Here is a 72,089-nt window from a genome sequence, read left to right on the forward strand (position 1 = left end):
AACAAAAATTTTTAATTTTTTGTTTCAAAAGGGTGAAGTTCAATTTTAAAAAATAATAAATATAATAAAAATCTCATGGAACATCAATGTAAAATAATTAAAATGGCATTTTATTAGCACAGTGTATGTTAAAGTTTCAGATTTGTAACATTTACTATGTAAATAAAAATAGTGAATAAGAAAAATGAAGCTATTTTGATACACATGCAAAATTGGAATTTATGGATAACAGTTGCTGTCTTCAGCCTCAAGAGTCTACTTATTTGTTTCGGTTGCACAGTATTGAGAACAGTTCCAATATAGCTAAATAATAGTAAATTTCAGTTAATAACATAGCTTAAAAAGAAAAAGAATAGTAAATAATTTTTAAAAATTGTAAAACACCTCATCTTGGAATCTCTAGATGCTTTCCAGTTAAATTTAATACAGAAACTTGAAAGAGGAGTAGCAGGAGATGTTTGTTGTTGTTGTTGTTGTTTTTGTTTTTGTTTTTTTTTGAGACAGAGTCTCGCTCTGTCACCCAGGCTGGAGTGCTGTGGCCGGATATCAGCTCACTGCAAGCTCCGCCTCCCGGGTTCACGCCATTCTCCTGCCTCAGCCTCCCAAGTAGCTGGGACTACAGGCGCCGCCACCTCACCCGGCTAGTTTTTTGTAGTTTTTAGTAGAGACGGGGTTTCACCGTGTTAGCCAGGATGGTCTCGATCTCCTGACCTCGTGATCCGCCCGTCTCGGCCTCCCAAAGTGCTGGGATTACAGGCTTGAGCCACCGCGCCCGGCTTTGTTTTGTTTTTGAAACGGAGTCTCGCTCTGTCTCACGGGCTGGAGTGCAGTCACGCGATGTGGGCTCACTGCAACCTCCACCTCAAGTGATTCTCGTGCCTCAGCCTCCTGAATAGCTGGGATTATAGGCACACACCGCCATGCCCGGCTAATTTTTGTGTTTTTAGTAGAGACAGAATTTCACCGTGTTGCCCAGGCTGGTCTGGAACTCCAGGGCTCAAGTGATTCCCTCATCTTGGCCACCCAAAGTGCTGGTATTACAGGTGTGTGCCAACACTCCCAGCTAATTTTTTATATTTTTAGTAGAGATGGGATTTCACCATGTAGACCAGAGTGGTCTCAAACTCCTGACCTCAAGTGATCTACCTGCTTCAGCCTCCCAAAGTGCTGAGATTATAGGCGTGAGCCACTGCGCCCAGCCAGGGCTGCTATTTTTGAATCTGCTTTTACAGAGCAGGTGGTACCTTTCCCTTCCTCTTTTCCCTTTTCCTTGCTGGCTAGAATGAAAACATGATGCTTAGAGTGGGAGCAGCCATCCTGGACATGAAATGGGAGACTTGTGTCAAGGACAGCAGAGCGACCAGATGAGGAAGGCTTGGGCCTTTTCCAGCCCTCGACCACCTACCTGGACTTTTATGTGAGAGAGAAATACATTACTATTCTGCTTAAGACACTGTAATATTGGCCGGGCGCGGTGGCTCAAGTCTGTAATCCCAGCACTTTGGGAGGCCGAGACGGGCGGATCACGAGGTCAGGAGATCGAGACCATCCTGGCTAACACGGTGAAACCCCGTCTCTACTAAAAACAATACAAAAATCTAGCCGGGCGAGGTGGCGGGCGCCTGTAGTCCCAGCTACTGCGGAGGCTGAGGCAGGAGAATGGCGTAAACCCGGGAGGCAGAGCTTGCAGTGAGCTGAGATCCGGCCACTACACTCCAGCCCGGGCGACAGAGCGAGACTCCATCTCAAAAAAAAAAAAAAAAAGACACTGTAATATTGGGTCCCTCTTGGAGCATCCAAGTTTATATGCTAATGTAATTTGTAAACTATGTTTATTCTAATGCTCCTAAAATAAATGCCTATTAAAATTTAAAAAGATGTATATGCACCTAAAATAATCTCCCATGTTACTAGCATTATCTAGTGAGTAGTCTCTTACATGTCTATGTTCAAGAAAAAGGAAGGGAGGAAGGGAGCAAGCGGTCACTGTATCCAACTTATCCTCTGAAGCTTTAAGGCTGCTTATACGTATTATTTTGCAAGGCTAAAACTACAAAACACTACAAGAACACACCGGAGTTTTTGGTCTAAAACTTGAACACACTGCCAGTATGTGGTGATGATAACAGCTAGTTGGGGACCACATGCTCTGGAAAGCTAGGATGAGTCTCTAAATGACTAACAAAGTTAATGCCTTTTTTTTTTTTCGAGATGGGGTCTCACTCTATTGCCCAGGCTTGAGTGCAGTGGCACAATCTTGGCTCACTGCAGCCTCAACCTCCCTGGCTCAAGTGATTCTCCCACTGCAGCCCCCAAATAACTGGGACTACAGGTCCCCACCACCACACCTGCCTTTTTTTTTTTTTTTTTTTTTGTCATTTTGGCAGAGATGGGGTCTTGCCCTGTTGCCCAGGTGGGTCTCAAACTCCTGAGCTCAAGCAATTCACCCACTGTGGCCTCCCAAACTGCTTGGATTATAGGCATGAGCTACTGCCCCTGGCGTTTTTTTGTTGTTTTTTTAATGTGATAGCTGTGATTGTGCCACTGCACTCCAGCCTGGGCAAGTGAGACTCTATCTCAAAAAAACACAAAAAATCGACTGAGTGCAGTGGCTCATGCCTGTAATCCCAGCACCTTGGGAGGCCAAGGCAGGTGGATCACCTGAGGTTAGGACTTTGAGACCAGCCTGGCCGACATGGTGAAATCCTCTCTCTACTAAAAATACAAAAATTAGCCAGGCGTGGTGGCGGGCACCTGTAATCCCAGCTATTTGGGAAGCTGAGGCAGGAGAATTGCTGGAACCAGAAGGCAGGGGTTGCAGTGAGCTGAGATTGCACCATTACACTCCAGCCTGGGCAACAAGAGTGTGAAGCTCTGTCAAAAACACACGCACACACATACATGGTAAATAAAATTTTAAAATTAAAAAAAAGAAAGTGACTACAAAAATAAAAAACACCTCAATGTTTCCTTTTACAATTTTAACCTTTTTTTCTTTTGAGGCAGGATCTTGCTGTGTCACCCAGGCTGGAGTGCAGTGGCACAAATCGGCTCATTGCAATCTTGACCTCCCAAGCTCAAGTGATCCTCCCACCTCAGCCTCATGAGTAGCTGGGACTACAGATACATGCTACTACTCCTTGCTAATTTTTTTCTATTATTTGTAGAGTTGGGATCTCACTATGTTGCCCAGGCTAGTCTTGAACTCCTGGCCTCGCGTGATCCTCCCTTCTCAACCTCCCGTGGTGAGGCAGAAATTAGAGAAAGAAGAAATAAAAACTAAAAGAGAAAAACAAGTTTTCCTATATTAGGTTGTCTCATCCCAAAAAATAGTAACAGACAGAGCCCAGGCCCAGGCAAGGTCCTGATAACACTATCTAAGAAGTCAGAACCCAAAAGGAATGTGCTCTGGAGACTCTCCCAGCACTCCTCAATATAAGGATAAGAAAAACAAAGTTCCTCTTTTAATCCTTTACCCCCTCCCCATAAATATTTTGCAAGTTTTATAAGTTCCTGTTTCTGCTTCGATGCAGCTGCAAGGTCACAAGCTGTGCTAGAGATTACAAGACATGTCACTCTTTGATGAACTGTCTTTATTCTGCTTCTGTAAGCTTGCTTACAAAAATCGAGCCCTGTCTTTGTTCTGTTCTCAACTTTTGGATGTGAGTCCACTGAGCTGGTGTACACCTTAATAAAAATCCTCCTGTAACACCCATTTGGTCTCTCTGGTCCTCTGATTCCTGCAACATTTTGGTGAGCCATCCAGGAGAGACGACAGGTTTGTTGTCTCCTTTGCCTGTGGGGCTGGAGCCCTGGGCTGGATACCTGTGACCCCAGGCGTGCCATCAGGAGAACTTCAACCCGGAGGGGAGATCAGCTCTTCTGCGACCCAGCGGCGTCCCTTCCCTGACAGCGCAAGGGAACCTAAGGGGTACAGGACGATTCCAGGGACAGCACGCTTCAGGACCACGGTAAGGTATTGGGGCCCAAAGCAGGACCCGTCCCATAAGGATGAAAGGGGAGCTGATCACCTCCCAGGGTGCAACTAGTAGTCCGACACAGGATTCAAGAATGGCTTGTAAATGTCGGGGAAACTTACACCCTACCCAACCCAGGACGCGAGAGTGGCTTGCAAACACAGTTGAGGAAGGGGAACTGGGAGAGGAGAAATGTGTGAAAGTGTGTGAAAGTTGGTTCCAGGAGGAACCAACGCGGGGAGTGACGTGGGGGCTGCAGGTCTCTTAGTAGAGACTGTATGCTCCAAGCGAAGTGTGGGACCCACCAGGTCTAATTGGTCTGAAACAAAGAAAGAGTGAGTGTGCTATGCCTGGGAAGGAGGAAATGGGAGGAAAATCGTCAAAACCTACCCCTTTAGAACGGGGTTAAAGAACTTCAGAAAGGGTTATGCAAGGGACTATAGGATCAAGTTAACCCCCCAAGGGTGAGGACACTCTGTGAAATAGAATAGCCTTCTTTTGATGTCAGCTGGCCAGCTCAAAAGGCTATAGGTAGGGAAGCAATTGGCCATGTATTTAGGGTTGTAACTGGGGTTGGAGGACAGCCAGGGCACCTGGACCAATTCACCTAATATCCACTCATGGCTGAATGCAGCCCTGCCTAGCAGCTTATTGCAGAACGCTCCTAGCTGGAGCCATGCCCAAAGTGAAAGTAAAATCAGCTTTGCTGGCAAACAGGGAGACAAAAGGAAAAGTCTCAAGGAGAGCAGGAAAAACCAGTTTTGCAAGCTCCAGAGAAGGCAAAAAACACCTCCTCCCTATTCTCCCATCTACCCACCTCTAGACCAGCAGCCCCTGAGGGGTTAGGTCCAGATGGGTACACGCCCCCAACCTCACCCAATAGGGAAGAATCAGAGCTCCAGGAAGTTAAAGTGGAAGGTCAGGAAAATCAGGCAAGACTTCTCCAGTCAGGCCGCACTCAGGCTATGCAAATACCTCTCAGGGAGACAAGGGGACCCCCCTCTATCATAATGAACAAGGCCAAATCCAGGGAAGAGAATGAACCTTCATTCATTTTCAACCACTCATCTCCTAAACTGGAAGCACCATACCCCTTCCTACAAGGAGAAACCTAAGGCCCTTATAGATCTGGTGTAGTTCATCTTTCTAACACACAATCCAACTTGGCCAGACTGCAAACAGCTCCTCCTGACGCTGTTTAATACTGAGGAGTGTCGGAGGATAACTCAGGCAGCCCTCCACTAGCTAGAAGCCAATGTACCAGCAGGCACAGTGAATGCTCAGCGTATGCTCAAAGCCGGTTCCCAGAAGCAGACCCGCACTAGGACCCAAATGATGTCACCCAGTTTCAGCACCTGCAGAGGTACCGAGAGGCAATCCTGCAAGGGCTGAGAAATGGCAGGAAAAAAAGGCAATCAAAATAGGGAAAATCTCAGAGGTGGTCCAGGGAGCAGATGAAAGCCCTAGTCAGTTTTATGAAAGACTGTGTAAGGCATTCCAGCTTTATATTCCATTTGATGCTGAAGCAGCTGAAAATCAGCGCATGGTGAACATGGCATTTGTAGGACAAGCCCAGGGTGACATCAAATGGAAGCTGCAAAAGCTAGGAGGGTTTATGCAGGCATGAATGCCACCCAGCTTATAGAGGTGGCTACTAAGATAACCGTGACCAAGAGGCAAAGAAGGAAGCAGATCAGAGGCTTAAGAAAGAGGCAGGCTGGCCATGGTGGCTCACGCCTGTAATCCTAGCACTATGGGAGGCCGAGACGGGCAGATCACAAGGTCAGGAGATCGAGACCATCCTGGCTAACACAGTGGAACCCCATCTCTACTAAAAATACAAAAAAATTAGCTGGGTTTGGTGGCGGGCACCTGTAGTCCCAGTTACTCGGGAGGCTGAGGCAGGAGAATGACGTGAACCAGGGAGATGGAGTTTGCAGTGAGCCAAAATCACACCACTGCACTCCAGCCTAGACAACTGAGCAAGATTCTGTCTTAAAAAAAAAAAAAATAAGAGAGAAAAAAAAGAAAAAGGCCAATCTGTTAGCAGCAGCCCTCGTAGAAAGGGAAACTAGTATTGTAAGAGGATGTGGACATGGATGTGGATGTGGAAGAGATCAAGTTAGGCAGAGATCTGAGAGCTGGCTGAGGCTAGAGAGAGATCAATGTACATGGTACAAAAAGAAGGGACACTGGAAGGATGAATGTCCAGAAGGTAATGAGAAGAGTAGTCAGGGCCATGGTATGAAGAGGCCATTGACCACGGGCTGCTATATCCTGGGAGAACCAGATAACGATCTAATCAGACTGGCAGGGGCTGAAGGATATGAAGACTAGGACAGACTGGGCTCCTTCTCTTTAGGCCCCCAGGAACCAATAGTCACATTAGAAGTTGGGGGCCAGGCCGGGCGCGGTGGCTCAAGCCTGTAATCCCAGCACTTTGGGAGGCCGAGACGGGCGGATCACGAGGTCAGGAGATCGAGACCATCCTGGCTAATACGGTGAAACCCCGTCTCTACTAAAAAATACAAAAAACTAGCCGGGCGACGAGGCGGGCGCCTGTAGTCCCAGCTACTCGGAAGGCTGAGACAGGAGAATGGCGTGAACCCGGGAGGCGGAACTTGCAGTGAGCTGAGAGCCGGCCACTGCACTCCAGCCTGGGCGGCAGAGCAAGACTCCGTCTCAAAAAAAAAAAAAAAAAATAGAAGTTGGGGGCCAGCTAATGGACTTTGTGGTAGACACTGGGACTGAACACTCAGTAGTGACCTGACCTTATAGGGCCACTAACCAAGAGCTATATAGCTATTGTAGGAGCCACTAGAGTCTCAGAGAAAAGGCCTTTCTGTCAGTCAAGGAGGTGTGTTATAGGAGGACGAGGGGTCCAACATAAATTCCTATACCTCCCGAATTGTCCAGTTCCCTTGTTGGGAAGAGACCTACTCCAAAAACTGCAAGCACAGATTGCTTTTGGGCCACAAGGAAATATGACTTTGAGCCTAACTGAGCCTAAGGCCATGATGTAAACCTTTTTTTTTTTTTTTTTTTTTTGAGACAGAGTCTTGCTCTGTCGCCCAGGCTGGAGTGCAGTGGCGTGATCTCAGCTCACTGCAAGCTCCGCCTCCCGGGTTTATGCCATTCTCCTGCCTCAGCCTCCCTTGTAGCTGGGACTACAGGCGCCCGCCACCTTGCCCGGCTAGTTTTTGTATTTTTTTAGTAGAGACGGGGTTTCACTGTGTTAGCCAGGATGGTCTCGATCTCCTGACCTCATGATCCGTCCATCTCGGCCTTCCAAAGTGCTGGGATTACAGGCTTGAGCCACCGCGCCCGGCCAGATGTTAACCTTTACTGTCCCACAGACTGAGGAATGGAGACTATATGCAAAAAAGGCTCCAGAACTGGGAGTAAATGAAATGTATAGGTTACATACTAAAATTCCTGGAGTATGGGCTGAAGATAACCCAACAGGACTGGCTGTAAATCAGGCACTGGTAGTAGTAGAGTCAGAACCAGGAGGCCGCCTTCATTGTGGTGTAGATATAGTAGATAAGGTGTTCTCAAGCTGGAGAGATCTTACAGACCAACCCCTTGGGGACCCAGATGTTGAATACTTTACGGATAGAAGCAGTTTTGTACTGGAAGGGACCCGACAAGCCAGGTATGCAGTAATAACATTAAATTCAGTAGTAGAGGCACAGTCTCTGCCCACCGGAACATCAGCTCAAAAGGCAGAACTAACAGCCCTGACAAGGGCCCCATTGCTAGCAAAAGACAAAAAAATCAATGTCTGGCCAGGCACGGTGGCTCATGCCTGTAATCCCAGCACTTTGGGAGGCCGAGGCGGGTGGATCACGAGGTCAGGAGATTGAGACCATCCTGGCTAACACTGTGAAGCCCCGTCTCTACTAAAAATACAAAAAAACAGCCTTATATATGCTATAATCCCAAGCTCATACCTGAAAACCAAGAGGGTCCCCAGACTCCCTCTTCAGAGGTGAGTTTTCGTCCTTTGGTGGATTTAAAACATTAATGGAAGTGGTGCTGGTTATATTAAGTAGTTGCTTAATACTCCCTTGCCTCTTACCCCTGCTTGTCAGAAGCATTCAATCGACTATAGAAGTCTTAGTAGACGAAACAACCGCCATTCGACTAATGGCTCTAAGTACCAGCCATTGCCAACTGAAGAAAATTATGCTGCCATGAAGAATTAAATAATAGTGACGCTTTCTATTAAACTTCATTTATAAAAAGCATCAAAGGGGGGAATGAGGCAGAAATTAGAGAAAGAAGAAACAAAAACTGAAAGAGAAAAACAAGTTTTCCTGTATTAGGCTGTCTCATCCCAAAAAGCAGTAACAGACACAGCCCAGGCCAAGGCAAGCCCCTGATAACACTATGTAAGAAGTCAGGACCTGGCCGGGCGCGGTGGCTCAAGCCTGTAATCCCAGCACTTTGAGAGGCCGAGACGGGCGGATCACAAGGTCAGGAGATCGAGATCATCCTGGCTAACACGGTGAAACCCCGTCTCTACTAAAAATACAAAAAACTAGCCGGGCGAGGTGGCAGGCGCCTGTAGTCCCAGCTACTCGGGAGGCTGAGGCAGGAGAATGGCGTAAACCCGGGAGGCGGAGCTTGCAGCGAGCGGAGATCCAGCCACTGCACTCCAGCCTGGGTGACAGAGCAAGACTCCGTCTCAAAAAAAAAAAAAAAAAAAGAAGTCAGGACCCAATAGTGCTGGAATTAGAGTCAGGAACCACCATGCCTGGCCCATTTTAACCATGTTAAAGTGTACAATTCAGTGGCATTAAGTACATTGCCAATGTTATGTAACCATCAGTGTCTCCATTTTGACAACCGAATGAAGTCCAAGCTCAGTGTAGAGTTCAAGCCCTTCCACAATTTGTCCTTGGTCTAATCTTCCAGTCTTCTCCAGCTATTCCTCCTCCTACTCCCTTCAACTCCAGAAAAAAGACAACTTGCTTTCCCTAAAAGCAGCCTGAATCTTCCTGCTTCCATCTTTTTCTTCCCATTGCTTCTGCCATGGACCTACCCATTCGAACCCACCCTTCCCCTACTAAGATCATGTCTCTCCATTAAGATCCACCTCAGGCCGGGCGCGGTGGCTCAAGCCTGTAATCCCAGCACTTTGGGAGGCCGAGACGGGTGGATCACGAGGTCAGGAGATCGAGACCATCCTGGCTAACACGGTGAAACCCCGTCTCTACTAAAAAAAAAAAATACAAAAATCTAGCCAGGAGAAGTGGCGGGCGCCTGTAGTCCCAGCTACTTCGGAGGCTGAGGCAGGAGAATGGCGTGAACCTGGGAGGCGGAGCTTGCAGTGAGCTGAGATCCGGCCACTGCACTCCAGCCCGGGAGACAGAGCGAGACTCCGTCTCAAAAAAAAAAAAAAAAAAAAAAAAGATCCACCTCAAATGCCATCCTGCCTCCGGGAAGCCTTCCTGTTTTCCTCAGCTGGAGTAATCTTTACTTCTGTGCCCACACAGCATTTTTAAAAATCATTTATGGCAATTTTCTTGGTTGGGCCAGTTATTTGTGTACCTGCCTCTCTTAAGACCTCTCTCATTCATCTATGCCCTCTGTTTCTTAGCATCTCACAGTATCTGCCTTATAGTAGGTGCACAGACACCTAATTTGAAATATTATTTTTTGAGACGGAGTTTTGCTCTTGTCCAGACTGGAGTGCAGTGGTGTGATCTTGGCTCACTGCAACCTCCGCCTCCCGGGTTCAAGCAATTCTCCTGCCTCAGCCTCCCAAGTAGCTGGGATTACAGGCACATGCCACCACGCCTGGCTAATTTTTGTATTTTTAATAGAGATGGGCCGGGCACGGTGGCTCAAGCCTGGAATCCCAGCACTTTGGGAGGCCGAGACGGGCGGATCACGAGGTCAGGAGATCGAGACCATTCTGGCTAACACAGTGAAACCCCGTCTCTACTAAAAAATACAAAAAACTAGCCAGGCAAGGTGGCGGGCGCCTGTAGTCCCAGCTACTCTGGAGGCTGAGGCAGGAGAATGGCATAAACCCGGGAGGCGGAGCTTGCAGTGAGCTGAAATCCGGCCACTGCACTGCAGCCTGGGTGACAGAGCAAGACTCCGTCTCAAAAAAAAAAAAAAAAAAAAAAAATAGAGATGGGATTTCTCCATGTAGGCCAGGATGGTCTTGAACTCCTGACCTCAGGTGATCCACCTGTCTTGGCCTCCCAAAGTGCTGAGATTACAGGCATGAGCCACCGTCCCTGGCCCTAATTTGAAATATTCTAAGTAGAGTTACTTAAAGGTGAGTATAAATGAACTTACTTTACACATTACAATTAGACCTTACCTTTACCAACTCAGTTGTCTTACTGAGCCCTCCTTCATGTCCCCTATCCCAAACCTCCTGTAGAACCTCAGACCCTTTCTAATAGCTAGGAGTCCCCAGGAGGGTGGAGGCCATGTGCTCACTTCCATGTCAGCTGCTGTTCAAGCAATTTTGCTTTAGCAGCTTTCTGATTACTTACTTATTTATTTATTTTTTGAGATGGAGTCTTGCTCTGCTGCCCAGGCTGGAGTGCAGTGGCGTGATCTCAGCTCGCTGCAACCTCTGCCTCCCGGTTCAGGCAATTCTCCTGCCTCAGCCTCCCTGAGTAACTGGGATTACAAGCACCTGCCACCTCGCCCAGCTAATTTTTTTTTTTTTTTTTTTTTTGAGATGGAGTCTTGCTCTGTTGCCCAGGCTGGAGTGCAATGGCGCCATCTTGGCTCACTGCAACCTCCACATACCCGGTTCAAGCCATTCTCCCACGTCAGGCTCCTGAGTATCTGGGATTACAGGCACCTGCCACCAGGCCCAGCTAATTTTTGTATTTTTAGTAGAGATAGGGTTTTACTCTGTTGGCCAGGCTGGTCTCAAACTCCTGACCTCAGGTGATCCACCCATCTTGGCCTCCCAAACTGCTGGGATTACAGGTGTGAGCCACCACACCTGGCCAATTTTTGTATTGTTTTAAAAGAGACAGGGTTTCACCATGTTGGCCAGGCTGGTCTCGAACTCCTGACATCAACTGATCCTCCAGCCTTGGCCTCCCAAACTGCTGGGATTACAGGTGTGACCACCACACCTGGAGCAAACTTCCGATTCTTTCCTTGAGATGCTACTTCATTATTCTGTCTAAAGCCATTGGTGCTTGTTCTTTTTTCTTCTACTTCTTTTTTTTTTTTTCTTCTGAGACAGAGTCTCACTCTGTTGCCCAGGCTGGAGTGTAAAGGTGCGATCTTGGCTCACTGCAGCCTCCGCCTCCTGGGTTAAAGTGATTCGCCCTCCTTAGCCTCCTGAGTAACTGGGATTACAGGCACCCGCCACCATGCCCAGCTAATTTTTGTTTTTGCTTTCGTTTCGAGACTGAGTTTCACTCTTGCCGCCCAGGCTGGAGTGCAATGGCACGATCTCTGCTCACTGCAACCTCTGCCTCCCGAGTTCAAGCGATTCTCCTGCCTTAGCCTTCCAAGTAGCTGGGATTACGGATGCCCACCACCATGCCCAGCTAATTTTTGTATTTTCAGTAGAGATGGGGGTTTCACCATGTAGGCCAGGCTGTTCTTGACTCTTGACCTCAGGTGATCCACTTGCCTCGGCCTCCCAAAAGTGCTAGGATTACAGGCGTGAGCCACTGTGCCCAGCCAGTCTTCTTAATAATGTTAATACAATACCTCGAAAATTAGGGTATTTTCAGCTTCAAGTAAGAAATGTCCTATTCAAAGGTGTCATTAAGAAGGACATTTATATCACCAAACAGGAAGTGGGCTTCAAGGTTCATTGATTCAAGAACTGAACAAAGTAGTTGGGGATCTAGGTTTTCTCCTTCTATTATCTCTGCCATCTTTGGTGTTGGCTTCACCCCAGTCTGGTAGGATGGTGGCTGTGGCTGTCACAACCAAACACCTGTTATCCAGGCACCATATCCAGCCATGACATCCAGAAGGAGGAGAGAGGGCAACTTTCCTTGTAGCTGTTTAAGGAATGTGTCCCAGGAGCCTTACTAATGAACCACGCCTCAATTCTCAATCGCCAGCATTGGTCACAAGGTTGTTTCTGAAGCAATCATTGGCAAGAAAAATCATCGGTAAAGGAAATTTGTTAGACAAAAGTAAGATGGACCATCCTTGGATCTGAAGGTGAAGTAAGCAGGTGGGGATGAACATCTGAACACTGGGGCTCTGTTAGGAATGAAGAAGGGAGAATGGATCCTTCTCGATGGGCAACCAACAAAGTCCCCCTAACATTTGTGGAGTGTTTACTGTGTACCACGCCCTGTGCCAAGTGCTTTACACTCTTACCTAATGTAATCCTCACAAACGGCCTTCTTAAGCGTACTGTATTATCCTTGATTTATATATGAAGAAATTGACTTAAGAAAGTTGACTATCTGGGCCAAGACCCCATTCTACGAAGTGGTAAAAGCAAGATTCAAACTTGATCAAAAACTGGAAGCTACCATTGTCATAATAATTCAGACAGGAATCATTAGTAGATGCTAAAACCAGTGGATGAAAGTTTAAAGGAGTAACAATATTTTTGTTTGTTTTGTTTTGTTTTGTTTTTGAGATAGCGTCTAGCTCCATCGCCTAGGCTGGAGTGCAGTGGCACAATCTCGGCTCACTGCAGCCTCAGCCCCCCAGGTTCAAGCAATTCTCCTGCCTCAGCCTCCTGAGTAGCTGAGATTACAGGCGCCAGCCACCATGCCTGGCAATTTTTGTATTTTCAGTAGAGATGGGGTTTCACCACGTTGGCCAAGCTGGTCTTGAACTCCTGACCTCAGGTAATCCACCCTCCTCAGCATCCCAAAGTGCTGGGATTACAGGCATGAGCCACTGCGCCTGGCCTGTTTTGTTTTTTAGACACAGTTTCACTCTGTCGCCCAGGCTGGAGTACAGTGGTGAGATCTTGGCTCACTGCAACCTCCACCTCAAACGATCCTCCCATCTCAGCCTCCCAAATAGTTGGGACCACAGGCATGTGCCACCACACCTGGCTAATTTTTATATTTTTAGTAGAGATGGGGTTGTGCCAGATTGCTTAAGCAATCTGCCTGCCTTGGCTTCCCTAAGTGCTGGGATTACAGGTGTTAGCCACCGCACCTGCCCTATTTCCTTATTTTTTAAGGAAATAAAACTCTAGTAGCCAACCTCCAAGATGGCTCCTAGTGATTATCACCTCCTGGTATCCATGTCTCTTCAGACAGTGAATAGAGCTATCTGGTTAAACAATAGGATATTGTAGAAATCATGGGGTATGATTTCTGAGGCTAGATAATAAAAGACATTGGAGGTTTTGTCTTGTCCTCTATTGGTTTGTTCACTCTTGGAGATGCCCGCTTGCTGTGCTGTGTCATGAGGATCTCAAGCAGCGCTATGAGGAGATCCAGTTGGCAAAGAACTGAGGCCTCCTGTCAATAGCCAGCACTAACTCGCCAGTCATATGAGCAAGCCATCTTGGAAGACAATCTTCCAGCCCCAGTCAAGCCTTTGGATGACTAAAGCCCTGGTTGACATTTTGATTACAACCAGACTTTGACCCAGAACCATTTGGCTAAACTGTTCCTGAATTCCTGACCCACAGAAACTGAGATACCCCTGAAGTATTTAGGGGAAAAGGGCATCATGTCTCCAACTTACTCTTTTTTTTTTTTTAAAGACAGAGTCTTGCTCTGTCACCCAGGCTGGAGTGCAGTGGCATGATCTCAGCTCACTGCAACCTCTGCCTCCCAGGTTTGAATGATTCTCCTGCCTCAGTTTCCCAAGTAGCTGGGACTATAGGTGTGCACCACCATGCCCGGCTAATTTTTTGTATTTTTGGTAGAGATGGGGTTTCACCATGTTGTCCAGGCTGGTCTCAAACTCCTGACCTTAGCCTCCCAAAGTGCTGGGATTACAGGCATGAGCCACCACACCTGGCCTTGCAACTTAATCTCAAATTGTTCGGGAAAAAAAATTATATGAATATAAATTTTATGTGTGATGTATATAAGAAGGATAAAACAAAGCAAATATTAATATTTACAGAATATGAAGGGTTTACAGAATTTTTTATACTATTCTTTCAACTTTTCTGTAAATCTAAAATTATGTCAGAATTTAGGGTTTTCTTTTTTAAAAAACTAGCAACCTTTGATCTAGATCTGCCCGTCAAAGATATTTTGGTCTGTATGGTATAAAAATGTGTTTTTAAACATTGTGCCAACTCTTATAAATTGAGAGATTTTATATAAAAATCCAGATTTTTTACAAAAATTAGTCAGGCATGGTGGTGGGTGCCTGTAATCTCAGCTACTCAGGAGGCTGAAGCAGGAGAATAGCTTGAACCTGCGAGGTGAAGGTTGCAGTGAGCCAAGATTGCACCACTGCACTCCAGCCTGGGTGACAGACACTCCATCTCCAAAAAAAAAAAAAAGAAAAAAAATCAAACCACCAAATCCAGATTTTCAGCTTTTTCTTGAGAAATAGGAAGATAAGGCACCAGTGACAAGTACTGCATAACAAAGTATTGGCTAAGTCTGCATGACAAGTATTGGCCCGACGGCTGGTTAACTCTTTGCATTTGAGAAGAATGACTTTTACCTGGGCACCTTTATATATCCAGAGAAGCAGAATGACTAATATTAAGAGCTGGAGAGAAAAGTCACATCGTCTGTCCTGAATTCTGGTTCTGCCACTTATTAAGGTGTGACCCTGAGCAAGCTGCTAAATCTTTCGAGCCTTCTGCCTGCAATCTGAAACACAGGATCAGAACTTACCTCAAAAGACTTAAATCAGTCCTAGAATCACATGGGGAAGTAAAAAATGAAGTGAAACAGAGACTTACGTGAGGAACAGATGAGAAAATGCACCTAAAGGACTTTGCACAGTGCCTGCCCAAAATGTTCAGTGTTAATTACTGTCCCTTTAGCGATTCCAGAGCCTACACGTGGTTCTGGTGCAGTGCGACCAGCTTGTTATGGTGCTAACAGGAGTGCTCATTGCCTGCCAGTCATTGTGCCAATAAGATCTTGGTGTAAACATTCATCTCATGTAATCTTTATAACAATTCAAGTTAGAGATGGATTATCTGTTTTACAGACGGGAAAAATAAGGCTTTCGGGTAGCTTAGCCAAGAAGTCTTTTTTTTTTTTTTTTTTTTTGAGACGGAGTCTTGCTCTGTCGCCCGAACTGGAGTGCAGTGGCCGGATCTCAGCTCACTGCAAGCTCCGCCTCCCGGGTTCACGCCATTCTCCTGCCTCAGCCTCCCGAGTAGCTGGGACTACAGGCGCCCGCCACCTCGCCCGGCTAGTTTTTTGTATTTTTTTAGTAGAGATGGGGTTTCACCGTCTTAGCCAGGATGGTCTCGATCTCCTGACCTCGTGATCCGCCCATCTCGGCCTCCCAAAGTGCTGGGATTACAGGCTTGAGCCACCGCGCCCGGCCCCAAGAAGTCTTAAGTGGAACTGTAGGAGAGAAAATTGTAGGAGAGAGATTTTGTTTATATATCCTTTTGTATCTATGTGAATATCTTTTTATCATGTCCATATGTTATTTTCAATTTTAAGTACAGTTAATAATCTTACCAATATTCATCTGCCCTACCAAAAATATATTAGCTAATAAAAAATTGAAACTTTTCCTGGGGGTAGGGATCAGGTATAAAAATTTAAATATATGTATTTTTAAAAACTGAAAGTTTGTATCATTAAAAAAAAATTATCTTTAACTGGTTGAGGAGAGAAAAAAGACTAACCATCTTCATTCAGCTTTTCACATGAAGGTCTCAAATTGCTGTTAAGCTACATGCCTAATTACTGAGTTTTTCCTCCCATTTCAAACAGCAAGTTTATCTGGCTCTATGAGCCCTCTTTTGCCCATTTTCCTCCATTTACCAGTAACTTGTTTTTCTTTTATTTTGAGACAGGGTCTCACTCTGTCATCCAGACTAGAGTGCAGTGGTACAATCTCGACTCACTGCAGCCTTGACCTCCTGGGCTCAAGTGATCCTCACACCTCAGCCTCCCAATTAGCTTGGACGACCGGCACGCACCACCACTCCTGGCTAATTTTTTGTATTTTTTTAGAGACGAGGTTTCGCCATGTTGCCCAGGCTGGTTGTGAACACCCGAGCTCAAGCGATCCACCCACCTTGACCTCCCTAAGTGCTGGGATTACATGCATGAGCCACCATGCCCGGCCAGTAACTGTATCTTACAATATTTGCTTACTTATCAGTTCCAGGCATTGAAACATCTTGCAATTTAAAACATGTACCTATTTCTTTATTTTCTTTTTTCTTTTTTTTTTTTTGAGACGGAGTTTTGTTTTTGTTGCCCAGGCTGGAGTGCAATGGCACCATCTTGGCTCACTGCAACCTCCACTCCCAGGTTCAAGCGATTCTCCTGCCTCAGCCTCCTGAGTAGCTGGGATTACAGATGCGTGCCACTACGCCTGGCTAATTTTTTATTTATTTTTAGTAGAGACAGAGTTTCACCATGTTGGCCAGGCTTGTCTCAAACTCCTAACCTCAGGTGTCCCCCACCTCAGCCTCCCAAAGTGTTGGGATTACAAGCATGAGCCACTGCACCTGGCACAAGTACCTATTTCTTTTTTCTTCTTTTTGTAGCTCTTTCAAAGGATTTATTTGCTACAGAATTGCTTCAGTCCACCAATGAGATGAACTCAGGTTTCCTTTGTTTAAAAGGATTTTGCTTATTGTTGTGTTTGTACAGATTCGGCAATATCCAAATAGCAATTCTTAGGCTGGGCGCAGCAGCTTGAACCCCGGGAGGCAGAGGTTGCAGTAAGCCAAGATCATGCCACTGCACTCCAGCCAGGTCCAATAAAACAAGACTCTGTCTCAAAAAAAAAAAAAGAAAAAAAAACAAAAAAAAGGCAATTTTTTTTTTTTTTGCCAGCATTTGGCATGTCTAGACAAGAGTAGAAAAAGTTAGAATCTATAGCATTAGATGTCTAAAAATAGAAAAAATAAAAAACATTTAAAAATTTAAAATTCCTCATTTGGACAAGTGCCTAATTCTATCTCCTTTAGCATACATCTGCATATATCTTTGGACTTACAATGCCTTTACTAGAATATAAAATTACTAAGTAAAATACAAGAATATTTTCAAGCAGAAATGTAAAGCAAATTCTAATTAATAAACTCATCCTCACTTTAGGGTCTTATGAATAAAGGCTCACCTTATGTTCGAACTCTAGTATTTGTCTTTTTCAGAGGTATGCAGACTTTCTTAAAGGACCAGGTAGGAAATATTTTAGGCTTTGCCAGCCAAGAGGTAAAGTTGAGGATATTATGTAGGGATTTGTATAACCATTTAAAATGTTTGTGCTTTGTTTGTAGAAACAGGGTCTTACTGCCTAGGCAGTAAGGTGCCCAGGCTGGTCTCAAACTGGCCTTAAGTGATCCTCCCTCTTTGGCCTCCCAAAGTGCTAGGATTACATGCATGAGCCACCATGCCTGGTGAAACCATTTAACATGTGACCATGTAAAAATGTAACAACCATTCTTAGTTCACTGGTGGCTGGCCCGATTTGACCCATGGGCTACAGTTTGCCAATGTTTATTTGCTAAATTCCCTCCCTTTGTTGCATCATTTGAGAGAATATAATATCCTTTTCTCTAAAAAGTGAGGTGTCATTTTTTTCCCCATTTAATGTCAGGCTGTCATGACTCAGTTACCTGTGCATTGACAAAAATTACACCCATACAGTTGTTGATGGAGAACGTTTTATTTATGGAATTTTTATCTGTACAGATGCTTCTGTGCTCATCTTTATATTTGTCTCCCTCTTCTCATTGAACTGCAAAATTCCTGAAGGATGAGACCTGGGCTGTTTAATGCAATCTGTACATTCTCAGCAGAGCACAAGTATCAAATGGACATCGGATACATTTTAATAATGATCTAACACAAGCAAAAATAACCACCGATAATATAAAACTCAACAAGAGACATAAGAAAAAAAGCAGACGGAAAACAAAAAAAAATTCTTATTTTAGAATGATGCTATACGTAACTTGTAAAATATTTAAGTTTTTATACATGAGATTATATTGGTTTCCTTAAAGAAAAAACTTACAATTAAGAATGGAAATTAAAATGTAAAACCAAGATAAATATTTTTGGCTTTTGGACTAAAAAAAAAAAAAAAATTAGTGAGGAAAACCAAGAAATAATGGGGAGAGAAAGAAACACTACTACTAATTTTCTCTTTATGATTAAAAAATATATATTTTAACCATATTTGGGGTGACTAGAAATTAACAGTGATGATCCTTCTGAGATAAAAAATCAGTGACACATTTTATTAAAACAAAAGGAACAAAGGAACTTTAACCAGACCATACATGTAAAGGCTATTTAGCATAGCAATTTCATGGATTCAAAATACATCTTTAATGACAAGCAAACCAATAACCAGGAAAAATGAAGACTGTCCTTCCCTTTATAATGTGATATTAAAGTGCGGCCTGTGGACAATTTATAAAGTAAAGTGTTTGAAGTTTAATTTTTATTTTACAAAAATTGACACTATTAAAACCAACATGATTATCTTTCACTCATCCAATAACTGAGCTAACAGTATTATAAAAATATGTAAAAAAATTCTAGATTCATAATTACCAGATATGCTAATACCCATATAGCTAGTATAAATCTGATGATTAAAAAAATAGTTTTGTTTCCTTAAAAACACTTGGTTCATTTACCATTTAATATCAGATAGATATTTGCTATCCTGAAGTACCAAAGAAAAAAAAAATCACAAATAAAAATGGCAATCTCTACACTTTAGGTTTCTTGTTAGGTGGATCTTGAAGACTAAACTTTGGAATTTCACCAGAAGGAGCATATGGAAATCTCTTTGAAGACACCTTTTTGCCAATTGTTTCAATCTGAAAAAAAAAATTTAAGAGAACTATTAACAATTATATAAGTGTAAGAATTTACAATGTACCGAAATGGCAGCAGGGGGAATCTAGATTTTTTTCTTAGAAAGGATTCTCAAGTTGTCTGGGTTGCTATGAGAGATCTTTGGTTTCTTCCCTATTTTTTGTTTCTAGAATTAATCTACACTTCATTTTAATATTCATATGTAGACTTTCTCACTCCTGCCATTCCCCACACCTGACTCCCTCAAAGTAGTCAATTATGTGCCACCACTGTCTTTAAAAACATGCATGAAATTAACTGACCAAATTCCAGTGAGTTCATATTTTATTTCAAACTCCATTCTCATTTCAATTTCCCTTGTACCAAAAATCCTGCAAAAGCTAACAGCATAATTTTTTTTTTTTTGAGATGGAGTCTTGCTCTATCGCCCAGGCTGGAGTGCAGTGGCACGATCTTGGCTCACTGCAACCTCCATCTCCCAGGTTCAAACAATTCTCCTGTCTGCCTCCTGAGTAGCTGGGATTACAGACATGCACTACCACGCCTCGCTAATTTTTGTATTTTTAGTAGAGATGAGGTTTTACATGCTGGCCAAGCTGGTCTTGGACTCCTGACCTCAAGTGATCTGCCTGCCTCGGCTTCCCAAAGTGCTGGGATTACCGACATGAGCCACTGCGCCCTATTTGTAACAGCATAATTCTTTTTCTTTTTCTTTTTTGAAATTGAGTCTCACACTGTCGCCCGGGCTGGAGTGCAGTGGCGCGATCTCGGCTCATGGCAGCCTCCGCCTCCCAGGTTCAAGCGATTCTCCTTGCCTCAGCCTCCCAAGTAGCTGGGATTACAAGCACCCACCACCACGCCAGGCTAATGTTTTTGTATTTTTAGTAGAGACGGGGTTTCACTATGTTAGCCAAGCTGGTCTTGAACTCCTGACTTCGTGATCCACCCACCGTGGCCTCCCAAAGTGTTGGGATTACAGGCGTAAGCCACCGTGCGCTGCCAACAGCATAATTCTTAAGAATTCAGACTTCGGAGTCTGGAATCCTGACTGGCACTTGCTGCATTACCTAAACTCTCCAGGTCTTTCTTCCCACTTGTAAATTGTGTTACCACCACTTAACTCAAAGGGTTGTGGTAAGTATTAAATTAGGTAAAGTGCTTAGCATACAACAAGCCAGCCTTCACTAAATGATAATCAATTTTTGTTTTGCCTATTACATTTTTCATTTATTCCATATATTCAAAATCATCATCTTATTAACAATACTACTTCAATGGTCATGAATTTATCTCCCCTCCACAGCAGAGATAAATAAACTACTCAATTTTCCTGTCTTTTGAATTATAAATTAATATTTAATTCTGACTCATAACCACAAAAAAAGGGCTTCTGCTTTATATTAACCAGTTGTCTTAGTGACTTACAAATTCTCCTTATTTAGTGATTCCATTCCTAATTGTTTTTTTAATCCTCACTAGGAAAGTTAACTTTTACAATAACTTAAAATCATTTAAAATATGTATTTCTCTACATATGTTTTCCCTTAGATGAGTAAAACAGGAATGACAGAAAATGTGTCTATGCCTTGCGAATAACCTTTTAAAAATAACATTCCTGAGTTTAGTCATGACTGGGGAAAACAGTCATGCTGTTACTCACTAGGGAGGGGTGGAATAGAAGAGTCCCCAAGGTCTTGGATGGAAGAGTTCACAGACAAGGATGCCATTTGATTCTTTCCACAAGCAAATCTCTCATGAATGAGAAATGGGCACTGAATTCTAAATAAGGAACTTCACCAAGTTGGTGAGAGGTTTAAGAGAACTAGATCAGATATTTTTGAATAGCAGATTAGGCCTTACTGGTACCTCTCCAAGATAGCTGGTGCTAAGATGAGTATAGCAAGCTATAAAACACTGCTGCTTTTCTGCTCTGCATGGGCACTACGTTGATTGCAACCCCCTGGCATATTTTTTTTATTCTCCCTAACTTACTCCACCTCTCCATCCTCCTATCCCCATATACACACTGCTCTGAGGAAATGGAAAGTAGCTCCTTATTAATACTTTTGGGACTCCTTGAAGAACTGAAATAGATGTAACATACAAATACACTGTTCTGGGTGGAGGCTTCTGTCAGCTTTCCAAATGTTCCATAATTGACAAGCTGTTTTTTGTTTTTTGAGGCAGGGTCTCGCTCTGTCACCCAGGCTGGCATGCAACGGCATGATCTCAGCTCATTACAACCTCTGCCTGCTGGGCTCAAGCAATCCTCCCACGTCAGCCTCCCATGTGGCTGGGATTACAGGCGCAGGCCACCACGCCTGGCTAATTACTATTTTTTTTTTTCCAAGATGGAGTCTTGCTCTGTCACCCAGGTTGGAGTGCAGTGGTGTGATCTTGGCTCACTGCAACCTCCACCTCCCGGGTTTAAGCGATTCTCCTGCCTCAGCCTCTAGAGTAGCTGGGATTACAGGCTTGTACCACCACGCCCAGCTAATTTTTGTATTTTTAGTAGAGATGGGGTTTCACAGTATTGGCCAGGCTGGTCTCAAACTCCCGACCTTGTGATCCGCCTGCCTCAGACTCCCAAAGTGCTAGGATTACAGGCTTGAGCCACCACGCCCAGCAATTTTTGTATTTTTTTTTTGAGACAGGGTTTCGCCATGTTGGCTAGGCTGGTCTTAAACTCCTGGCCTCAAGTGATCCACCTCCACAGCCTCCCAAAGTGCTGGGATTACAGGTGTGAACCACCATGCCTGGCCAGTTGATAAACTTTGAATCAGAAGCGGGCCAGTACCACTGAAACTCCCATATATTTCATTCAGACCCCTCACAGCACTGGGACAGTGCTGAGTACTCAGAAGGTATAGGATGAACACTTGCTGATTGACCAAGACCTCTTTCTTTCTCTACCTTTAGATCACAAATTTAGGGAGGAAGTAGAGTAGTCAGAAAAATTCCAAAGGGACTTCCTAAAGAACTGACATGTTGCCCCAGAGTTAGGTTACTGCTAAGGAAAATAAGAAAATTCTAAAACCCACGCAATGGGTTTAAAAAGCAAATGAGCACTTTCCTAATTGTTGAAATAAACTTCTGATATTGATTTGGTTCCCCAAAAGAACTTCCCTAGAACTTCCCTAGGTATCATCTTAATCAGCCAAATATATTCTGACCTGCTGTGATGGTCTTTTGATGTCAACTTGACTAGATTATAGTCCCCAGTTGTTGAATCAAACACTAAAGACCAAACAAAAAGAAGAAAAACGGTCCAGGATCATGATTACCTGGAAGCCAATGGTTTGTAGTTCATTGTGGAGCCCATCCAGGACACGCCGTCCATCGAAGATAAAGGCTGGCTTTAGCATTTTTTTATGAATGCGTTCATAATCCAATTCCTGTAAAGACAAACCATAGGAACAATTAAAATATATACATGAGCTGGGCGCATTGGCTCAAGCCTGTAATCCCAGCACTTTGGGAGGCCGAGGTGGGTGGATCACGAGGTCAGGAGATTGAGACCATCCTGGCCAACATGGTGAAACCCCATCTCTACTAAAAATACAAAACATTAGCCAGGCGTGGTGGCAGGTGCTTGTAGTCCCAGCTACTCGGGAAGCTGAGGCAGGAGAATGGTGTGAACCTGGGAGGCGGAGCTTGTAGTGAATGAACCAAGATGGCGTCACTGCACTCCAGCCTGGGCGACAGAGCAAGACTCTGTCTCAAAAAAAAAAAAGACAAAAAACCACATACATGAACACATACTCAACCTCAGCTGATAGTGGAACACCTCTAGAATTTTCCTTAGTATCATTTCTGTTACCTTACCTTAAACATGTCCCACTCAGTGCAAATAACAACAGCATGGGCACCATCACATGCTTCATATGGATCCTTGGAAATGGTCACGAGCCGGGACACTGTAACAACAGCAACAACAAAAAAACAGAAATAATAAAGGAGTTATTTGACATTACAGTAGTTCCCCCCTTATCTGCAGGGATACATTCCAAGACCCCCAGTAGATGTCTGAAACTGTGGAGAATACTGAACCCTATATACACTTACACACATACTTGTTTTTTGAATCTGATTGCCAAAAGTTATTAAGTGACTAATGGGTGAGTAGCATGTGGAATGTGGATATGCTGGACAAAGGAATGATAAATGTCCCAGGCAGGATGAAGCAGCACACAATTTAAAACCTATGAATTGTTTATTTCTGGAATTTTCTTTCTAGTACTTTCAGACTGCAATTGACTGCAGATAACTGAACCCATGGAAAGAAAAACCACACATAAGGGGGATAGTACTATAGATACTCTAATACTAGGACTGCAGAAGAGTTGGGAATAATCTGATTTTAGCGTCAGTGGGAGTGATGGTGGCAGGCCCCAAACTCTGCCTTGGAATCATCTCCTTGGAATTTTGGGGCTTTGTGGAATATGTTGGAAAAATCAATGGACCAATCCACAGCTGATCACTTCAAATCAATGTTGATGACATTATGCCTAAGACTTGAATTTCAGAGAAATGAGGTTTAAAAGAAGGCCTACCAATGATATCAACGATAAAACTGAACAACCTAAGGTTTCCAGAAGATAAAAAGTTTTAAGGTCTCTACTCAAAATGTTTCGTGAGACTCAAAGCCTTACCTTGGTCATCCTCTGAAACACCTGGATGAGAAAGATCCACAACTATTTGTTCCCTAGGTACTTTTGGATCATATATATGGAGGTGTGCGCCTTCATCCATCAAATATTTGCTAATATATATACTAGAAGATTCTCTATAGGAAAAAAAAATCAGTATTGCTAAGCTTTACATGGCATTATATTCTAATACCAGGGAGTTTAAGATACAGGTAAAATTATATTTCCTTTTTTTTGTTTGTTTTTTGGAGACGGAGTCTCACTCTGTCACCCAGCCTGGAGTGCAGTGGTGCGATCTTGGCTCACTGCAAGCTCCACCTCCCGGGTTCACGCCATTCCCCTGCCTCAGCCTCCCAAGTAGCTGGGACTACAGGCGTCCACCACCATGCCTGGCTAATTTTTTTGTATTTTTAGTAGAGATGGTGTTTCACCGTGTTAGCCAGGATGGTCTCAATCTCCTGACCTCGTGATCCGCCCACCTCCGCCTCCCAAAGTGCTGGGATTACAGGCGTGCGCTACCGTGCCCAGCCAGGTAAAATTATATTTCTTAAGCTGGTGGAGTGGCGAAGATATGGATGTTTATTTTTATTCTTTGTATTATATATATACATGTATTTTATGCACACATCCACCAATCAAAAAATTAAGATGAGGAGTTAACACAATCTCAAAGGGGTTGAAATATTTTTAAAAACTGATACCTCGTATCACCAGTGTCCTTTTTGAATGCAAATCCCAAAATAGCTATCTTCTTATCAGTTACTGTATTAAATAGACTGTCTATGATCCGGGAAGCAAACCTCCTCCTCTGGTAGTCATTCATGTCTATCACCTGAAATTACATGTATAATTGTGCAATGATTAGTTAAAAGAGGTACGGCCTATGACACACATTACTCAGAGTTTTATGGTGAGTGCTATTGTACAAATACAATGCTTACATATTAACAGGAGGCAAAAATTAACCAAACCCTAGTGCCTGTGGATTTAAAACAAAACAACAACAACAAAAAAAGAATCATCCATCCCCTTCCTCAAAGCCATCCTAGGCCAGCAGTGGTAGCTCACATCTGTAATCCCAGCACTTCAGGAGGCTGAGGTGGGCGATTGCTCAAGCTCAGGAGTTCAAGACCAGCCTGGGCACCATGGTGGGACCCTGTCTCTACAAAAAATACAAAAATTCACCAGGCATGGTGGCGTGTGCCTGTAGTCCCAGCTACTTGGGAGGCTGAGGTGGGATGGCTTGAGCACAGGAGGCAGAAGTGGCAGTGAGCCGAGATCATGCCACTGCACTCCAGCCTGGGCGACAGAGCCAGAGCCTGTCTTAAATTAAAAAAAAAAAAAAAAAAAAAAAAGCCATCCTAAAAATTTCTAATTTCATTTGGCTTGATTTTCCATGCATAAGGCTAGGATGGATGCAAAAATTGGAATGCACAACCAACTTTTAATTCTAAGCGCATTTCAGGTTCAGCTATGAGACCAGTCTAAATAAGGCACATAGGAAACCATATTCTCCTTAGCCCGTGTCTCTAAACTCTGTGGAAACAAGCTATAAGCAATCAAACCCCAAAGTATTCCTTCATTTGCTTGTGCTCCACTATTCACAAAAATTCAGTTTCAGTGGAAAGTGGGCAGGGAACAAACAATTATGGTTCTAGCTACCTCTGGATGAACCATACCACCACAAATATTTGACAAGGTTTTTTTTAACGAACTAAATGTTATACGAGAAGAGTCTCTGATCACTTAATCTGTTAAATTTAGGTTGGTAACCAGGTAGGCAAAGCAAAAGAAATTTTTTTTTAAGGTTTTAAGCTTCCAGGGACCATCTCAATCAAACCTTGAGAGCTTAAGCAATTAGCCCAAAGTGCTGGAAAATCAAGAGTTTATCTGCAATTTTCACACGATGAACAGTGAGATAAAGCCATCATGATGGATTGACTGGAATGACACTAAGTGTATCTGCTTTCCCTCAAAAATGTGCATTTCCAGCAAGGCAGCGTGGTGCGCCTGTAGTCCCAGCTACTCAGGAGGCTCAGGTGGATCACGTGAGCCCAAGAGTTGGAATCTAGCCTGGGCAACACAGTGAGATCCTGTCTTTAAAAAGTAAAACATTTAAAAAAAAGAAACATGCATTTCTTTAGATTCCCTCCCATATCTACTGCTGAAACCTGAAAAATTATAAACTCAGGGGGAAAATATTTGGGAAAGGCACATATACCGACTAGTAATTGGGACAAATTACTTAATATCTCCGTGTCAGTTCCCTCATCAAATAAAGGGGATAATGTTAGTGATGAGGATTAAATGATACTGTATGCGAAGTGCCCAAAAGAGTACCCAGCACAGGGTAAGCATTCAGTAAACATCAACTCTACTTCCCAGAGCTCGCTTAATGCTTCCAGTTTGGGAAGGGTTTCTAATTTTAGCTCTGTGAGTCTGAAAGGTTCAAAACAAATAACAACAAATACAAAACCACTTGAAAGCATGACAATATAGGTTCTGTTTTTTTTTCTTTTTTGAGACGAAGTCTCGCTCTGTCATCCAGGCTGGAGTGCAGTGGCGCAATCCTGGTTCACTACAACCTCCGCCTCCTGGGTTCAAGCGATTCTCATGCCTCAGCCTCGCTAGGCCAGTCTCGAACTCCTGACCCTCAAGTGATCTGTCCACCTCAGCCTCCCAAAGTGCAGAGATTACAGGTGTGAGCCACCACGCCCGACCAACATTATAATATAGGTTCTTACTTTATTTTGATTTTATGCCTTTCAAGACAGAGAATAATTAGGCTAGGTTCACTGGCTAACACTTATATTCCCAGCACTTTGGGAGGCAAAGATGGGAGGACTGCTGAGTCCAGGAGTTTGAGACCAGCCTGGGCAATATGGTGAGACCTTGTCTCTACAAAAAAACATTTTTTAAATAAAAAAATTCGCCAACGTGGTGGTGCATTCCTGAAGTCCCAGCTACTTGGGAGGCTGAAGTCGGAGGACTACTTGAGCACAGGAGGTCACTGCGGTGAGCAGGGATGACACCACTGCATTCTAGCCTGGGTGACAGAGTGAGATCTTGTCTCAAAAAAAAAGAGAAGAATTACAATTAAGGATAATTGTTTTTGTTTTACTCTGGGAGCAAATTTAGCTATAAAATTAGAATACTGGTTTATCACAAACTTCCATCAACATTGATTAGCAGGAAAGATAAATTAAAAACACAGATACCCAATAAACAAACATAAAATAAGCAAATTGAATATACTAATGTTTGACTTCCTGGAATAAATAAATTCCATCAAAAACATTTCATGGACAAAAAGTGACATGCTTAATGAGAAGCTAAACAGAAATTGCTATTATTATTGCTATTACTATTATTATGTTAGAGACAGGGTCTCACTCTGTTGTCCAGCTACAGTACAGTGGAGCGATCATAAGTCACGGGAGCCTCCAACTCCTAGGTTCAAATGATCCTCCCACCTCAGCTTCCCGAGTAGCTAGGACTACAGGTGTGCAGCACCATGCCTGGCTAATTTTTAAATTTTTTGTAGAGATAGGGTCTCACTATGTTGCCCAGGTCAGTCCCAAATTCCTGGCCTCAAGTGATGCTCCTGCCTTGGCTTCCCAAAGTGCTGCGATTACAGGTGTGAACCACTACGCCTGGCTAAACAGAAATTATTACCTATAAAGATTAATACCTGCTGCCAATAACGAGCTACTTCTGGCAAATTCAGAGCCTCACAGAGATAAACCAAATTCAGAACATCCTTTTGGAAGCAGCTCCCACCAAACCCTACAGAAAGAAAAAAATAAACAGTATTTTAATGTAAGAACGAGAAAACTCAATCATGTGACAAATTTCTTTATACTAAATCAGAAACCTTATACTAAGATTTTTTAATAATAAAATTCAGATAGATAAATAATAGGCTTATAAATTATGTAAAATTTGCAGGCAACAACTCCACAAGTAACTTCCAAATAATTTTCTAACTAAAGTTTCATTATGACTACGTTTAACTTTTTATATTGTTTCCTTTTATCTCCTATTTTTTTCTCATTCATCTAGTATGACTGCCCCACATTCTTTACTCTAGCAGAGGGTCAGCAAACTTTTTCTCTTTTTGAGACAGAGTCTCCCTCTGTCGCCCAGACTGAAGTGTAGAGGTATGAACATGGCTCACTGCAGCCTTGACCTCCCAGGCTCAGGTGATCCTCCTACCTTAGCCTCCCAGGTAGCTAGGGCTACAGGTGTGCACCACCATGCCTGACTAATTTTTTAAATTTTTTTGTAGAGCTGGGGCTTCACCATGCTGCCCAGGCTGGTCTCAAACTCCTGGGCTCAAGCAATTCGCCCGCCTTGGCCTCAGTCTCCCAAAGTGCTGGGATTGTAGGCATGAGCTACTGTGTCAGCAAACTTTCATGGCAAAGGGCCAGACAGTAAATATTTCAGCCTTTGTGGACCATTTAATTTCTGAGGAGTAGTCTCAGAAACTAAATGGTCCACAAAGGCTGAAACTGCCACTGTAGCTCAAAAGCAGCCATAGACAATATGTAGTCTAATGGTCATGGCTGTGTTCCAATAAAATTTATTTACAAAACAAGCTGTGGGCTGGATTTGACCCAAGGGCCATAGTTTGCCCACGCTTGCTCTAGTGCAATGCAGTATGTAGTAAGGAATAATATGGCTTTGGAGTTAGAAACATCTGGTCACTCAGTTGCATGACTTTGAGCAAGTTGCACAAATTTCCCTGGGTCTGAAGCATCTCTAAAAAAGAAAATAACAGCATCTTCCTAACAGGTTATAAGGATTCAATGAGATATATAAAGCACTGGTACCAGCAAATAATATGGCTTCAGTAAATAGTAGCTCTCTTTATTAGAGAAAAATTTGAATTTACCAACACTGGCTTTTAGAAACTTGTTTCCAATTCTCTGGTCCATTCCAATTGCTGTTGCTACCTCTTCTACATCAGCTCCTGTTGCTTCACACAGAGCACTTATGGAATTAATGCTGCTTATTCTCTGGGCAAGAAAAGCATTTGCTGCCTTAAAAAAACACACACACACACAAAGAAGAGTAAGATAGGCTAAAACAGCAATTTTACACATTCATATTTCATTGCATTGATGCAAATTACTGAGGGAGATACATGAGATACTGATGAGCTCAATTTGAGGAGACAATGGATGGGTTGGAAAGGGAAAATGTTTTAAATTAGAGAGGACAGATGATTAAGAAAAAGGGTAAAGAGAAGGAAAGAGTGATAAAAACCAAATTACTATTTTAAGATTTCATAATTTTTCAGAATATTTTATACCCTGATATATGATCTCCCTTGTGAAAATTATTTCATAATTTAAATGTGCAAGAATATGATCTTCAAAAGCATAACCTCTTACTACTATTAAAAAAGTATCTGTGTAGCTTATCAGGCTTAAAATAAACATTTGGCTTTAATTTAATGGAGAGTTGAATGCTATATACTAACCAGTTTGGAAAGCTCTGAAGACCAAGTATTAGTGGTGAGGATCTTTTCTCTGGGAACCCAGTGCTCATATACAGCACACAGGGCCTGCACAGCTCTCTGGCCCTCTGGAGTTTCATCCCCTCCAATCAGTACTCTGTCTGGGTACTTTAGGTCCTTGATGGCCGTTCCCTCTGCCAGAAACTCAGGGTTGGACAGCACCTAGAATCCCAATGCAAAGGAAAGTTTTAAGCTAGAATTAATTATAGGCAACTGTAACACATCAGTATTTACATAAGAACAACCAGATTCTAACGCTTCATTTTTTATACCTGTAGATTCAAGTTGGGTTTTGTGTTTGCATCAAATATGCGACGAATACTTTCTGCTGCCCGCACTGGAACCGTGCTTTTCTCAGTCACAATTTTGTACCCATTTGAGTTTTGCACAATGCGTCTAGCACAAGCTTCAATATACTTCAGATCTGCTGCCCGGCCTTTCCCCATTCCATAGGTTTTTGTTGGAGTATTCACCTGATGAAAGTATATGGGATAAAGAACAGAGTGCCTATGAGATAGGGATTTCAAGATATATCCTGAAGTCCTGGTTAAAGTGTGGAGTTAACAATCATCAGTAGTCCTGATTTAATCCTCTGTTAGTTCCACAGAAATAATACATTTTATAAATATAATCATCAGAAGAAATAGCTTGAAGCATCTAGAGAACTCACTCAATAAATTTTTGTTGGGAAGCTACTATCTATATGCCAGATAACCAGAGCAGGCAGATTCCAGGTAAGCCCTGAAGATATATAAATGAATGAGACAGTTATCCTAAAGGACTTCACAATCTGAAATGAAACGTAAGCCTTTTCTTATTTCTTATTCTCTTTCTTTATTGTATGTAATATATCATTATAGTCCTTAAAAATAAGCTTTAAAGTCTTTTTTCTTTTTTGAGACGGAGTCTTGCTCTGTTGCCCAGGCTGGAGTGCAGTAGTGCAGTCCCGGCTCACTGCAGCCTCTGCCTCCCAGGTTCAAGTGATTCTCCTGCCTCAGCCTCCCAAGTAGCTGGGACTAGAGGCATGTGCCACCACACCCCACTGCTTTTTTTAATATTCTTAGTACAGACAGGGTTTCATCATGTTGTCCAGGCTGGTCCGAACTCCTGACTTCAGGTGACCTGTCCACCTCAGCATCCCAAAGTGTTGGGTTTACAGGCGTGAGCCACTGCGCCTGGTCTCCTTTCGTATTCCCCTATTTTTTTTTTTTTTTTTTGAGACGGAGTCTCGCTCTGTCGCCCAGGCTGGAGTGCAGTGGCCGGTTCTCAGCTCACTGCAAGCTCCGCCTCCCGGGTTTATGCCATTCTCCTGCCTCAGCCTCCAAGTAGCTGGGACTACAGGCACCCGCCACCTTGCCCGGCTAGTTTTTTTTTGTATTTTTTAGTAGAGACGGGGTTTCACCGTGTTAGCCAGGATGGTCTCGATCTCCTGACCTCGTGATCCGCCCGTCTCGGCCTCCCAAAGTGCTGGGATTACAGGCTTGAGCCACCGCGCCCGGCCTTATTCCCCTATTTTTATAGTCCTATATCAATAGTCTTTTAAAATATTGCAATATTATTCACAAATGCTTTCTGAGCTCATTAAAGCTACACATTACCTATCATCTTCAGGATATAGAATACTATGTGGACAAAGACTTCCTTTTTTTTTTTTTTTTTTTTTAAAGACGGAGTCTTGCTCTGTCACCCAGGCTGGAGTGCAGTGGCACGATCTCGGCTCACTGCAACCTCTGCCTCCTGGGTTCAAGTGATTCTCCTGCCTCAGCCTCCTGAGTAGCTGGGATTACAGGCGTGCCACCACACCTGCCTAATTTTTGTATTTTTAAACGGGGTTTCACCATGTTGGCCAGGGTGGTCTCAAACTCCTGACCTCAAATGATCTGCCTGCCTCAGCCTCCCAAAGTACTAGGATTACAGGCATGAGCCACCGCACCCGGCCAATGGACGAAGACTTTCCTCTAGAGAAAAAAAAAAAAAATCATGAGCCCAGAGTCTAGGCATTTAGTTTTGGATTACATGTAACCTTGGACAAGTGTGGCTGCTTCTGCCTCAATGACCTCATTGGAAAATGAGGATAGTGAGCTCTCTAAAAACTAACACATGAATGTTAAGATGCTCTGACAAAAATGACAGTGCTCTGAAAAGTCTAAAACTTAAAGGGAATAGGAATTATTTTTGAACTAATAGTAAGTAGTACTACTCTCTTCTCTTGATGAGATTATAACCCAATGGGAGACTAAATAAAGGAACCAAGTGAAAATAAATCAAAACTTGAAGATTGAGTTGAGGTATGAAAAGTTTATATGCATGGAACAACTTAGGGCAAGAGTTAGATGTAATGGTATACAGCTCATGATGTAGGGTGAAACTGGCTGGAGATGGGAGATGACCAGGCAGCTTCCCCTGATAAAGGAGCTTTGAAAACAACAGTTGAAAACTGATAGCTGGCCGGGTGCAGGGTCTCACGCCTGTAATCCCAGCACTTTGGGAGGCCAAGACGGGTGGATCACGAGGTCAGGAGATCGAGACCATCCTGGCTAACACGGTGAAACCCCGTCTCTACTAAAAAATACAAAAAAAAACTAGCCGGGCGAGGTGGCGGGTGCCTGTAGTCCCAGCTACTTGGAGGCTGAGGCAGGAGAATGGCTGAACCCGGGAGGTGGAGCTTGCAGTGAGCGGAGATCCGGCCACTGCACTCCAGTCTGGGTGACAGAGCAAGGCTCCGTCTCAAAAAAAAAAAAAAAAAAAAAAAAAAAAAAAAAAACTGATCACTACAAAATAATTCCTGTCTGGCATTCAAAAACAGATTATTTTTAAACATCCTTTCTGCAGAAAATTCTTCTATTACCATTCCAGGCTCTGGTCACCGAAAAATTAGACTAAGTAACTCATTGATTTTTTTCCAGGTACCTAGCTACTCCAAAATATATATATATTTTTTAATGCCTCTACTCTAACTTTCTGCAAGTTTAAATAGCTTAAATAGGGCATGGGTAGGTAAATCATAGAAGCTGCATGCATCAATTTCTCTGAAATTATTAAGGAGTTCAAAAAGAAGAGATTGTTTTTTTTTTTTTTTTTTGAGACAAGGTCTCCTGTCACCTAGGCTGGAGTGCAAGGTACAATAATGGCTCACTGCAGCCTCAACGTCCGGGGTTCAATCAATCCTCCGACCTCAGTCTCCCAAGTAGTCAGGACTACAGACACATAGCACCACGGCCAGCTAATTAGAGACAGGGTTTCACCATGTTGCCCACACTGGTCTCAAACTCCTACGCTCAAGCGATCCACCTGCCTTGGTCTCCCAAAGTGCTGGCTGGGATTACAAGCATGAGCCCTTATGCCCAGCTCATAAAGATCTTAAGTCATATAACACTGTCACTCAGCTTCCAACTGGTGATAGCTATATCATTACATACAGAATATTTGAATAGATGGTTACCAGGACAACAAGATGTAAGTTGCTTTGTTTCAAACAGTGGATTACTAGAGTTTAATCTCAAGTGTTGGTTCTGTTCTTTTCACTATAAAGCCACATTATGAGGTAAAGGTGTCTGTTGGTTAGCCTGATAATCTAACCAACATATGCCAAGTTACAAACAATTAATGTAAAATTCATTTAGAGAGGAGATGCCTGTAAGTTTGCAAATTGATTTTCTTCATCTCACCTCTGCCAACCACTGGAAACAAGAAATAATGATAATATGAAATATACTATCATTACTTGTGCTTTCATGTTACCAGCATTTCCTAGTTCTTTTTTTTTTTTTGAGACAGAGTCTCGCTCTATTGCCAGGCTGGAGTGCAGTGGTGCGATCTTGGCTCACTGCAACCTCTGCCTCCCAGGTTCAAGCAATTCTCCTGCCTCAGCCTCTTGAGTAGCTGGACTGGCACACCACCACGCCCAGCTAAATTTTGTATTTTTAGTAGAGATGGGGTTTCACCATGTTGGCCAGGATGGTCTTGATCTCTTGACGCCCGCCTTGGCCTCCCAAAATGCTGGGATTACAGGCGTGAGCCACAGCACCCGCCCATTTCCAAGTTCTAAATCTCAGAACTTTGTTTGAGTTTACTTGTTCAATGACTTGAAATGACATATTTGACCAGATGATTATGAGGTTTTGTGAACTGTTAGACAAAGTGACAACCAAAATTCAACTGGACAACTCTATACTCAGCAATGTTGAGGCATAATATCAATGGATTTACTATTAAAGTATGATGAAACTTTTATATAGACAAGAATACATTAAAATTCACACAGCAAAGGAAAATACTTACAGAAATAAATACAAGATCAGCTTCTTTGATGGCATCATCAATATTGGTAGAAAAAAATAGATTTTTTCCTCGACAGGATTCTACCACTTCTTTTAGTCCTGGCTAGAAAGAAAAAAGACATATAGCTTGCCAGTGATATGAGATAACCTAATAGTATAGAATTACATTTGTTAAAGGGAATGGTAACATTGTAATTTAGATGTCTAGGTTGTGCTCAAATTACCTTTGTAGAAAAGTAAAGGATCATATACCAAAGGCCATAAGTGCACATCTCATTTTTTAAATAGGGACAGGGTCTCACTCTGTCACCCAGGCTGGAGTGCAGTGGTGCAATCTCAGCTCACTGCAGCCTCTGCCTCCTAGGCTCAAATGATCCTCCCATCTCAGCCTCCCAAGTAGCTGGGACCACAGGAGCCACCAGGCCTGGCTAATTTTTGTATCTTTTTTTGGTAGAGATGGGGTTTCGGGGTTTCACTGGGTCGTCCAGGCTGGTCTCAAATTCCTGGGCTCAAACAATCCTCCCATCTCAGCTTCCCAAAGTGCTGGGATTATAGGAGTGAGCCACCATGCCCAGCCTATTTTATTTTATTTTATTTTATTTTATTTTATTTTATTTTATTTTATTTTATTTTATTTTATTTTATTTTATTTTATTTTATGAGACAGTCTCTTTCTGTCACCCAGGCTAGAGTACAGTGGCATGATCTCGGCTCACTGCAACTTCCATCTCCTGGGTTCAAGCAATTCTCCTGCCTCAGCCTCCCAAGTAGCTGGGATTATAGGCATGCACTACCACACCAGGCTCATTTTGTACTTTTAGTAGAGATGGGGTTTCACCATGTTGGTCAGGATGGTCTTGAACTCCTGACCTCAGGTGATCCACCTGCCCTGGCCTCCCAAAGTTCTGGGATTACATGCATAAGCCACCACGCCTGGCCTATTTTACTTTTTGATACAGGGTTTAACTCTGTCCCCCAGGCTGGAGTGCAGTTGCATAACAGCTTACGCAGCCTTGACCTCCCAGGTTCAGGCAATCCTTCCTGCTCCTCCTCCTAAAGTGCTGGGATTATAGGAGTAAGTTACCATGCCCTGTCTCATAAGTATACTTTAGTAAATAAAGCAAAGTGGAAATTGCCATTAAACTTGCTACAATCAGAAGAGCAGCTCATTTAATGCTTTGTCATTGTTTACCATGTGCCTTACTCATAAGAGTTAACTATTAACTATGAGTATCAACACAATTTTCAGAAAATTCAAAGTCCTCTGTGATTGCAAGCAAATATATGATTTTGCATTGTCATTATGAATGCACATTTTTACTCCCAATAATTCAGGCCAATACAACTGGCTGTGAAAGTCAATTTACTCCATATATACTTAAATAAATACACATTTTTCTAAGTCCTATTGCAAGAAACCCTTTAATTTTTTAAAAATTCCCAGTTTAACAGGAGATATATTTATGTTAAGAATATGGAGGGGTATAAAACCACTTAACAAATATTCTTAATTCAAGCCTAAATCTGATTGGACCTGTCCTTTGGACCTAACTACCAATTTACATTAAATAAGTAATAAGTTGAAAAACTCCAAGGAACCCAACCAGCAAAATCTAGACTGAAAAATTTCTTTTTTTTGAGACAGAGTCTTGCTCTGTCACCCTGGCTGGAGCGCAGTGGTACCATCTCATCTCACTGTAATGTTCACCTCCCAGGTTCAAGTGATTCTCATGCTGCAACCTCCCAAGCAGCTGGGATTACAGGCGCACACCACCACACCTGGCTAAATTTTGTATTTTTAGTAGAGATGGGGTTTTTACATGTTGGCCAGGCTAGTCTCGAACTCCTGGCCTTAAGCGATCCACCCACCTCAGCCTCCGAAAGTGCTGGGATTACAGGCATGAGCCACTATGCCTGGCCTAGACTGTGATAATTTCTAGCCAATAAACAAACTGGTTTATTCAACCAATAGATATTGGTTGAAGCCCAACTATTGTGGGCTACGAGCCTGGGCAGCATGGCGAAACCCCATTTCTATGAAAAAAATTTTAAAAAATAGCTGGGCATGGTGGCGCGTGCCTGTAGTCCCAACTATTCGGGAGGCTGAGTTGGGAGGATCACTTGAGTCCAGCAGGCGGAGGTTGCAGTGAGCCAAGATCGAGCCACTGCACTCCAGCCTGGGCCACAGAGCAAGGCCCTGTCTCAAAGAAAACCAAAATTATCTTTTAGAGATACATGATAAAGTATTTATGGATGAAATTATAAGTAATCAGCATGGTGGTAGTTGGGAAGGGAGATTGGCCATGTAGATAACTGGTGAAACAAGATGATAGACATATAGAGATTCATTGTACTATTATCTTTAATTACATGCTTGAAATCTTCCATAATAAAAAGAAAAAAAAAAAAAAAAAAAAAAACAGACCTAAACCACTGAAGCTCACTCTTAGGGGAGAAACTTCAAACAATATCCATCCATAATATTATGGATGTTTAGAAAACTATGTCTATAGCAAAGTGAAAGCCCCTTCAGGGGCCATAGGTCTGGCATTACATATAGAGGCAACTCCCTTTTCTTCAATGGTTCCGAGGTCTCTTAACATAAGTAACTGGAGGATGTGAAAAATGTACATTTGAATTTCCATTAGTTTGATTAAAATAACGGGACAAGAAAAATACATGAACCACTGCAACCATGAATATGATGTCACCAATCACAGCAACAGGTTTCCTTGGTTATTTTGGCTAGATTCTAGAAAATGAGGGAAATGTTTTATAGAGTCGGGATTTGCAGAGAATAAAATTTAATTCAGTCCCGTGTATAATCTCCTAATATTTAAAGTTACTAAAATTAGAGCGATGCAGAATTCATATAAATGTAATAAAACTTCAAAATAAAGACTTACATAATTTTATTAAAATCAGTGGGATCTTTGTAGATCTCCAAAACTGATGCAGAAGCAGTTAATAATATAGGTTCTATCTGTTATTAGGTTCATTATGTAATTATCATAATTGGTATCTAGAATGTATATGGTACTTTTAATGGAAGAACTCAAATTCTTTCACAGGGTAAAATTATCCTCAGTAAAATGAAAATTTTACCCAGGAAAAAAAAAAAGCAAATTATCCATTTTGTTTTTTTTCTTTAAAGTAGTTATTAATTTTTTTTTTTTTTTTGAGATGGAGTCTCGCTCTGTTGCCAGGCTGGAGTGCAGTGGCGCAATCTCGGCTCACTGCAACCTCTGCCTCCTGCACTCAAGCGATTCTCCTGCTTCAGCCTCCCCAGTAGCTGGGATTACAGGCGCACACCACTACACCCATCTAATTTTTTTTTGTATTTTTTTTTTTTTTAAATACAGACGGGGTTTCACTATGTTGGCCAGGATGGTCTCCAACTTCTGACCTCAGGTGATCCACCTGCCTTGGCCTCCCAAAGTGCTGGGATTATAGGTGTGAGCCAACCACACCCAGCCTAAACTATTTTTTAATGAACAAAGTTTAAAAAGCAATATCTATTCAATAAATATGGTAACACAAAAGGATGTGTTTTAACTGTTAAATATTAACAGAATCTACTATTTTCTCAGTAATTCATGTAATGAGAGAAGAAAGAACATTAACAGTAAGTCAAAACCCACTGTATGCCCTCTCCTAGTCACTATTATTCCCAAATTACCATCATGCTGAATTCTATAATCATAGATTAGTTTGCCTATTTTTGAATCTTATGCAAATGGAATTATACAGTATGTACTCCTTTGTGTCTAGCAACACTACTTTTGTAAGATTTTAACCATATTCTTTTTTTTTTTTTGAGACGGAGTCTCGCCCTGTCGCCCGGGCTGGAGTGCAGTGGCCGGATCTCAGCTCACTGCAAGCTCCGCCTCCCGGGTTTATGCCATTCTCCTGCCTCAGCCTCCCGAGTAGCTGGGACTACAGGCGCCTGCCACCTCTCCCGGCTAGTTTTTTGTATTTTTTAGTAGAGACGGGGTTTCACAGTGTTAGCCAGGATGGGCTCCATCTCCTGACCTCGTGATCCGCCCGTCTCGGCCTCCCAAAGTGCTGGGATTACAGGCTTGAGCCACCGCACCCGGCCTATTTTAACCATATTCTTAAGTGCAGGAGTAGTTTCCTTGATTTTCAACATAGTACAGTATTTTGTTGCAGTATGATACCATAATTCATGTAGCCATTCTTTTTGTTTGTTTGTTTGTTTTTTAAGATGGAGTCTCACTCTGTTACCAAGGTTGGAGTGCAGTGGTGCAATCTCAGCTCACTGCAACCCCCGCCTCCCAGGTTCAAGTGATTCTCCTGCCTCAGCTTCCCGAGTAGCTAGGGCTACAGGCATGCGCTACTACACCTGGTTAATTTTTGTATTATTTTGGTAGAGACAGGATTTCACCATGTTGTCCAGGCTGGTTTAGAACCCCTGACTTCAGGTGATCTGCCCACCTCATCTTCCCAAAGTGCTGGGATTACACGCGTGAGCCACTGCACCCAGCCTCATGTATCCATTCTATTGCTGATTAATATTTAGGTTGTTACTTCTGTCCTTTATTGCACATATGTATGCATCTCTGTTGGATATACACTTGGAATTGCTGGGTCACAGACTAATAGTTTTTTTTTTTTTTTTTTTTTTTTTTTTTTTTTTTTTTTTGAGACGGAGTCTCGCTCTGTCGCCCAGGCTGGAGTGCAGTGGCCGGATCTCAGCTCACTGCAAGCTCCGCCTCCCGGGGTTACCGCCATTCTCCTGCCTCAGCCTCCCAGTAGCTGGGACTACAGGCGCCCGCCACCTCGCCCGGCTAGTTTTTTGTATTTTTTAGTAGAGACGGGGTTTCACAGTGTTAGCCAGGATGGTCTCGATCTCCTGACCTCGTGATCCGCCCGCCTCGGCCTCCCAAAGTGCTGGGATTACAGGCTTGAGCCACCGCGCCCGGCCTAGTTTTGTTTTTTTTTCGAGAGAGAGGGTCTCACTTTGTTGCCCAGGCTAGAGTGCAGTGGTGCCAACAGGGCTCACTGCAGCCTCAACCTCCTGGGCTCAAGTGATTCTCTTGCCTCAACTCCTCAAGTAGCTGGGACCACAGGCACATGTCACAATGCCCAGTTAATTTTGAAATATTTTGTAGAGACAAAGTTTCACTATATTGACTAGGATGGCGTCAGCCTCCAAAAGTGCTGGGATTACAGGTGTGAGCCACCACGGTTGGCCTCAAAAAAAAAAAAAAGAAAAGAAAAGGAACAGGGGTCTTGCAATGTTACCCAGGCTGGGCTTGAACTCCTGGGCTCAAGCAATCCTCTCACCCAGCCTTCCAAACTGTTGGGATTACAGGCATGAGCCACTGCACCTGGCCTATATTTTCAGCTTTAGTAGATACTGTCAAACGGTTCTGCCAAGTGACTGTACCAATTTATATTCTTACCAAGCAGAGCATAAAATTCTAACTGCTAAACACTTGGTATTGTCAGTAATCTTATTTTAACCATTCTGATGGGTATCATTATTCTTATTTATTTATTTACTTATTCGGAGACAGAGTTTCACTCTGTCACCTAGGCTGGAGTGCAGTGGTGCAATCTCAGCTCACTGCAACGTTTGCCTCCCAGATTCAAGCAATTCTCTCACCTCAGCCTCCTGAGGTGCTGGGCTTACAGGCATGCACCACCACACTTGGCTAATTTTTGTATTTTTGGTAGAGACAAGGTTTTGCCATGTTGGCCAGGTTGGTCTCGAACTCATGACCTCAAGTGATCTGCTCACCTCGGCTTCCCAAAGTGCAGGGATTACAGGTGTGAGCCACTGTGCTCAGCCGTATTTTTTTTTCTTTTTAATTTGGAGATGGGGGTCTCACTATGTTGCCCAGGCTGGACTTGAACCCCTAGGCTCAAGTGATCCTTCTCTCTCAGCCTCCTGAGCTGCCAGAACTAAAAGGCCATGCCACCATGCCTGGCTTATTTGTGAAGACTAGAATATACTGCTGGCCGAATTCATTACTGAATGTTTGGATATAAGTATGGCTTACGGGGTTTCAAATGACTTGCAACCCTGTTATCAATATCAGCATTACAGAACTCTCCATCAAGTTATCTTTCCAAAACATTTTTAAAAATTACCCTAAATCGAATATAGTAATATATATATATATGCTTTTTTGAGACGAAGTTTTGCTCTGTAGCCCAGGTTGGAGTGTAGTGGCATGATCTCGGCTCACCACAACCTCCGCCTCCCAGGAATAAGCGATTCTCCTGCCTCAGCCTCCCAAGTAGCTGGGATTACAGATGCACGCCACTGCACCCAGCTAATTTTTTTGTATTTTTAGTAGAGACGGGCTTTCATCATGTTGGCCAGGCTGGTCTTAAACTCCTGACCTCAGGTAATCCGCCCGCCTTGGTCTCCCAAAGTGGTAGAATTACACATGTGAGCCACTGCGCCGTCAATATTTCAATCCTAAATCTGATTCAGATATAATAAGTAAATCTGTGTTTTTGAGTGACTACTACTCTATGGGTTCTTTTTCATAGATTCCCATATCTTCTATTCCTATAGATAGCAGGCAGACCTATCTTAGAGATAAAACTGGATTGAGACTTTCCTTCTAAAAGTCTAAGGCAACTAAAGTCTATGGTTGATAACAGTCATAAATAAATAAGCTTTGGCTGGGTGCGGTGGCTCACACCTGTAATCCCAGCACTTTGGGAGGCCGAGGAGGGGCGATCACCTGAGGTCAGGAATTTGAGATCACACTGGCCAACATGGCGAAACCTCATCTCTACTAAAAATACAAAAATTAGCTGGGCGTGGTGGTGGGCACCTGTAATTCCAGCTACTAAGGAGGTTGAAGCAAGAGAATCGCTTGAACCTGGAAGGCAGGTGTTGCAGTGAGCCAAGATCGGGCCACTGCACTCCAGCCTGGGCAACAAGAGCGAAACTCCGTCTCAAAAAACAAACGAAAAATAACCAAGCTTTTGTTGGGGAAAAAAACAAACATATTAATATTAGCTAGAAAATGCTACCATCAAATTTTCAAATGCTTTCCTGTTGAGTTTCAAAAGCATAATATGATGAACTCTTTTTACAGTGAAACACCAAAAATAAAAAAAAAGGAAACCAGATAGCTCAGTAAAATAGTTAGAAGCATATTTTTCTAAATTCTCTAAATTCACAAAAATTTTGAAATTCCAGTTAAAAAGATTTGTGGCACCAAACTCTAAATATGAAAGATGCCATTTATCCATCTAAGGTTTATGTGATGTTAGTATAATAATCCAAAAATATATTAAACTTATATTAATATTCTAAAAGTTTTATTTATTTTATTTTTACAGGATACCACTTTTTAACTTTATTATAATATGGTAATGATACTAACAGACAAGATTGGAAAATAGGGAAGAAGGCCAGGTGCAGTGGCTCACACCTGTAATCCCAGCACTTCGGGAGGCTGAGGCGGGTGGATCACCTGAGTTCAGGAGTTCAAGACCAGCCCAGCCAACATGGTGAAACCCCATCTCTACTAAAAATACAAAAATTAGCTGGGTGTGGTGGTGGGCTCCTGTAATCCCAGCTACTCAGGAGGCTGAGGCAGGAGAATTGCTTGAACCTGTGAGGTGGGTGTTGCTGTGAGCTGAGATTGCATCATTGCACTCCAGCCTGGGTGCCAGAGCGAGACTCTGTCTCAAAAAAAAAAAAAAAAAATGAAAACAGGGAAGAGAAAAAATTGGCCATAATCTCACTGCACTAATACAACCATTTTGATAGACTTCTTTGTGGTCATTTTTCCTACCCACATTACCCAGAGTAATGTGTTTTAATGTCCATATGTTTTGTATCCAGATTTTTTTCATTTAATTTCTTATCAGTTGCAGTTATAGATTTTATATTAATAGTGCATATAAATTATTTAATAAAGACAGTAAAAAAACAAAGAGCATAAAAACAGAGAGTTGTTTAATAAGCTTACCTCATAAATAGGAAGTGTAGGAGAATTCCATGCATTGATTCTTGATTCATTGACATCAACAACCGTTACCCTGATTTCAGGACACATATGAGCAATGACACTACAGGTGGGTCCTCCAACATAGCCTGCACCGATGCAACAGATCTTCTTAATTTCAAACATGATTGTACTAGAAGGAAAAAAGTAAGACTGTTCTAGTATTGAAAACAGAAAATTTAAAGAAATCATATTGTACATTCATCACTTGATAAAAACTGTCAAGGTGACAGATATCTGGAAAGATTTCCTAGATTCACTCTGAGGAATTAAGAAAATAGTGATTTAAAAAATAACATTCCAATTGGATGACCTAGCCTGTTCTCAGTTGCACTAGCATGAAACATATGGAAATAATTACAGTAACTGATATTACTGAAAGGGAGCCACAAAGATTATAATGACCCAATATTTAGAAAGTAAAGAATCAAAGCAAAACATTCCTTAGGGCTATAATACACTAGGACAACCTTGATTGCTGACAGAAAGTTCCAGGATGAACATAATTGTACAATTCTTGCTTAAATAAATGCTAGTGTACAAAGATGTGTTTATAACAGGTTTAGATTACGATGATATAGAATAAGATTAGTTCCATAGTCCAGAATTGGCCTCTGAGATTATATGCCCTACACACTACTTTGGCTTTCAAAGTTTACTTTTAGGTACTAGGCAATAATCTTGTTTTTTTTTTTTTTTTTTTTTTTTTTTTTTTTTTTTTGAGACGGAGTCTCGCTCTGTCACCCAAGCTGGAGTGCACTGGCCAGATCTTAGCTCACTGCAAGCTCCGCCTCCCAGGTTCACACCATTCTCCTGCCTCAGCCTCCCGAGTAGCTGGGACTACAGGCGCCCGCCACCTCGCCCGGCTAGTTTTTTGTATTTTTTTTTAGTAGAGACGGGGTTTCACCGTGTTAGCCAGGATGGTCTCGATCTCCTGACCTTGTGATCCGCCCGCCTCGGCCTCCCAAAGTGCTGGGATTATAGGCTTGAGCCACCGCGCCCGGCCTGGCAATAATCTTAAACTCCATTTCAACTTTAATCAGAAACCATAAGGTGGTTAAAGAAAATGTAATTTCTATAATTACCAAAGCTGTTACGCAGATTTTTTTTCTTTCCAGTGCCAGCAGAAAAATGGGTTACACAGATTTTGATAGATTTTCAAAAGCATTAGGTGAACTGATTCACACTAATCAACATAGCAAGGAACTGATTTATACATAACTATGCTCATTTATCTGTTATAAGGAGAACTGTCAAACTGATCAAATTCTTAGAAGCAAAGAATGGTTTTGCTTTGCCAAGACCTCAGACATCATCTAATCTAATCCATTCAGATTCCAAAGAAAAGGAAAATGGTAATCACAGAGTTTAAGAATTTTTTAGTATATTCCTGTATGGATCAGAGAATGCACTCTGGAAGGCTGGCCTAATCTGAATGCCTGGCAAGAAGAATATCCCTATTATGAAAAAAGACAAATCATATAATTAAGATTATCCAATTCCTTTTGGTTTGAATCTGTATTAAACAATATTCTAAATTTTCATTTGGTTCTCTGGATAGATTTCCCTACTAGAAGAAAACAAGCTGACTAATCCATGTAAGTATCCTGGACTGTTTGTAGCTTGTGTTAATAAACCACTAATCTGGCTTATACATTGATCTTTAGTGGTACAGATATCAACTCATGGAGTCTAATCCCTCATGACTTTTTTTTTTTTTTTTTTTTTTTTTTAATGAGACAGAGTCTTACTCTGTAGCCAGGCTAGAGTACAATGATGTGATCTCGGCTCACTGCAACCTCCGTCTCCTGGGTTCAAGCGATTCTCCTGCCTCAGCCTACTGAGTAGCTGGGACTACAGGCACACGCTACCACGCCCAGCTAATTTTTGTATTTTTTGTAGAGATGGGGTTTCACCATGTCAGTCAGGATGGTCTCGATTTCTTGACCTCCTGATCTGCCCGCCTCAGCCTCCAAAAGTACTGGAATTACAGGCATGAGCCACCCTGGTATTAATTTTTTTTGAGACAGAATCTCACTTTGTCACACAGGTTGGAGTGCAGTGGCATCATCTCGGCTTATTACAACCTCCACCTCCTGGGTTTAAGTGATTCTCGTACCTCAGCCCGCCAAGTAGCTGGGACTACAGGTGCACGCCACCACACCAGGTTAATTTTTGTATTTTTAGTAGAGAAGCGCTTTGCCATGTAGCCCAGGCTGGTCTGGAACTCCTGCCTAAGCAATCTGCCTGCCTCAGCCTCACAAAGTGTTACCATGACAGGCACGAGCCACTGTGCCAGGCCCCTCATGACTTTTAAAAAACGATTAAAAGAAATAGAATTTTGGTAAAACAGTAAAAATGGACAGAATTTTGAATCGTATGAGTCAATTAAATAAAGCAGTATTCTTAGCCATATGAAACAAATTTTTAAAAATTATTTATTCTGGCCGGGCATGGTGGCTCATGCCTGTAATCCCAGCACTTTGGGAGGCCGAGGAGGGTGGATCACCTGAGGTCGGGGGTTCAAGAGCAGGATGATCAACATGGCAAAACCCCGTCTCCACTAAAAATACAAAATTAGCGGGGCATGGTGGCACCTGCCTGTAATGCCAGCTACTTGGGAGGTTGAGGCAGGACAATCGCTTGAACCCAGGAGGCAGAGGTTGCAGTAAGCTGAGATCGTGCCATGTTGCACTCCAGCCTGGGCAACAAGCATGAAACTCCATCTCCAAAAAAAAAAAAGAATTATTTATTCTGAGTAGGTAATGTTCATATGGTTCAAAATTAAATCTGTTGTAACAAGGTATACATGAGAAGTTTCACTCCAACCCCTTCCTTATCTACTTTGCTATCCCCTACTTTGCTTCCACACAAGCAACCCGTTTTCTTGTACATCCTCCCAGCTACAAGTACATATACATATATTCTAATAATTTTGTCTTTCTAAATGCAATAGAATACCATACATACTATTAACACCTGGTTTTTTTCACTTAATTAAACCCAGTATATCTAGAATACCTAAAAAGTAGAATCTCAAAGTAATGTTGGACCAGAGGATCTTTTAGGGTTACCATTTAATCTCCTAGCCCAAAAGTTATTAGGGCAGCCTTTACCCTTAATCTCAACCAGGACAGGTTCTGCTCACACATTTATTAAATGAAAATCAGTGTCTACTCGTTCTAGTTCCTGGACTTAAGGAGTTCAAAGTTTAATAAGGCACAGCCAGACTAACAGTGATTTGCTGCTGCTCCCTGCTGTATCCTTGACTCCTAGAATAGCAGCCTCTCAATGAATATTAATTGAATGAATGAGTAACTCTCCACACAGGCCTCTCTTTTTGAGATGAAGACTTCTGTGTAAACAGCTTTAGTTCAGATTGCCAATCACAGTATTTTTGCAGTGATTGACCAGAATACCATCAGATTTTTTTTTTTTTTTTTTTTTTTTTTTTTTTTTTTTTTTTTTTTTTGACACAAGGTCTCACTCTGTTGCCCAGGCTGGAGTGCAATGGCACAAACTGGGCTCACTGCAGCCTCTGCCTCCCAGGTTCAATCGATTCTCCCACCTAGCCTCCCAAGTAACTGGGACTACAGGTGTCCGCCACTATGCCCAGCTAATTTTTGTATTTTTTGGTAGAGACGGGGTTTCACCATGTTGGCCAGGCTGGTCTCAAGCTCCTGACCTCAGCTGATCCACCTGCCTCAGCCTCCCAAAGTGCTGGGATTACAGGCGCAAGCCATCGCACCTGGCCAAGTTCTTTTCCTGAGTTACCTAAAGAACTTCAGCATGTTTCCCCGGAGTTACTTCTTATCTGCCTTGATTGTGAGACCACATTTCAACTTGCTTTACATACATCAGCTGGGGTAGACTACTAATGGCCGGTGAACCTGTATCATAGAACTGGATGTGTTTTACACAAGCTTTATTTGGGGTATTCTCGCCTTGCTATTTCCCATGAAATAAGGCTTATAGATGACAACAGGAAAATCAATGAAGAGGTTGATGTATGATCTGTGCAAGTCCAAATAAATGGTCACTTGGAAGTTTCAATAAAATCTTCAATAAGCTTTAACATGGAGTTTGACATAGTGTTAGTGACACATCTCGCATGACACAGATGTCTTCCAATTCCATTTTCTCTTTTTTTTTGAGACGGAGTCTCACTCTGTCACAAGGCTGGAGTGCAGTGGCACCGTGTTGGCTCACTGCAACCTCCGTCTCTTGGGTTCAAGCAATTCTCCTGCCTCAGTCTCCTGAGTAGCTGGGATTACAGCCACCCATCACCATGCCTGGCTAGTTTTTATATTTTTAGTAGAAATGGGGTTTCACCATATTGGCCAGGCTGGTCTCGAACTCCTGATCTCAGGTGATCCACCCACTCAGCCTCCCAAAGTGCTGGGATTACAGGTGTAAGCCACCGTGCCCAGCCCCATTTTCTATTTCTACTTCTATATACCCTCTGGCACTCTTATTCTGTTGTCAGAGACGTGGGAATGTCTCCTTATTAAATGGGTTATTTTGAAATGAGTTTTTACCTCTGTATTTTGGGAGAGCCACAACAAACCAAACCATTCCAAAACTACTCTTCATGTAAAATTTCATAAATTCAAATAAACATTCCAACCCAGAAGGGTTCACTAACAAATAACAAATGCCCTACTACAATCTAAACAGAAAATAATCCTTCTAGCCCCAGCTCTCTACAGCATACTTTGCATAGGGTACCCAGGAGCTAACGATAGGCATTATAGTTGGATACATCAGCTTCACACATTTTAATCATTTCTAGAAATTAAACAGTAAAAGATGCCTGAATAGAGAAAAATATTTAATCAGTAAGAAAGCCGGTATTAATTTTATGTCTAAGGGTTATCATGTAAAGCTGTGGAAGTAAACAAGAAGGAAGATGGATTATGCTTATCCAGTTAATAGATTTTGTTAGAAAAAGGAGTACAGCAATGGGAGAAGAAATGAGATCTTTTCAACCAGGGTTGTCTACCCCTTACCTTAAACTGGATCCTGGCCACTAACAAGCACATCTCAGAGCAGACAGTCAGCTCTTTGATTTCCAGAATCCCCCTGAAGAAAGACTACTATTCTCCATTTCTTAGGGGATTTGAAGAAAATCAAAGGCTCACTGTGTCTTTGAGGACTGTCATAGACAGCTACCGCTCTGTATGCCCATGAATAGATCCCTACTAGCGACCTCCTCTTTTCTCCATACTAGAATTCATAACCCTACTAAGTTATCTTCCTGTATATTTATAGGACGTATAATTTTTCAAGATCTCACACAAACATGGTCTCCCGAGGCACCCAGGAAAGGCCTTCCCCGACATCAAACAGAGCAATTCTATGGTGTGGGGGTCCAACAATGGATTCCAGGACATCCCAGATAGATATCACGATAGTCTCAGGATTTTGCTCTCGAGAGGGCTTTCTGGCTTCGTTTCTATTTGGTTTCTTAAGAGAGGCGGCATGAGAAAAGCTGGAGCCCCTCAGGTGAGCAGACTCTTAAACACAAACAAAGGCTACGACTCTGCGGCCAAAATGTGGTCCCCAACGAGAGAACCGCTTCCTGTGGTGGGGGTTCGGCTTTGGAGGCGGCAGGGAAATCTCATCCAAGTCAGGAAAGTGGGTAAAAGCAGAAAGAGAAGGGGCTGGAAGACTCACGAGTCTTGAATAAGAAGCCCAGGCTACCCCATCCCCAGGACAGCAGTTCCAAAATGCGGTTCCCGCCCTAAAGCCCGAAGAGACGAAGGTCGTGAGTCGGGAAGCCCTGGACCCAGCGCAGCGAGCAACCGGGAGCAGCGCACACCCCAGCCCCCCTCCCTCCACATCCCGCCCAGATCTGGATCATCCCGCACGGGCGGCGGGGCCAGCCTGGGAGCGGCGCTTACCCACTTCCCAGCAGCAAGCACAGGGACCGCTCTTATCCCGATCGTTCGGACAGCACCTTCCTACGGGCCGCGCTGCCGCAGCTTCTCCACCCGCGCCCAGCTCCGTCTGAGCTCCCTCTCGGCGCACGCCCCTCCCTCAGGCTGCCACGCGCTACACCCCTGAGTCCCGGGCCTCAGCCCGTATTTAAAGGCTTCTGCCTGAGAAGGCGGAGGCTTCATTCCCCCGCAGCCAGGCCCTCCTGGACTCTGCCCTCAGCCGCTTCCTAGCTCCCCCTCCCGCTACACAAGGCCCAGGGCCGGGTCCCTATTTCCCTCAGGGCCCAGGGGCGGGGAGACGGGGGCTGGTCCTGGCGGGGAGGGCCTGCCCCGCCCCTGACCGAGCTAGGCAAATCCGCTTGGGCCAGCTCAGCCGCTCCGCCCCTACCGCGAGCGGCGCTGGGCGGGACTGTGTGCGTGGCGCGTCCGCTGGACCAGGGGAGTAGGGCAACCGAAGGTGTAGGCCCTTTGCTCGCCTACCCCGCGGTTGTGGGTAGCGGAGGGGTCAAGACTTGTTGTCTAGCAGCCGTCTCCCCGCCGCCCTGTCCTGGCCGAAGCAAAGGCCGCGTGCGGTCCGCGTCTGCCAGGCTTCAGGGCTGCGCGGGTACTGGGTGGGCGGTGGGCCGGGCGACCGGAAGATCCTGGCCGCCTTTCCGGTCCCCTCAGCACCCTGGAGCGCCGCCCTCGGGTTTCGGTCCCCTGGATTCTGCAGGTCGGTCCCGGCGGCGGATTATCCTCGCCCACAACCTCGAGGCCCCTGGGTCAACCACGCCCTCCGGGCAGGCAACCCAAGGTTTAGTCAGATTCCTCCAGACCCATCGCTTCTGGGAAAGAGGTGCCTCCCGTCAGGAGGATGCTGAGTTCCTCATGACTGGACCAGTGAGTGTCCACACCCTGGTCCCTGGCGGGAGAGGCGGGACCCCCACGCCCTCCCGGCGCTCTTTGCGGAGATGTTCCTCAGGCCCAGTCCGGGATTTGGGATGTCTGTGCATGCTATGGAGCAGAGAGTATGCAACATGTAAGTGCCGTGCGTGAGGAAGAGTACAATTAACCTATGGAGCCTGCTCATTTTTAATGTGGAGGGCAGTTCTGTTCCTTTCTTTCGCCGCTTCGAGGTCATTTTAAGTAAACCTCAAATCTAAGATATAAGAAAAAAAGCCAGGCATAGTCATGGCCTTTTATTTCCCTCATTAAGGATTACATCAGGTGACGTAAGCCATTTTAACATACATCATGAAGAAAATGATTAGTAATTTATAAAGGCACATGAAAATACCATGTAAATCACAGTTTTCTTGATAGGATCATGATGGCAACTTCAAGAAAGTCGTTGAATGTGAATGAAACAGTTTGCTGTGGATTGTAGCACATGTGGCAGGATATGTAGGCTTGTTTGTTCTTTGTTTTGAGACGGCGTCTCCCTCTTGAAGCCCAGGCTGGAGTGCAGTGGTGCTCGGCTCACCACAACCTCCTCCTCCCGGATTCAAGCGATTCTTCTGCCTCAGCCTCCCGAGTAGCTGGGACCACAGGCTCCCGCAACCATGCCCGGCTAATTTTTGTATTTTTAATAGAGACGGGGTTTTGCCATGTTGACCAGGCTGGTCTCAAACTCCTGACCTCAGGTGATTCGCCCGCCTCGGCCTCCCAAAGTGCTGGGATTACAGGTGTGAGCCACCGTGCTAGGCCAGTATTATGTAGGCTTTCTACATTCTATGCAGTTCAGTTCATTCATCCAACAAATATTTAATGCCTGTTGTGTGTCAGACGTTATCCTAAAGGCTGAAGATACAAAAGAGATTAAGACTCAATTCCTTTGGCCGGGCACGGTGGTTTTCACCTGTAATCCCAGCACTTTGGGAGGCCACAGCGGGTGGATCACCTGAGGTCAGGAGTTCCAGACCAGCCTGGCCAACATGGTGAAACCCCCACCCCGCCTCTACTAAAAATACAAAAAGTTAGCCGGGCGAGGTGGTGGGCACCTGTAATCCCAGCTACTCAGGAGGCTAAGGCATGAGAATTGCTTGAACTCGGGGGCCGGAGATTGCAGTGAGCCGAGATCGCACCACTGCCCTCCAGCCTGAGAAGCAGAACGAGACTCCGTCTCAAAAAAATAACCAAACAAGAAAGACTCAATGCCTTCTTGCAAAGCTGACAGGTTGGGTAGAAGAGATACATAAACAAGTAATTGCAGTACATATGACAAGTGCTATAGTAGGGCATCTTTTTGAACTTGGGACATACGTAGATTTAAGTTACCTAATACAATTTGCTTTGTAATAAAAACCACTTATCTATGATTAGTCCCTTCATTTTGAATTCAACATTTTTCTATTTAGTATTCACCTCACAATTTTTTTTTTTAGTATTTTGGTAGAATCAGACTCTTCAAAACGGTTAATAGGGTTTCAGAAATTAAGTCAATTATCAGTGCCAGCTACAATGGACCTTTGGATTTAGGACAGCGGTTCTCCAAATGTGAGCTGGGGACTGTAGACAATCTCCGAGGTTCTTTCTGGGATCCATGAGGTCAAAACGTTTTCATGTGTTACTTGTTTTTTTTACTTTTTCTCTCACAAGTGTGCAATAAAGTTTTGTGAAAACTATAATGTGCTATCAAAGCAGATAGAATTAAGGTGTTTTTTAAGTCAGATACTAGAGATTACAAAAATGTAAACAATGCCAATCTTATTTCTTTGTTTTTAAAATATAGTAATTTTTCATTAAAATATGCTATTTATGTTAACATGTAATGGGCTTATTGTCAATTTTAAGGAATTAATCTTTTATATATAATCAGTTTTCATATCTTTTTTTTTTTTTTTTGAGACAGAGTCTGGCTCTGTCTCCCAGGCTGGAGTGCAGTGGCTGGATCTCAGCTCACTGCAAGCTCCGCCTCCCGGGTTTACGCCATTCTCCTGCCTCAGCCTCCGGAGTAGCTGGGACTACAGGCGCCCGCCATCTCGCCCGGCTAGTTTTTTGTATTTTTAGTAGAGACGGGGTTTCACCGTGTTAGCCAGGATGGTCTCGATCTCCTGACTTCGTGATCCGCCCGTCTCAGCCTCCCAAAGTGCTGGGATTACAGGCTTGAGCCACCGCGCCTGGCTCAGTTTTCATATCTAATATGGTAAATACCAATAGTTACAATCCACATGAAAAAAATTTGTTTGACTCTTCAATTTTTAAACATGCCAAGGGGTCTTGATACCACAAACTTTGAGAACTGCCAAGGTAGGCTAGTTATTTTCAAATCATGTTTCATGGAGCCCTAAATCCTCTGATAGTGTGTAAGAAATCTGTGAGGATAGAGAATTAGTAGGAAGTTAAAGACAAGGCTCTGGGTCCCCACATCTCCCCATCTTCCTCTAATGGCAGTTCAACTTTTCTCTGTTTATCTGTTTTTTTTGTTTTGTTTTTGTTGTTTTTTTTTTCCTTGAGACGGAGTCTCGCTCTGTCACCCAGGCTGGAATGCAGTGGTGCAATCTCAGCTCACTGCAACCTCCATCTCCCAGGTTCAAAAGATTCTCCTGCCTAGGCCTCCCAAATAGCTGGGACTACAGGTGTGCACCACCACATCATGCTAATTTTTGTGTTTTTAGTAGAGACGGGGTTTTTGCCATGTTGGCCAGACTGGTCTCAAACTCCTGACCCCAGGTGATCCACCCGCCTTGTCCTCCCAAAGTGTTGGGATTACAGGCATGAGCCACCATGCCTGGTCCGTTTATCTGCTTTTTATATCAGTTAGGTGGAGACTCGCAAACTTGAATTATTGACTACTGTGCACCTACAGGCTCAACACCAAGTGGAAGCTGACAACGCTTGGGGCTTCCACCCTCTGAAGCAATAGCCCAAGCTATGCCTCAGCCCCTTTTAGTTACGGCTGGAGCAGCTGGGACACAAGGCACTAAGTCCCTAGACTGCACACAGCAGAGGGACCCTGGGCCCAGCCCACAAAACCATTTTTTCTTCCTAAACCTCCAGGCCTGTGATGGGAGGAGCTGCCGCGAAGATCTCTGACATGCCCATTTTCCCCACTGTCTTGGTGATTAATATTCAGATCCTTTCACTTATGCAAATTTCTACAGCCAGCTTGAATTTCTCCTCAGAAAATGGGATTTTCTTTTCTGTCGTCAGGCTGCAAATTTTCTAAACTTTCATGTTTTGTTTCCCTTAAAAACTGAATGCCTTTAACAGCACCCAAGTCACCTCTTGAATGCTTTGCTGCTTAGAAATTTCTTCCGTCAGATACCCTAAACCATCTCTCTCAAGTTCAAAGTTTCACGAATCTCTAGGGCAGGGGCAAAGTGCCACCAGTCTCTTTGCTAAAACATAACAAGAGTCACCTTTGCTCCAGTTCCAACAAGTTCCTCATCTCCATCTGAGACCACCTGACTGGATTTCATAGTCCATATAATTATCAGCATTTTTGTCAAAGCCATTCAACAAACCTCTAGGGAGTTCCAAACTTTCCTACATTTTCCTGTCTTCTTCTGAGCCCTCCAAACTGTTGCAACATCTGGCTGTTAATCCAGTTCCAAAGTTACTTCCATATTTTTGGATATCTTTTTAGCAGTGCCCCACTCTACTGGTACCAATTTACTGTGTTAGTTCTTTTTCATGCTGCTAATAAAGACATAACCAAGAGTAGGAAATTTACAAAAGAAAGAGGTTTATTGGACTTACAGTTCCACATGGCTGGGGAAGCCTCATAATCATGGAGGAAGATGAAAGGCATGTCTCACATGGTGGCAGACAAGAGAAGAGAGAACTTGTGCAGGGAAACTCCCATTTTTAAAACCATCTATTCACTATCACAAGAACAGCACAGAAAGACCTGCCCCCATGATTCAGTTATCATCCACTGGGTCCCTCCCACAACATGTAGGAATTATGGGACCTACAAGATGAGATTTGGGTGGAGACACAGCCAACCATATCAATCATAGTAAGGTTTTGTTTGGGTAAAACGTAAGCCTTTCCCTCCCCTCCCCTCCCCTCCCCTCCCCTCCCCTCTCCTCCCCTCTCCTCTCCTCTCCTCTCCCTCCCTCCCCTCCTTTTCTTCTCTTTCTTTCCTTCCTTCCTTCCTTCCTTCCTTCCTTCCTTCCTTCCTTCCTTCCTTCCTTCCTTCCTTCCTTCTTTTCTTTTCTTTCTCCCTCTCCTTTTCTGTCTGTCTTTCCTTTCTCTCTTTCTTTCTCTCTCTCTCTTTCTCTCTTTTCTTTCTTTTTCTTTCTTTCTCAGGGTCTCACTTTGTCACCCAGTTTGGAATGCATTGGCATGAACACGGCTCACTGCAACCTCAACCTTCCAGGCCAAAGTGACCCTCCAGCTCAGCTTTCAGAGTAGCTGTGATAGGGTTTGGCTGTGTCCCCACCCACATCTCATCTTGAAACCCAGTGGGAGGTAATCGAATCATGGGGGCAAGACTTTCCTGTGCTGTTATTGTGATAGTGAATAAGTCTCATGAGATCTGATGGTTTTAAAAAGAGGAGTTCTGGCTGGGCATGGTGGTGGGCACCTGTAATCTGAACTACTAGGGAGGCTGAGGCAGAGCAAATTGCTTGAACCTGGGAGAAGGAGGTTGCAGTGAGCTGAGATTGCACCACTGCACTCCAGCCTGGGCAACAGAGAGAGACTCTGTCTCAAAAAAAAAAAAAAAGAGTTCCTCTGCACAAGCTCTCTCTCTTTGCCTGCTGCCATCCATGTAAGATGTGACTTGCTTTTCCTTGCCCTCACTATGATTGTGAGTCTTCCCCAGCCACATGGAACTGTAAGTCCAAATAAACCTCTTTCTTTTGTAAATTGCCCAGTCTTAGGTATGTCTATCAGCAGCATGGAAATGGACTAATACAGTAAATTGGTTCCAGTAGAGTGGGGTGTTGCTGAAAAGATACCTGAAAATGTGAAAGTGACTTTAGAACTGGGTAGCAGGCAAACATTGGAACAGTTTGGAGGGCTCAGAAGAAGACAGGAAAATGTGGAAAAGTTTGGAACTTCCTAGAGACTTGTTGAATGACTTTGACAAAAATGCTGATAGTGATATGAACATAAGATCCAGTCTGAGATGGTTTCAGATGGAGATGAGGAACTTGTTGGGAACTGGAGCAAAGGTGACTCTTGTTATGTTTTAGCAAAGAGACTGGTGGCGTTTTGCCCCTGCCCTAGAGATTTGTGGGACTTTGAACCTGAGGGAGATGATTTAGGGTATCTGGTGGAAGACATTTCTTTCTTTTTTTTTTTTTTTTTTTGAGATGGAGTCTCACACTGTTGCCTGGGGTGGAGTGCAATGGTGGGATCTCGGCTCACTGGGTTCAAGCAATTCTCCTGTATCAGCCTCCCGAGCAGCTGGGATTACAGGCATCTGCCACCATGCCCAACTAATTTTTGGTATTTTTAGTAGAGACAGGGTTTCGCTATGTTGGCCAGCAGAAGACATTTCTAAGCAGCAAAGCATTCAAGAGGTGACTCGGGTGTTGTTAAAGGCATTCTGTTTTGACCGGGTGCGGTGGCTCACACCTGTAATCCCAGCACTTTGGGAGGCTGAGGAGGGTGGATCAAGAAGTCAGGAGTTCGAGACCAGCCTGGCCAATATGGTGAAACCCTGTCTCTACTAGAAATACAAAAATTAGCTAGGCATGGTGGTGTGCGCCTGTAGTCCCAGCTGCTTGGGAGGCTGAGACAGGAGAATCTCCTGAACCCGGGAGGTGGAGGTTCCAGTGAGCCGAGATCATGCCACTGACTGCAGCCTGGGGAACAGACTGAGACTCCATCTCAAAAAAAAAAAGGCATTCAGTTTTATCAGTTTTATAAGGGAAGCAGAGCATAAAAGTTTGGGAAATTTGCAGCTTGACAATGCAATAGAAAAGAAAATCCCATTTTCCCAGAGGAAATTCAAGCTGGCTGCAAAAATTTGCATAAGTACCAAGGAGCCTAATGCTGATACCCAAGACAATGGGGAAAATACCCCCCAGACATGTCAGAGGTCTTCATGGCAGCCCCTCCCATCACAGGTCCAGAGGCCTAGAAGGAAAAAGTGGTTTTATGGGCCAGGCCCAGGGTCCCCATGCTGTGTGCAGCCTAGGGACTTGGTGCCCTGCATCTCAGCTGCTCCAGCAGTGACTGAAAGGGGCCAACATAGAGCTTGGGCTGTTGCGTCAGGGGGTGGAAGCCCCAAACCTTGGCATCTTCCATGTGGTATTGAGCCTGCGAGTACATAGAAGTCAAGAATTGGGGTTTGGGAGCCTCCACCTAGATTTCAGAAGATACATGGAAAATGCCTGGATTCCCAGGCAGAAGTTTGCTGTAGGGGTGGGGCCTTCATGGAGAACCTCTGCTAGAGCAGTGCCAGAGGGGAAATGTGGGGTCAGAGCCCCCCACAAAGTCACTACTGGGGCACTGCCTGGTGGAGCTGTGAGAAGAGCACCACCATCCTCCAGACCGCAGAATGGTAGATCCACCGACAGCTTGCACCGTGTGCCTGGAAAAGCTGCAGACACTCAATGCCAGCCTGTGAAAGCAGCCCAGAGGGAGGCTTTACCCTGCAAAGCCACAGGAGTGGAGCTGCCCAAGACCATGGGAATGCACCTCTTGCATCAGTGTGACCTGGATGTGAGACATGGAGTCAAAGGAGATCATTTTGAAGCTTTAAGATTTGACTGCCCTGCTGGATTTCAGACTTGCATGAGTCCTGTAGTCCCTTTGTTTTGGCCAATTTCTCTCATTTGGAATGGCTGTATTTACCCAATGCTTATACCACCATTGTATCTAGGAAGTAAATAACCTGCTTTTGATTTTACAGGCTCATAGGCAGAAGGGATTTGTCTTATCTCAGATGAGACTTTGGACTGTGGACTTTTGAGTTAATGCCGAAATGAGTTAAGACTTCGGAGGACTATTGGGAAGGCATGATTGGTTTTGAAATGTGAAGACATGAGATTTGGGAGGGGCTAGGGGTGGAATGATATTTTTGGCTCTGTGTCCCCACCCAGGTCTTATAGCTCCCATAACCCATGTGTTGTGGGAGGGACCTGGTAATTGAATCACGTGGGCCGGACCTGGTTGCTCATGCCTGTAATCCCAGCACATTGGGAGGCCAGGGCAGGAGATCTCTTGCGATCAGGAGTTGAGACCAGCCTGGCCAACGTGGTGAAACCCCATCCATACTGAAAATACAAAAACTAGCCAGGCGCGGTGGCGGGCACCTGTAATCCCAGCTACTTGGGAGGCTGAGGCATGAGAATCACTCGAACCTGGAGGCGGAGGTTGCAGTGAGCCGAGATCACACCACCGCATTCCAGCCTGGGCATCAAAGTGAAACTTAGTCTCAAAAAAAAAAAAAAGAATAATGGCAGGTGGGTCTTTCCCGTGGTGTTCTCATGTTAGTGGATAAGTCTTACAAGATCTGATGGTTTTAAAAATGGGAGTTACTTCTCTCTTCTCTTGTCTGCCGCCATGTGAGACATGCTTTTCACCTTCCACCAGGATTGTGCAACTGTAAGTCCAATAAACCTTTCTTTTCTTTTTTTTTTTTTTGAGACAGAGTCTTGCTCTATTGCCCAGGCTGGAGTGCAATGGCACGATCTCGGCTCACTGCAAACTCTGCCTTCCAGGTTTCCGCCATTCTCCTGCCTCAGCCTCCCACATAGCTGGGACTATAGGCACGTGCCACCATGCCTGGCTAATTTTTTGTTTTTTTGTTTTTTTAGTAGAGATGGGGTTTCACCATGTTAGCCAGGATGGTGTCAATCTCCTGACCTCGTGATCCATCCACCTTGGCCTCCCAAAGTGTTGGGGTTATAGGCGTGAGCCACCACACCCGACAATAAACCTCTATCTTTTGTAAATTACCCAGGTATGTCTTTATCAGCAGCATGAAAATTGACTCATGCAATGATCCATTACCAAGGGTAAAATTCTCCTGAGTGCCAAACAAAGAGATAAACTACATTTGGGTTTTGGATAAGTCCCCTATAATGATGAATCAAGAATCCTCAAATCTGTCTTGCCACCCATTTAATACATATTTTTGTTAAGGCTGAAGTTTAGAGTTAGAATCAGGACATTTTGGGCTATTGAGAGGTTCTGAATTCCAACAGAAGATGCCATGTAAATCAGCGAATTTGATTCTTTTAAAAGCAACTTAAAAATTTACAAGATTTATTCAATAAAGCAGTTCAACTTTGATATATCAGACCTTATAATGAACAATTTTTCCCACTTCATCTTATGCAATCTTTAATATTTTCTATTTTTGTCAAGGATATTAAACCTGCACCTCAAAACATATTAAATGCCAACTTAAAATGTGAGAAGCTTTGGCAGAACTCAGACCCATTTTCCCAAATTTCCAAGCTGTTTAGTTACACTGATTCAGACACTCCGGATAGCAGCTGGGATTGTAGTTATCTTTATGCTTTGAGCTCTCTAGTTTTGTCTGCAAGTCTTATAAAATATCTTGTTGTTTCTGCATTGTGACATTGCTGTCACTAGTGGCTTTACCCAAAGATTTGTTTACAGATAGAGCCAAGTTAGTTTAGGTGAAAAGGTACAAATCGGAGTTTAGTTTCCCTTGTCTGATGTTTGTTTTTGCCAAATAGAGATAAAGCAGAATTAAATGGCACCAATGGTTTGATTAGTTGAGCAAGTGATTAAAGTGGGAGGGACATACATGAATACTTGTTAATGGACAGCATCAAGATTGCTTTGCATTGCACTGCTGAAAAGGTAAAGAATTGTGTGAGGCAGTATGTAGTTTTTAAAAATTCTGGTAGAGGTATACAAGCAAGACCACTTGCAGTGGCTCACACCTGTAATCCCAGCACTTTGGGAGGCAAAGGCGGAAGGATTGCTTTAGGCCGGGAGTCCGAGACCAGCCTGGGAAACACAGTGAGAGCCCTATCTCTATATTAAAAAAAAAAAAAAATACAAGCAAAAAAGAAATTATGGGCCTAAGATAAGCCAGTGGGAGTGGATGTTGCAGTTGTATGGAAAAGAAGATTATTGGAGGATAGGTCAGGGGACTGAGTGTTGGAAGTATTACCTACTTAGATATTGATATCACCAAGAGTCACAACAGGAAGAGTATTGAAAAGAGAGGAAGAGTTCAGTGCTGAAATCTTCAAGGAATGAAGAAGACTGATAAAGAGGTATACACAGTGGACCATTGAAAGATAGGAGGATATCATGTGGAATTCTCTGCCAGCATGAGCTCCAAACGAGTTGGAGAGTTTTAGGGAAGACAGAAGAATAACAGCCTGGCAGCCAAAATAAGTAGCATAATGCTTATGCTACCTCTACATTCTTTGTATAGCATTTGGGGGAAAAAAATAGCTCCCCTTTGAGAGGGCAGTGGGAGCATCAGTGCCGATAGGAGATGCCAGGTTTTGATGAAGAGAATATTCAGAGATTGCCTGTAATCTCAATAATTTGGGAGCTTGAGGTGGAAGGATCATTTGAGCCTCGGAGTTCCAGACTAGCCTGGGTAACATACTGAGACCTCCATATCTACAAAAACAAAAAAAATTAGTTTGGCATGGTGGTGTGCACCTGTGATCCCAGCTACTTGGGAGGCTGAGGCAGGAGGTTCACTTGAGCCAAGGAGTTTGAGGCTGCAATGAGCTATGATGCCATCACTGCACTCTAGCCTGGGTGACAGAGCAAGACCTTGTCTCAAGCAACAACAATAAAAAGCTGTTCCTTCACCCTAGACCCATATCTCACTCAAGAGACTACCTCCATTTCTCTGCTCCTTTTCATTGTAAAACTTCCAATTACTTGTACTTTCTCTCCTTCCTTATCCTGATTTCTTTCATTAACTATTCTGGTGGATTTTCATGCCCATCACTCCACCAACACATTTTATTAAGTTCACCCACTCATAATGTCTGCCAAAATGTTCAATTTTCCATCCCCACGATTTGACTTAGCAGCATTTGATATTGAATCCCTGCTCTCGGAGATTTGCTTTGTTTTCTGGGCTTCTAAGACATTTTCTTCTTTCACTGGCTGCTGCTTCTCAGTCTACATTGTTGGCTCCTCTTCCTCTACCAGAGCTCTAAATATTGCATCACCCTAAGTCCCAGTCTTTTTTTTTTTTTTTTGAAGCGGAGTCGCTCTGTCGCCCAGGCTGGAGTGCAGTGGCGCAATCTCGGCTCACTGCAAGCTCCGCCTCCCGGGTTCACGCCATTCTCCTGCCTCAGCCTCCCGAGTAGCTGGGACTACAGGCGCCCGCCACCTCGCCCGGCTAGTTTTTTGTATTTTTAGTAGAGACGGGGTTTCACCATGTTAGCCAGGATGGTCTCTATCTCCTGACCTTGTGATCCGCCCGCCTCGGCCTCCCAAAGTGCTGGGATTACAGGCTTGAGCCACCGCGCCCGGCTCTAAGTCCCAGTCCTGTGACTTCTTTTCTGTATCTTCACTCTCTCCCTAAGTGATTTTACCTACTCCCAAAGATTCAAATACCATCTACATTTGGTTGGCCTTTTTTTTTTTTTTTTCTGAGACGGTCTTGTTCTGTCTCCCAGGCTAGAGTGCAGTGGCGCCATTTCAGCTTACTGCAACCTCTGTCTCCCAGGTTCAAGCAATTCTCGTGCCTCAGCCACCTGAGTAGCTGGGATTACAGGCATCCCGGCTAATTTTTGCATTTAGTAGAGACGAGGTTTCTCCATGTTGGCCAGTCTGGTCTCGAACTGTTGGACTCAAGCCATCTGCTTGCTGTGGCCTCCCAAAGTGTTGGGATTACAGGCATGAGACGCCATGCCTGGCACTGATTGGCTCTTAATTTATATTTCCTTTTATGATGAAACCTTAGCTCCACACATTTCTATCCAGCTCTCTACTAAAGATCTCCACTTGGCTGCCTAGCAGGCATCTCAAAATCATCACAGCCAAAAGCGGAATTACTGAGTTTCATCTGTGGCAGTGACTTTCAGCTGACCCCATGAGCCACATATGTTCCTTCTCTAGTAAAAGAATCCCCAAATTTTGCTGCGAAGATATTGTCCCAAATGAAGACTACATTGTGCAGCCTCCTTTGGGTATTGTCTTGTGACTAACTTCTGGCTAAGGGGATAAGAAATGGAAGGGATATGTACAGCTTCTATGACAAACACATTGTTTCTATGACAAAACATTATTTAAATAATGAGGCAGACCCTCCATATCTCCCTTCCCTCCTCATCCTCCTCTAGCTGGAACATTAACCCAATGGATGTGGTGGTGAACTATCTTTGACCATCCAAAGAAGTGCAGCATTGGGTGGACCATGCACAACCAGTTTGAGAAGCACTGCTCTAGGGTTGGGGGAGCAATAATAGAGTGTAGGTTCTGAATACCTGAAGCATACATTTTAGCTCTAGACTGCTTATATTTTTGTTACGTGAAAGAAAACTTTTAATCTGGTTTAAACCACTGGATCTCTTTATTCCAGCCAGTGAATCTATATCCAACTAATATTTACTCCCAATCTGCTCTTTTTTTTTTTTTTTTTTTTTTTTTTTTTTTTTTTTTTTTTTTTGAGACGGAGTCTCGCTCTGTCACCCAGGCTGGAGTGCAGTGGCCGATCTCAGCTCACTGCAAGCTCCGCCTCCCGGGTTCACGCTATTCTCCTGCCTCAGCCTCCGGAGTAGCTGGGACTACAGGCGCCCACCACCTCGCCCAGCTAGTTTTTTTTTTGTATTTTTTAGTAGAGATGGGGTTTCACCGTGTTAGCCAGGATGGTCTTGATCTCCTGACCTCGTGATCCGCCCGTCTCAGCCTCCCAAAGTGCTGGGATTACAGGCTTGAGCCACCACGCCCGGCCCCAATCTGCTCTTTTCTACCCCTCATTCCATTACTATAAACCTTTTCTATCTCAATTTATATCATTAGTTTCTCAGCCCCCAAACTAGATGTCACTTTTGTTTTCTCTTTTCCTTCCCCTTCATAGCCAGGCCATCACAGTGACGTATTGGCTGTACCTCCAAAATATATCCCAGATCTGATCTCTTCTTATAATTTGTACTGCCACAACCTTAGTGAAAGCCACTAACATCTCTTATCTGAACTCCAATGGTTTACTAGTTTTCTGCCTCTCTTCTTGATACAATTCATCTTTCTACATAGCAGCCAGAGTAAGCTAAAATCATAAATCAGATAATATAACTGCCACCCCCTGTACCAATGGCTATCTTTTATACTCAGAATAAAATCCAAAATCTTTATTTGGTTTCCAAGATCCTACACCTTACTTCTGATCTCATCTTGTACCTGTCATTTGATCTTCAGTCCCTTGAAAATGCCAAGACTATTTCCATTTCAGGGCCTTTGTGCTTGTTACTATTGTTTTTTTCTCTTGGAAAACTGCCCAGATCTTTGCTTAGCTGAATTATTCAGATCCCAACTCAAATATCATCTCTTTAGAAAATTCTTGGCCAGGTGCAGTGGCTCAAGCCTGTAATCCCAGCACTTTGGGAGGCCGAGACGGGCGGATCACGAGGTCAGGAGATCGAGAGCATCCTGGCGAACACGGTGAAACCCCGTCTCCACTAAAAAATACAAAAAAGTAGCTGGGCAAGGTGGCGGACGCCTGTAGTCCCAGCTACTCGGGAGGCTGAGGCAGGAGAATGGCGTGAACCCGGGAGGCGGAGCTTGTAGTGAACCGAGATCTTGCCACTGCACCCCAGCCTGGGCGAGAGAGTGAGACTGTGTCTCAAAAAAAAAAAAAAAAAAAGAAAAGAAAATTCTTTCAGAGCCAGGTGTGGTGGTGCATACCTGTAATCTCAGCTACTCAGGTGGCTGAGGCTGATGGATCTCTTGAACCCAGCAGTCTGAGGCCAGCCTGGGCAATATAGCAAGATCCTGTCAAAAAGAAAAAGTTATTTCACCATGATTATATTTTAATTTCTCTTCAGCAATTAGAAGTCACTGAAATTAATTTACCTTATTTGCTGGCATTTGTTGGCATTGTGCAAGTGATGGCTTGCACCCAGGAGGCAGAGGTTACAGTAAACTGAGATCACACCACTGCACTCTAGCCTGGGCAATAGGGCGAGACTCAGTCTCAAAACAAATAAATACATAAAGTAATTTTTGGAGACAGAGTCTTGCTCTATTACCCAGGCTGGAGTGAAGTGGCGTGATCTCGGCTTACTGCAACCTCTGCTTCCTGGGTTCCAGTGATTCTCCTGCCTCAGCCTCCTGAGTAGCTGGGATTACAGGTGTGCGCCACCACGCCTGGCTAAATTTTGTATTTTTAGTAGAGACGGGGTTTTGCCATGTTGGTCAGGCTGGTCTCGAGCTCCTGATCTCTGATCCGCCCACCTCAGCCTCCCAGAGTGCTGGGATTACAGGCGTGAGCCACCATGGGCCCACCAATCTATTTTACTTAGCATTTTTTTTCCTGATGTTAAATTGGGAACTACTGACAATACTATTGACAATACTAAATATATTTTTAAATTATTTTACTTATTTTTGAGACAGGGTCTCACTGTGTCACCCATGCTGTAGTGCAGTGAACCATCACCACTCACTGCAGTCTCAACCTCCCCAAACTCAGGTGATCCTCCCACCTCAGCCTCCTGAGTAGCTGGGACTACACGCATGCACCACCATGCCTGGCTAATTTTTAAACTTTTTTGTAGAGACGAAGTTTCGCCACATTGCCCAGGCTGGTTTCAAACTTTTGGGTTCAAGTGATGCAATTGCCTCAGCCTCTTAAGTGCTAGGATTGCAGGCGTAAGCCACTGTGCCCAGCCCTTTTTTTTTTTTTTTTTTTTTTTTGAGACAGAGTCTTGCTCTGTTGCCCAGGCTAGAGTGCAGTGGCACAATCTCAGCTCACTGCAACCTCTGCCTCCCAGGTTCAAGCGATTATCATGTCTCAGCCTCCCTAGTAGCTGGGATTACAAGCGTGCACCACACGTGGCTAATTTTTGTATTTTTTGTAGAGACAGGGTTTTATTATGTTGGCCAAGCTGGTCTTGAACCCCTGGCCTCAAGTGATCCACTCACCCCGGCCTCCCAAAGTGCTGAGATTACAGGTGTTAGCCACCATGCCCACCAACCTATTTTTTATTTTAAAAAATTGACAGCATACTAAATGTTTGTAGTGCAAATGATAAAATTGCTACAATGAAAGAAGGTGAGAATTAGATGAGTTGATTAAGGCAACTATGAGTCACTGTGTTAGGACATGTATATTATGAAAATTATAGCAGAAGTGATAAAGGGTGACAATTGTTAGCTATCTTCAGTGAAAAGCTCTTTGAATATCTTTCTTTTTTTTAAATTTTACGAATTTTTTTTTTCTTTTTTTTTTTTACAGAGACAGGGTCTCACTGTATTGCCCAGGTTGGTCTCGAACTCCTGGGCTCAAGGGATCCTCTTGCCTCGGCCTCACAAAGTGCTTGGTTTACAGGCATGAGCCACAGTTCCTGGCCTTCTTTGAATATCTTTAATCCTTTTAGAGATTAGCATCAGAGAATTATTAATACTAGAGGGCACAAGGAATTAGCCATTGCCAGTGGACACCTACATAGGTGTGACTATGTGACTCAGTTTTAAACACATTGTGACCCAATGAAAAAATCCCTTGGATGTTATAGAGGAAGAAAATTGTAAGTCCTATTCATTCTTTAATGGAGAAACTAAAATTTACAATATTACTTTATTTAGCCCAAGATTTTCTTAAGCTTTGTATTTTCTAATTCAGCTTTGGCTTGCAGAATCATGCTTGAAGTTTGAGACTGCCAGCTTTCAACAGGCAGTTACTAGTGAAACTCTTTGGAAAGATGAGAAGATGTTGACATAAGTGTAATGTGAGACAAAGCAAAGTAAAATGTAATTTTTAAGTAAACATTGCCGGGTGTGATGGTGGTTCATGTCGCTGTTGGTTGTTATGGGAGTGAACAAAGGGGGACGAATGCAGAAATGAAGACAAAGACAAAAAGAGTATTTTTGGAAGAAGGGGTCAGGGGGCTCCTTGCTTCTAGTGAACAAGGGCCCTGAGCTTCTATAGCCATTCGTATTTATTAGGTAGAAAGAGCAGGGGGGGAGAGGTAATGGTTGGTCAGCTGCTTGATTTATCACAGGTACACATAATTGCTTTATTTGTACAACAGGCTTCAGATGTTCCTATAGATAATCACAAGGAACACTGCGCTTGGGGCGTGACTGCCCTCAGCACCCCTTCTGGTGGCAGACGCAGTTGTTAGTTTTCCAACATCCTGCTTTCATGAGAACAGTTTTCTGTTCGCCCATATGGCCTCCAGTGGTATACTGAGTTGGTCACGACCCTCATTCTTTTGGTCTGTAACATCTCCCCCTTTTTGTTCTTTCATTATTCGAATAAAGGTAATTGCCGTTTCGTGGTCCAGCTGATTTTGCAGACTGAACAAAAAACAAAAACATAATATTAATCCCATAGTTACAAAAAAGACATTGAGGTGCTATTTGTAGTAGGTCCAAGGGTTAAGGCTCTCAAAACCTTGCTGGAATTCTGCCTAAGCTTTTAAAGAGGACTGAAATGCTTGAGTCTACTTATTCAAGGTAAGGATTTTACTTTGTAAATCATTAATATCAAAAGTAACATTGGATGTGAAAGCTCCCTGTAAATGGGCTTTTACAAGTCTCCACGGATATTCACTTTGGTTATATACGAAATTGGTCACACAAATATGAGTATGATTAAAATGACAATGCAATTGCTGCTGCAACTGCAAACTTTGTACTTGTTCTCCTAGCCACAGAACAGTAGTCTTTACATTGCCACTTCTGTTTGTATTTCGGTGTTAATTTTATTTTGAAGCATCCGTGCCTGGTCGGCTGTGCGTGTCCAGTTTTCCACCTATTGAGCTGTTTGAATGGAGCTGTGCATTGCTATTGAGGACATCACAACAGAGGTTATTAATGTAACTAAGGAGACTACAGCAAAAATTATCATGCGTAAGGCTCTATGAGCACGATGAGTAAGCTGAGTAAAAAGGAATTTCATAAGCTGTAAAGCGGGGGTGACTGCCCAAGGATTAGATAAATTTATAGGAATTCATAATCTGGAATGCAACCTAGAATTATTAGGGTGGATATGTCATGTGTTTGTATTGTGCTATAATTAAGGCAATGATACAGTTGACAGGAATCACAAGTGAATTGGGCATCATCTACCTGGAGTTGGTTCTTTTTTGCTGCTAAGAAAACATAAGGATTAGCAACACAAATTGTAAATTGAGTGGTAATATTTTCTACAAGGGTAAATAAAACTGCATTTAGCACAATTACTATTATTGGATTGTGTCCCAATCCAAATGCTGCCATTCATAAATGGGAGTGCTGCTTTCCATATTGACTCCTGAATTGGACCTCTCTTTCCTTGATAATGCCATTGAGGCAAAGGTGGGCTAAAGCCTGTGCTGTGTCAAGCAATTTGGGCAGCAGATTGAGATTGAATCCCAATGTGATGTAGTGAGGAGATGTTAAAGTTTTGCCACCAGTGCCAGTAAAGTTCATGCCATGAGGTCTGATGCTTATGTCTCCCAGCCAAATGACCACGGGGACCCCAGTCAATAATGTCTCCCATCAACATGGACTGTTGTCTAGCTAGGGAGCCAAGACACTGGGTCCAAGGACGGGGGTTAGAATTATCAAAGGGAGCCCATTCTGTATAATTTATACAATTTGGGCAATGGGGCCAGGAGTGATTAGTAACTACACCAGTAATATTAATAGAGCTAAGGCCCAATAGGTACATATATTTTTCTTTTTTTTTTTTTTTTTTTTTTTTTTTTGAGGTGGAGTCTCGCTCTATCGCCCAGGCTGGAGTGCAGTGGCTGGATCTCAGCTCACTGCAAGCTCCGCCTCCCGGGTTCACGCCGTTCTCCTGCCTCAGCCTCCCGAGTAGCTGGGACTACAGGCACCCGCCACCTCGCCCTGGCTAGATTTTTGTATTTTTTTAGTAGAGATGGGGTTTCACCGTGTTAGCCAGGATGGTTCCTGACCTCGTGATCCGCCCGTCTCGGCCTCCCAAAGTGCTGGGATTACAGGCTTGAGCCACCGCGCCCGGCGGGTACATATATTTTTCATGGTAACTCAACCATGCCTGGGATTGAATTCCAAGGCAACTGCAGTTGAGTGATGTATCCTGGGTGATGCATAAAGGAAGTCCCACCCATGGAGTGGTATAATTGATACCATTGTTCTGAGAGTCTAATTGCTCTGTGTCGGGGGGAGTTAAGGGTCCTGGTGCCCATGCTCCTTGATCATGATATATCTCAGGAGGAGTGTCACTCCAGAGTACCAGTTGTACTACTGGGGGGGTTAGGAATGTATGCCCAGTATGTTTTTGCCTCTGCACAGGGAAAACATAGCACACAGGATATTACAGCTAGCATGGTCATAAACATGGAGTCAGGGGTTTTTGCCTGACCCTGATGCTCCAGCAGTTTCTCATCTTCTTGTGTGGTTTTCTTGATCTATAAAACACAAGCATACCCTTGTCCCCATGTCAGTAAATCTACCAGGCCTTTCCATTGTCCTTCTTCCAGGGATTTCCATAATACTTTTGGGTAAACTTTCCTTTTTCCCTCTAACATTTGCCAGTGTCATTCTACCGAAGTCTTATTATCTGTACCAGGAGTTAAAACATTTAAAGTAAATAATGCTAAATGTAGTATTGTTTGAGGTGGTAACTGGTCTCCTATAACCCCTTTTTGTTTTTTCAACATAGGTTGTAACATTTGATGTGCCTGCTCTATAATTCCTTGTCCTCAAGGGTTATGAGGAATTCTTGTTTTGTGAGTGATTGCCTATAACTAAAAAATTTTGAAAAGCATGACTAACATAAGCAGGTCTATTGTCAGTTTTTAATTGTTTAGGGACCCCCATATGGGCAAATGACAACAGACAATGTCGTTGGACATGGCCAGCTGTTTCACCTGTTTGACATGTAGCATGCAGCATATGAGAGTAAGTGTCTATAGTCATATGAACATAGCTAAGTTTGCCAAAGGCTGTTATATGTGTTACATCCATTTGCCAGATTTCATTTGGAGCTAAGCCTCGTGGGTTACATCCTTCTATGGGTATAACATCAGCGACATGCTGACAAGTGGGGCAGGCTTGCACAATAGCTAGAGGCTGGCTTCGAGGCAGATGAAGCATAAGAATAAGGGCAGAGGTGTTTTTTTTTTTTTTTTTTTTTTTGGAGACGGAGTCTCGCTCTATCGCCCAGGCTGGAGTGCAGTGGCCGGATCTCAGCTCACTGCAGCTCACTGCAAGCTCCGCCTCCCGGGTTTACGCCATTCTCCTGCCTCAGCCTCCCGAGTAGCTGGGACTACAGGCGCCCGCCACCTCGCCCAGCTAGTTTTTTGTATTTTTTAGTAGAGACGGGGTTTCACGGTGTTAGCCAGAGATAGTCTTGATCTCCTGACCTCGTGATCCACCCGTCTCGGCCTCCCAAAGTGCTGGGATCACAGGCTTGAGCCACCGCGCCTGGCCTGGCAGAGGTGTTTTAATGCAGTAATGCATGAGAGGCTTGAGCTTGCTGAAACACAGAACCAATCAATTTATCTGCTCTATCGTTACCTAGAGATAGTAGTCCAGGAAGTTGTGTGTGAGAGCGAATATGAGAAATATGAAAAAGGAGCAGCATGAAAGCGAACAGCTTGCTGAAGTCTTGGAAACAAGTTAAACAGTTCTGCTTTTAATAGCGGCAGTCTCAATGTGACTGGCTACATTTATAACACAGGCTAAATCACAGACAATAGGAGAGGAAACAGTGAGCTGTAAAACCTGAATAACTGCCATTAATTCTGAGCGTTGAGCTGAAACACCAGGGGTTTTTATCATTTGAGTATGCTTAGGGCCATAAAATAGATGCTCAGCCTTTGGAAGAGCCATCAGTGAAGTAAGTCCGGCCGCCTGGAATAGGCCGGTAAAAGGGTAAACTTTATAAAATTGCAAAACTTTGTCTGATGGATAATGATTACCTATTATTCCTTTGCTTCAGCCAACATTGTGGAGCGATGAAGCTCAGTTCCCACATCCTGACAAGCTTTGAGAAAATTTCCTAAGCTTTTTGTACATCTCACAGGTGACAGTGCACGTTTACAATCCGTGTTTGCATTTTCAAACACTAGTTAAGGTTAGCATTTCTGTAGCCATGGTATGAGAAATCTGACGCTTCACTGCCTCTTGTAATCTTGCAAGAAGATGTGCATAGGACTCCTGTGACCCTTGCGTGATATGTAAAAAAGATTGTACTGGGACCCTTTCCTCTGGAATTGTGGCCCAGGCACGTTTAGCAGCCAAGGCACACTGCTTATAAGCAGCGTCTAGGAGTGCCATTTGATGTTCCAGGTCTGAGTAGGGGCCACTACCTAACAGCATCCTCTGTAATGTCTCTGTGTCCAGCAGCATGATTCTGTCTAGCCTCATCTGCACACAGTTCTTGCCAATTTGAATTCCATGTCAGGTATGCACTAGCAGACAAACAAGTGCAAGCCAAATGCTTTACATCAAAGGGTGGAAGGCGCATAGCGCCAAATATAGATTCTAGCAATCCTAAAGTAAATGGGCTTTGTACTCCATTATTAACTACACTAGCTTTTAATTCCTTCAGCAACTTAAATTCTAGTGGGGTGTGTTCATGTATAAGCTGCTGTGGATTATTTGGATCGGGCCTTACGGAAATAGGAAAAGCGCAAGTTCCTAAGGGTTCTCCAGCTATAGCAGCAGAGTGTAAAATTCTTTGTATTGGGGTCTCTATTTCTGCTACTGAAGGAGGCGGTTTAGATGTTTCTGCTACTAGAGGGGGCAACACAGGCCAGTTTTCATCCTCCTGCTTCTCTTTATTATTTTTAATTGGTGCTGTTGGGAGAAAAGATTATTTCAAATCTTTAGACTCTGAACATGACTCCTGCTGTCTAGCAGAATAAGAAATGAATAATGGCAGAAGAATAGTATGAACTAAACTCCAAATATAGAAAAGAAGTAGCCCCCCATGTTCTTCCCCCATGTTACCCTGATTCAGAAACTTCCCATTCCCAGTACCTCTTTAGGGCACTGACCTTATATCAGCTGTTGGCAGACTCTTCCCAGTGTTTCTCGTTCTCGTTCTTCTTGTCAGTTTCACTTTCTCTGCTCTAGCAGACCTTAGCTTATATCCCTGTCCCGGGTGTGACTTGTCGCTGTCGGTTGTTATGGGAGTGAACCAATGGGGACGAATGCAGAAATGAAGACAAAGACAAAAAGAGTATTTTTGGAAGAAGGGGTCGGGGGCTGCTTATTTCTAGTGAGCAAGGGCTCTGAGCTTCTACAGCCCTTCGTATTTATTAGGTAGAAAGAGCAGGGAGGGAGAGGTAATGGTTGGTCAACTGCTTGATTTATCACAGGTACACATAATTGCTTTCTTTGTACAACAGGCTTCAGATGTTCCTGTAGATAATCACAAGGAACACTATGCTTGGGGCGTGACTGCCCTCAGCACCCCTTCTGGTGGCAGATGCGGTTGTTAGTTTTCCAACATCCTGCTTTCATGAGAACAGTTTTCTGTTTGCTCATATAGAATCCAGTGGTATACTGAGTTGGTCACGACCCTCATTCTTTTGGCCTGTAACAGGCTCATGCCTGTAATGCCAGCACTTTTGGAGGCCGAGGCAACAGGATCACTGGAGCTCAGGAGTTGGATGGAGACGAGCCTGGGCAACACGGTGAAACCCCATCTCTGCAAAAATTAGCCTGGTGTGGTGGGGTGCGCCTGTAGTCTCATTGCTCGTGGGGCTGAGCCAGGAGAATAGCTTGAGCTCCAGAGGTTGAGGCTGCAGTGAGCCATAATGGTGATGCTGCATTGCAGCCTGGGTGACAAAGTGAGACTCTATCTCAAAAAAAAAAAAAAAAAAAAAAAAAAAAAAAAGCTGTTAGATGAAAATGAAGACAAACAACATTTGCAAGGATATAAATCTTAAACCATTTGTTGGGGGTATAGGCTCTGGTGTCAGATTTCCATCTGTCCTGTATTTTGTAACCACAAATTGTCCTGGCTGGATTAATTGTAAGGAAGCCCCTTTAAACACATTTAGACTTCCAAAGTTTGTTTGCATACCAATTAGTTGTCATGAAAAGCTGCATTCAACCCAGGGTCTGAGATGCCTTTTGTATATAAAGTGCTTCTCCTTTTGACACTGACTGAATTACATACATAACAGATTCATTTATTTAAAAACAATTTAAGAGGCTTTTTCTATAATGCTGAACCTCCTGTGTGGTATTTGTGTTTAATTCTGGTCAAAACTAATAAACACTGCAATTCAAAACCATTAATCATCAAGCATAGACCAACTATCTGAGGTTATGAGCACATATTTAAGAGGTTAGACTCTGGCATTCCAGATATTGCAAATAATACTTTTCTCATTTCTAAATTTCCTAGAAATAAGTGGAGATTTGTATAAGGAAATAATACTCTTTAAAAAATTTATTTTTGACTCAGGATCTGGCTCTGTTGCCCTGGCTAGAGTGCAGTGGTGCCATCACAGCTCACACAATAGCCTGGAACTACTGGGCTCAAGCCTACCTCCCACCTCAGCCTCCCAAGTAGCTGGGACTACAGATGCAGGCCATCATGTCCCACTAAGTTTTATCTTATTTTTATAGAGACAGAGTCTGTGTTGCTCAGGCTGGTCTTGAACGCCTGGCATCAAGTAATCCTCCCACCTCCCAATAAAACATGTACTGATGGTCGGGCATGGTGGCTCATGCCTGTAATCCCAGCACTTTGGGAGGCCAGGGCGGGCGGATCACGAGGTCAAGAGAGCAAAGACCATCCTGGCCAACATGATGAAACCCTGTCTCTACTAAAACTACAAAAATTAGCCAGGCATGGTGGTACGCACCTGTAGTCTCAGCTACTCGGGAGGCTAAGGCAGGAGAATTGCTTGAACCCTGGAGGTGGAGGTTGCAGTGAGCCAAGATCGTGCCACTGCACTCCAGCCTGGCGATAGAGCAAGACTCCGTCTCAAAAAAAAACCCCAAAAAAACCCCACAAAAACAAAAACAAAAACAAAAACCATGTACTGATATGAAAGTTGTTTTATCCTGGCAGGGCACAGTGGCTCACGCCTGTAATTCCAGCACTTTGGGAGGCCGAGGCAGGTGGATCACAAGGTCAGGAGTTCAAGACAAGCCTGGCCAAGATAGTGAAGCCCTGTCTCTACTAAAAATACAAAAATTAGCCGGGTACGGTGGCAGGTGCCTATAATCCCAGATAGTTGGGAGGCTGAGGCAGGAGAATTGTTTGAACCCCGGGGAGCAGAGGTTGCAGTGAGCAGAGATTGTGCCACTGCACTCCAGCTTGGGTGATACTATGTCTCAAAAAAAAAAAAAAAAAAAAAAGTAAGTTGCTTTATCCTTAAAACGACATATATTGTTTTCACCCCTACATAATCCTTGCCTCCCAGACATCTCCCCACTAACTTCAGGAGACATCTTAATTTGGCATCTGATGGTTTGAAATAGTTTCTGTAATCAAATCCTGAATAAAATCCATTTTAAAGCCTACAGAAAGAAACAAGTCTAAAAATTTGTTGAAATGTTTATTGAACGAACATAATACATTTGTCTGAGAAGAGATAATGCACACTAAAGTCCCCTACAAGCAACTAATGGGAAAAGATCACACTGGTAACTCCAATTTTTAAAAATATGGTCATGAAAGATAACTGTAGTTGGTGTTTATGAATCATCTTTTGGGGGTAAAAGCCCCCAACAACTCTACAAATTGAGATCCAGAACTGAGAAAATCATCAGGTGAAATACCAGGACCAAAAAACTTATTTTATTTGAATTCCATTTTCTGAGAAGAAAACTAGTATTGCGGCAGTCATTTAATGAAAACTTACAGTTTCACTAAGGATTCAGATATCCGTTGACATGTACATAACAATATTTAGATTGAATCATAAAAAGTTGACTGTCTACAAGATATTATTTCACAAATTTATCTATTTTAAATAACACTTAAGTTATTACATACACACTGACATCAAAATCATGCCAGAGCAATGTTACTACTTGTACATGTTTCTGAGTATTCATGATCTTTAATGTCTGGACACATTCTAGGTCACAGAGCAGAAGCAAATTTTCACTTTTGTGTGTTTTTGGTACAGTGACATGTCTAGCTCCTTTTGAGCAAGATATATCTGCTTAAATAATTAACACTATTGGATATTAGTCCCTCAAAGCAAATGTCTATTTCACCTGGTATTCTAGGAAGAGAGAGAAAGAAAGAAAATAACCAAAGAAACGTGACTGCAATCTAATTTCCAAGAGAGAAGCTCTACTTCTGAATAATGGCCCCATACTACATATTTTATAAATATTTTTCTCACAACTTTTCTTAAAACTTAAGTTCTGTCTTAGGAATGTCTTTAGTTAGGTCTTACAAAGAAACTGTTTAATATAGGATGTTAACACCTACTAAGCAAAAGATGCTTGCTTCTCTTCCCACAAAAGCCAAACAGAAAACAAAGAGTGTTACTAATATTTTCTATTTATTCATTAATAAAAAGTGCATAGTACAAGCCCTTTATCCCAATCCAAGTACTCAGAAAAAGATTAACAATAGACCCTGGATGGCACAGACATGACTTGTTTGGCATGATTTAAACATATAAAAACAGTAATTAACATTTAGCATATCACACGACCACTTTTGCTTTTAACAAAGCAATCACACATTTAGAAATATAAGACTAAATTTACTATCGCAAGAACAAAAATTTAACCCATTAAACTATAAACTCTCTTCATTTTTCCTTCTTCAAAT

The 72,089-nt window shown here is 43.4% G+C and overlaps 1 protein-coding gene across 1 annotated transcript; it reads right to left on the reverse strand.

Moving 5' to 3' along the window:
- Nucleotides 1-17,723: 17,723 nt before the first annotated feature.
- On the reverse strand, nucleotides 17,724-47,594 carry UGDH (UDP-glucose 6-dehydrogenase). The gene is made up of 12 exons (XM_010384499.2): nucleotides 47,264-47,594; nucleotides 41,325-41,493; nucleotides 33,362-33,463; nucleotides 29,353-29,553; nucleotides 29,045-29,242; nucleotides 28,454-28,601; nucleotides 27,251-27,345; nucleotides 24,261-24,391; nucleotides 23,563-23,696; nucleotides 22,736-22,827; nucleotides 22,195-22,305; nucleotides 17,724-18,912 (listed from the first exon to the last, which is right to left on the reverse strand). Exons 2-12 carry the CDS (start codon nucleotides 41,484-41,486, stop codon nucleotides 18,802-18,804), a joined length of 1,485 nt encoding a protein of 494 aa, XP_010382801.1. The 5' UTR covers nucleotides 41,487-41,493; nucleotides 47,264-47,594; the 3' UTR covers nucleotides 17,724-18,801.
- Between the last annotated feature and the right edge of the window lie 24,495 nt (nucleotides 47,595-72,089).

The sequence above is a fragment of the Rhinopithecus roxellana genome, chromosome 2 (genome assembly GCF_007565055.1).
Source record: "Rhinopithecus roxellana isolate Shanxi Qingling chromosome 2, ASM756505v1, whole genome shotgun sequence".
Classification (NCBI taxonomy): domain Eukaryota; kingdom Metazoa; phylum Chordata; class Mammalia; order Primates; family Cercopithecidae; genus Rhinopithecus; species Rhinopithecus roxellana.

Excerpts from the sequence above, each read along its gene's own strand:
- UGDH (XM_010384499.2), bottom strand. The coding sequence starts at position 41,486 with ATGTTTGAAATTAAGAAGATCTGTTGCATCGGTGCAGGCTATGTTGGA. Across the intron at positions 33,464-41,324 it reads CTACACTTCCTATTTATGAG|CCAGGACTAAAAGAAGTGGT; the intron begins GTAAGCTTATTA and ends TTTTCTTTCTAG. Across the intron at positions 22,306-22,735 it reads CTGAGTGGGACATGTTTAAG|GAATTGGATTATGAACGCAT; the intron begins GTAAGGTAACAG and ends TTGTCTTTACAG.